Raw genomic sequence first — 60,948 nt, forward strand, 5'->3', positions numbered from 1 at the left:
TTCATGCACAACAATGAAACATTCAAGGATAAATACTGTCTAAATACTCAAACACCAAAAAAAATACAACCCTTCAAAATAACTACCAGCAAACTTTACGTAACATATAAGTAAAAGTACTGATGATGCAGTAAAATGATCCACTCAGTGTCAGTGAGTCAGGGTTTTACTATTATAGCTGATGCTGACTGCTGCATTAATGTGTATATAGCATTTTACTGTTGTAGATGTGCACGGTTGAGCTGATTTTACTGTTGACTAGTTTAGTCTACAGAAACATCATCATACGTTTGTAGAATCAGGTATCTCTAAAAAGTCAACTTTCATGAGCTCAGAGAAGTTCAGTTAACTGAGGGGATGCGCCTTTCTAGTGTTATTTTCAGTCGATGGAAATCTTTCCCTTCTGATTAAAAGAGAAACCTTTAACTACTTTTTACATTCTGTAAGATCATCAGATGTTTGTAGAATCGCTCTCCTGTTCGAAACACGTGTCTCTTAAATTTCATGAGCTAAGAAAAAAGTTCAGTAGTTGTAAACTTTGAAAGGATAAGACTCTCCAGTGTTTTGTTTTGTGATGCTAAACCAAATTCATGTATTCTAACTGTTGGATATCTATGGGTATAAAAGTTAGACAGAATATTCAGCATTAGAGAAGTTCATTTAGCTTCAGAAGGAACACAGAAAAGCCCAAAAAACTCCAAGTTTAGAGATATGTGGTTTTCAATTGACAGGACGGATATGAAAAACTGTTCTACAAATTGGAAATGAATTATAAGTACAAGTACATTGAATTTGTAGGTAAGTACTGTATTTGAATAAATGCACAAAGTTACATTCCACCACTGCAGACATATAGACTCATATTTTAAAAAGGCTGAGATATCTCCTGAATCAGCTGAGCACTGTCGTTTTAAGAAAATAACCCAAACAGGCGTACATTCTGATGAATTAACTGTGTAACGCTTTGGCAGTGGAGTCAGTACGTAGAATCAATGATCATGCTGGGTTTATGGTAGGACGTTTTATGGAGCTTGTCGGTAAGAGAAATATAAAATATTGCTTCTTGCTTTAGACATACACACATACGACTGCTGGAGAATAAGAGGACACATACAACAATTACCATAATCACTATGGTATGTAAAAACTAAATAGGGAGATGATAACATGCCTCATGTGGGACCTGAGTGAAGGATGTCCTATGTGTATGCTTTTGTATGCAGGCATGTATGTGTGCGTTGGGGGGAGCGAAGAAGAAAAAAACCCTCCCCCGACGACTTCCCCCGTTCCTCCCAAAGTTATGCATTACAGCACATCCCTGAATACAAAGGCCAAGACACAGCAGGATCATCATCTTCTTACAGGAGGGATGTATCTTAATCTGTAAATGTATCTTAAATGTTTGATTAGTACTTATGTGAGCCTGGCAGCACAAACAATATTACACAAAACAGAGAACGAAACAATTTTTTAGTTGCCTTATCTTTGAGAAGCATGGAAAGTTAAACTCAAATCAAATAAGGAGGGGTTTCTTTATCCAACATGAAGCGGTGGCTGCTCCAGAAGTGTGTCGCCTCAGGGAAGACAAAACTAATCCAAAGGGCGAAGCATACCTCAGACCAGCAGCTCCTGTCCCAACATGCCTCCTCACAGGAGCATCAGCAAAGTTCATTGAAACCAAATTCCAAAGAATTTATACACCTTTGTTTGAATCGCACAGTCTGCTTCACTTTATGGAAAATTAACAGACAACTTCAATGCCCCTTTTCCACCAGTGCATACACACCAAACACACAACATGGTTGTATCAACTATTTTATCAGCTATATGGACACACTGTTATCTCTATTGTGGCATTTTCAGGAGGCAGTGTGCAGCGACTCTGCAGCAGAGAGCTCCACCATCTGGTAATCCTTGAGTCTGCAGCTCAAACACAAGGCAGCGAGACATTATTTGGACTCTTAAAACAATAACATTCATGTTTATATTGAGCTTGTCTATCAAAAAATGAAAAAATACCATACAGAAAACGCAAATATAATACTTGAGACACTGAACAAGGAAACATAAAAAGACAAATGAGGTTTTTTTTGCACTTTTTTGTATTTTTTGTGTCCTATGTTGTTGCTGATCTTGTAAACCGCTAGATATAAAGTTATTAATAAATGCATACTGCAGTGATAAGATGTAACATGATACAACCTACATAAAAACTAGAAATGACGTATTCATCCTCCACATCTGTCTTTTACATTGGGCACTTCCTCAATTTTATTTATTTATTCACTTTTTGCCTCAATTACATAGGACACAACAGAGATACTGTAATAGGAAATACTGAAACAGAGACAAGAGAAGAGGGAAGACATGCAACAAAGTTCCCCATCTAGACCGAATGTGTAATTTAATTCACTTCAGTTCAATAACTGACTCATTAGGTGAAGATTTCTCTTGTTTGTTTCGTCTCTCTCTTCTTTATTTCATGCAATTCCTCTACCAGCTGTACAAAACCACAAAATTCCCCAAAATTTACTCTAACCTTTTCTTCAGCTATGACTTTTTCTGTCTTTTCTAAATGGATTTGAGTAGGATTGTAACATACACAGCCTACTGCTGACCCCAGCGACACTCTCATGTTCACTGTGTAACACATGGACGGAAGTTACAGCAAGTGTGAATGAATCATCACGACCTTTCTTCCACTCCACACAGACAGTGTTGCAGCAGGTCAACTTCCTGAATTGGGGAGAGAAATTTGAGAAGAGAAAGTGTGCTCGAAGTTCAGTTCCTGTAGTGATGGGAAGAAGTTTGTCTATTTTTTTTTTCTCCCCTTTTATTTCCAGGAACTAACCTGGACTCGTACGACTGTAAATTACACAGTTATGGATCTACTGATACAGGACTGAACTGAAAAGCATTGAAAGATGGGGGAAAGAAAGACTTGCCACAATGCAAAGATATGATTGAAAGAGCAAGTTATGCTCCTGCTGTAAAATGGGCCAAGTGAAGATGTTCCACAGCACCATGTGTGAGAAATGTGTGGCCACTAGAGGACAACAGAGGGCCAGGCTTCATCAGTTTCAATCCCTGAAACCCTGTAACTACAAATTAAAGCAGGGATATCAATTAAATATGTTTAAATTCATACTCTTTAACACTCACACTAAGATTTAAAATGATCAGACTATTATTTACACTATCAATCACAACTGTTAGACAAGAACTTAATGACAGAAGATGACATTGGCAGATGGATAAAGAGAGTATGAGGTCATGGAGTTAAGTGATGGTGAGAGCCTATGAGAAAATACATAAACACAACTCTTTTCCACCATTTACCTAAAATAAGTTGGTAAAATAGTTATTAATTATTAGTTGCTTACTATCAGTATGCAGTAATTCAGAGGCTATTGAGGGAAAACTATTATGAATATGAATATGAAGAATATGCTCATAAAGAATAGACATTATTAAGTGCTTTATTATAAGTAAAGAGCTAATATACTACTTATATGCATATAAACAACTAGTTAGTGCTCCATGTGTGTAGGTTAATATAAGGCATTACCCATGATTCATTTAGAAGAACAAGCGCATAGAGACTCAGATCATCTTTAATATTTGTGACTCTTTGAGTTGTGGGCTTAAAAACGTCGAAGCATACATAGAATAAACCCCAGTGACCTATAATACACACTCAGATTAGACCTCTGATCTTCTGCACACCTTATCCTCAGGCAGCTCTCAGAGCCTTCTTAAAGCAATCTAACCCAATTGCCAAAATCCTATTTAAAGTTACCATATGCACTGACTGCACAGAAGGCATGTCAAGCCTCAGCACCAATACTATTTTAAATATTACCTGCATTTCAGCAAATAACCCATAAAATATGAGGATATGCTGCAATAAAAGCCATTCAGAATGGCATTTTTTATGATCTTTATAAAACAACTGGGCGTTTAGACTGATGAAGTGCATCGACGGAGCAGCACTTAACTCGAGGGCTTCCCCCTTCTTCAGTCCAGTATTGGATCTGGAGCTGGACCAGACGCTAACTCAAACTGCTGCAATCAGCAGAGTGCCTCTGGCAGACATCACAGAAAAATCAATGAGCGGCTACAAAATCAAACGGAAAACTAAACTGTTGCTAAAATCACTTCTGTCCTCTGGAGTCGGTTGTGGCCTCTTGAATGTTACAAAACTGTCGATGAGTAGACTGAAACTTTAACGGAAGGAAATGTGACTAATACTAATAGTATGTCCATCCAAAGACTAAATCAGAAATAGATGCCAAAACTGAGAACACTGAGACGTACTGTACTTGTCTTAACATAGTGTGTCAGCTACAGTCAGTGCTGGCTACAGAGCAGCTTTATCTCACTCGGCACAAATACAGACTTGAGTTATCAGACATGTCCAGACCATTGCATTGAGAATGTCACCACCAGCATGTGTTAGAAGAGAGTGTAAATCAGTGAAGTGAAGTCTGATTAGTGTGTCCTCCTTGAAATTATACCAGTCTTAGAGAGGGATATAATGACTTCTTGAACATTTGGCAGCGTTAACTGGATTATTCAGACACGTTGTTGCTGGAGGAATTGTTCCTGAAACGTAATCCCTTCTGTCTAACTTTGAAACTCTCCCTTAATATTATAGATTATAAAATAGATAAATTGGAATTTCTTGTTTTTTGTTTTGTGCCATTATGACCCTCTAATATTGTATCTGTCTCATGAAATGTGTTTTGTCTGATATCTCTGCAGGTATTCCCTGCGAAGACAGTGACGCTATCTTAATATATACATGTTACATACATGTTGAAGAAACAATTATCATTTTTGGGTGAACTTGTCCTTTAATACTGTTAGAAATAATCTCAACAAGTACCTTTGATTGTGAACACGCTGTGAATGTATGGATTAGTTGAGGCTCGACAACACTGCAAATTCAGCTGCTTTCATCTTCTTTAAGTGACTTTTAATTTGGGGTGGAAGTAACTGAAACATTTACTCAAATTACTGAAGTGAAGTAACTTTCAGGTACTTGTACTTAAATGAGTACAATTTGAATGAATATCTAAACCTTTCATTCGCATTTTTGTAGCAAATTAGGTCATCTGATGAAGAACGAGCCGATGAAAACAAACTGTGCTGCAGGCGCAGGGTTGGAGAGGTGACTGACCGCTGAGCAGAACAGATCGGGAGTTTTCAGTAACTGACACTGAAGATCTGGAGACACAGAAACCTCTTTGATTGAACGCCTGCTGTCGATGATGCATTAAACATCAAGAGTTACAGAGTAACTAATACTCTGAGTAGTGTTTGAGAAGATTACTTTGTACTTTTACTTAAATATTATTATAATACCAGTAGTTTTATTTGTAACTGAGTAATATTTTAGTAATGTAACTGTACTCGCACTTGAGCAGAGATGTTCAGTTCCATTTCAACCACTGGCTGTAACTTATGAACCATCATTTAAATGTGTCTTGTTCTGTTATAAATATTCATAGTATATTATCAGTGGTGATAAATTCTTTATAGTACATTAACTGTAGCACTGTACTACTCTAAACATTACGTGAGATTACTTCCATTTTCTGTTACATTACTACAGTTACTTTGACAGCTTTGGTTACAAGTTAATTAGCAGGTTCAGATTTTACGCAGAAAACATATGATGCAGGTTTATAAATGTACGGCACATTTTTACAAATTAAAACACCCAGCAGTGTAAAATGCGGTTAATATTAGCTTCAGCAACAGTAACACAAGAAATACTTTTCTTTTGATATTTCCAGCATTTTGCTGATAATACCTCTGTACTTGTACTTACGCAAAAATGCATGACTTTTACTTGTAGTGGAGTACTTTTGTTCCCACTCTGAAGTAAAGGATCTGCACACGTCTTCCACCACTGCTTATTTGAGCAAAGGTCTCTCAGCAGCCTACCAGCAGAGGTGCCCTCTCACCTGATTTCAGACTCCCAGATTGTCATTATGACATCCTGAGCCTCAGTCTGTGCACTGATCCTCCCGTGGAAGCTGTACAGATCAAAATAACCTGATGTACAGATCCACTCAGGAGCTTAGACACACTTTAAAATAACCATCATTGATAAATCGTAAATGTATATTTAATTAAACTTCAGTTAACAGTTATTTCATTGTTAACAGACAGTGAAATGCTTTATACAGCATTTGTAAAGCAATTGTTAAGTCCATATACAATTTTGTGTACATTTGCTTTTTTTAAATATATATTATGAGGAAATGTCATGATATTGATTTGGTCCTTTGAGACCTGTCTCTGACATACATGTATTAAATATTGTAAAAGGACTGCCTCTCCTCCTCTAATGTGCTCCATGGGAGGTCCACCTCAGGGGTCCTGACACTGGATACAACAGACGGAAAGAAAAACAACCTGCCCGCTGACACACTTATTAGGATTATTGCTGCACTTTGGTGTATTTTCTGTTAGATATGAGTCCTCCGTGGGGGCTCATTGTGGAAGAGACTGACCTCCCGGTGAAGAAGTTTCCTGTGCATTTATTGTCCTCATCAGCCTTATGTGCTCAAAGTTGTTTTTTAAATTTGGTACTTCATCAGAATAAAAAGAGACAAATTGATTGAAAAGATGTGCATAAAGGCACACTCATAAAACACACACACACACACACACACACACACACACACACACACACACACACACACAGGGGCACACAGGGACATGGATATACAAACAGGGCCAGATAATCCTTGAAGCTTAACTAATTAGATCAGCTTGACTTCGAGATTTTTCATTCAGCTTGGCAGGAAGTCTAAATCGTTAATGTGTGTGTCTGCGGTTGCAACCATGATTGTGTGTCTGTGAGCTGATTAACCTGCATATGTGTATGTGTGTGTGTGTGTGTGTGTGTGTGTGTGTTTCCTATCGACTTAATCACCTCTCTTTGCATCTCATAGCAGTGCAGCCCACAGTTCATTATCACTCATTCAGACTCTGCTGACCTGCTCCAACACCTGGATCACTGTCTGTACAAAACAGATGAGTGTCTCCATGGGAACCGTGGTCTCCTCCTCCATATTTGTCAGGAGTAAACACGAGTAGTGCTTTAAACGTCTCCATCCACCACACCACATGGAGAACCGGAGGGAGAAGGATACATATTTACTTGATTAGATTATCATTTTTGTGTCAGAAACAGTCTGTGTAATGTTAAAAGTGCACTTTGTAGTTTTGGGAAGAATTTTCTAAAACCCCGCCACCTTTCTAGCGTCAAACAGTGTTCTGGGACCTTATTTTCCTCTGAGAACAACTTGTATATTCAGTTACAGAAAAAGAAATATTTCTGAGTTTGTATTATGACCTCATTAATATTGTAAATATCAAAATTCCTTCTCCAAAACTACGTAGTGCCCCTTTAAGCACAATAAAGTTTGCTGATACTACAGCTCAAAGCAAACATTTTGATAAAAGTCCAGTTAGGAATTTTAAACCTCAAAGGAGATACGTTGGACTAAATAGTTAACACGTACAATCTTAAAACTTTCAGTGACAAGAATCAACATGAATACAAAAAAAATGATACCATTCCTCTGCCATGAAGTTGTAAGGACGGAACACAACTTCCTTAAAATCATTAACAACAAACTCAAGGCCTTTTTCTAGTTCACATTCCACCACCAGAGTCCAACACACAAATCTCTCCCCTGCACAAAAAAAAAAACCCCAGCAAGCTTCCCTCTCCTTGTAATTTAGGAGTATTTCCAAATTCTCTCTTGCTCTGGCAGAAGCAGATTATGGATCCCTCGCAGGAGTTTCCAAAATATCCAGAACAGCACGGCCAAGATGTCGATGTAAGTGATTTAAGCACGGAGACTCTGGCAGGCCTTGGTGCAGTGGCTCCCTGCCTCCTCCCATCTGAAGGAGAGCGAATGAATTCAAAAACTTTCACCTCTGCTTTCCTGAGTGAAGCCACACCCTACCTCAAGAAACAAGTTCAAAGTAGGTCACTAAGTGTTTCTGGAATAATATGTTGAAAAAGAAAAATAGCCTCTGATGCACATTAATTTATCATTTTGTGGCTGCAACAGAAAAAGCATCACTATGATTTCCCTTCAAGGCCCCAAAAGTATCTGGACTGTATTTATTTCCCACTGCTTTGGTTTCAAAGCAAAATTCGAATCTTCTCATTTATAAACAACTGAAATTTTCTCAAAAACATGTAAAAGAAAATAATAGGAATAAAATGTGCCGATGTCTATGTGACTTTTTTTCTCCTTTTCTTGGTGTCAAACAACAATAAAAAATATGCTTAAAATGATAAAAGATTTTCATGATAGCTCGGTTAAATAACCAATCCGAGCAATTAACGGTATAATATGTAAGATTTTGCATTGAAATGTTATAAATGACTCAAACTTTGTTCTATCTTGTTGAGTTGTGTACCACCCAAATATTTCCAACAATGTTCAAAACCACAAGTTTTCTTAAGACGGGATATAGTCAGAGAGTTAGGAGGAAACCTGGTGAACGAGACTAAAAGTAACTCGAGTAAAACTAAAAGATTACCTTGTCTGAGTCATGTCGGATTTTCTTCTTTTTCTTATGTATTTTTTTTAGGCCTTATTGACAGGAGGTTGGATGAGAGAGAGGGGGGGTGATATGCAGCAAAGGGCCACAGGTCAGACTCGAACCCTGGGTGGCCTCAGTGAGGGGAGAGCCTGTTAATATGTCATACGCTCTAGCAACTGAGCTACTGAGGGCACCTGAGTTGTGTCAGATTTTCATCATGCGTTAACAACCAGTAAAGCAACTTTTTGCCTTGTTATACTCGCATTAGTTTGACCATCGTGAGTTCGACTGTCATGAGTCTGAGTTAGTGAGCACCAGTGGTGTGTTTGAATCCAGCTGAGCCTCTCACTGAACTCAGCACTCACCAGTGATTCTGGTTCTCTCTTTTTTTCTCCTCCCCTCTCTGTGACTTTACGTTCATGAAGTAAGTAAGTTTATGTTACATTTTCCCTCCAGCTCCAATCAGTGTTCAACATTACAAAACGCAAACACCCGACAATGGAGATTCCTTATGTTGACCTTATGTTCACCTCCGCAGATCGCTGCTGCAGTCGGGTTAATTAACAAGACCTAGATCCACTTTTAAAGGTGAAAAGGAATCTCTGAGCTCTCCTCCTGATCAGAGCAAAGCCCATGGCGCCTGAGGCTGTTTACTCCTCCAGAAGGTCTGGCTCTGCACTCGACTCTCTCTGCCAGAGCTGGCCGGCTCGGAGCAGCTGAGCATCGGCCCTCCCCACACGACTGTCAACAAATATCTTTTGATTTAGTTGAGAAACCCCTGCGGCAGAGTTTACATAATGTGCATTTAATGAATCAGAATGATTGTCTTGTCCTGTTTTCTATCAATATTCTGCTTTTCATTTTTGCTTCATATTTAATGCAAGCTGTGTAATAAATATAAACACTGACAGCATCATAGACACTGACATCTTTGCATCCATGTGTAGCATTATCATTACCGCTTTGACATGGAGTGTTGCTCAGTATGATGAATGCCTATAGCTGTTGAAACATTTAGTTTTTTTTTTACTCTTGCCGCCACAATAAACCCCTCATAATATTTCCCTTTTCATTTGTGCGCTGTCATTTTTGATCTATGATTGAGGGCAACCATTAATCTCTTTTCCTTACTCAGTATGAGTTGGACCTCATCTCAATCCTTGGCCTTTTGTCCTTGGAAAGGCATTCAAATGTTGCTACATGACCCTTGAAGAACCAGAGTGAACCTTCACGTGGCAAACACATGGTTCTGATCATGAGACATGGACCGCCAGAAATAATTCCAATGTTCCAAACAGACATCGACTTTACTGCTCTCACTGGTGAGCTGTCGGCTGTGGATTTAAAACAATATTTATTTTGTAGTAAGCTGAAATGCATAGTAACTAAGTTTTTTGTTAGTTTTTTTTTCATATTGCTGTTATGGGTGGTCTGCAGGAAAAACACAGCCGAGACACAATAAATGGAAATATTCACGTCTGGGAAGCCTTCGTGGGATTATGTTATTTTCTCGGCACTTTGCATGAGCTAAACCCACCTAAGGAGTATGAATGTGAAGCTCTGGGCAAAAAAATATCCCCAAACTCTGCGACTCCATGGAGCTTTTCAGTTGCTCTTAAGCTCTTTGTTTTTGGTTTCACAGCGCATTTACTTTACATTTTTCACACTGCTTTCAAAAAAGACATTTTTACGAGGAATAAGCAGCAGTTTTCAGCATATCTACGCCAGAGGGGGCTGGAAGACACAGAAGCCATTGAAAACACAAGGGACCAACTGATGACTAAATTGTGGAGGCTTTAAATGAGTCAAAAACTTTGAAGTTCTCAGAGAAAATGGCTTGAAGGAGAGTGGCTGCCTACATTCTCACCAGGCCAACAGACAGAGTTAGTAGTGACGTGGACGGTGGTACAGGGGGAATGCCCATAATTGCATCAAATTAAATAAATTAGATTTCTTTATTTTCGATGCAGTCGTCTATAATTAATTCATCCAATTCTTTTATGCTGGACATACCTGGCATCACTGGGGACGGAAATGAACTAAGTATGTCTCCTAATTACTGGCGGTCTACTCTTTAAATCAATTTAATATTTATTCCTCTCTGTTGAGGATACATGTTATTTTCCTTTTCAGAAACCACATATAACATTATTATTAATTAACTAAAATAGGCATGATTTTACACTTTTTTCTCATTGTCTCAGTGCAGTCATTCTTCCCTTTGAAACAAGTGCCAGTGGTCTCATTGCCTTTAGTGAGATTAGGTATTGGAATTATGATGATTACATGTTTTACGTGTATTTCATGTTACTTTATAAGCATTTAAGTGCCATTAATTTGTGCCAACATTTAAACATTGCAGCCCTCCATCTAATCATCTGGCTAAGAAACTGAAAAAACCCCCACAATTTTTATTTAGTAACTTTGGTTGTTCGTTTTTTATAAAGATGATAACAGCTGTGGTCGTTAGGTTAAACACTTGCTTTTGCATCCCACAAAAACCCTGGTTACTTCACAATGACATTTATGGTGTGTGTTCTGACTTGGCCTGACCCCTAGCCTTGCCTCCTGCTATCTGACAAGCATGTGACACAGCCGTCCCCTCGCTCCTCAATGGCACTCTGGGCAGTGCTGAGACTCCCTGAGGCGCTCACATTGAAAAGATGCTATATCAGTGTGTTATATAATAATACTAAAATGAAGGATTCCTTTGTTTCCAGAGTCTGAATCAAGTGAATTCAGTCAAGTCTGAGAGATGTATTTTAACCACTTGTTCAGATGTAACAGATATTTAAGTGTATAAAGTGGTTTTGCTAGCAAACCTCCATTGTCATTTAGTCTTGAAATACGAAGGAGAAAAAAGATGAGGGTTTACTTAAGTTTATCATCAGTGGTGCTATCACCTCACTGTACCTTGACCAGGTTCGCTCCATGTGATGAGATCTGCACCGTGTTGTGAAAGGACCCGTGAAAAAGACAATAAACATTCACTTTACCAACTGTTTTGCTGTTAGTGGTCAGCTATTTAAAAACCAGTGGTGGGAAGTATGTACATTTACTCAAGTACTGTATTGTACTGAGTACTGTATACTGATTTTATACTACCTGTAGTAGTAGACCTACTGTACGTCAAATGGACGTCTTCATGAGTGATTTGCTATTTTCTCATGTGAATGAAAATATCAACATAAGGAATGTACACATGTATATTAGAATTCCCACATGTCAAAAATACTTACTGAGGGAAACTCTACTCTATTATCTGTTAATAATCTGCAGTATATAAACAAGTTTCACCTCATGCTGCCACAACATCAAAGTGCTGCTTATATGTTAATGCAATACTTATAATTATTGAGTTAAAGGTCATATTGACTGAACATTTTCATGTAGACAAACCTTTTTATGTAAATTAAACATCTACAGAGCTTGTTGAAAGGTGCAGAATAAAAGTATCTCTTTTCCTTAAAAACATTATCATGATTGTGAATTAATCATTTAAAAATGGGAATGGCTGATTTCTACAGTATCCCAGATACTGCACTGCCCAAAGTTAGCTAGCTAGCGTTAGCGACATAAGAATTAGCGATCATTAGCAACATTAACATTAAGATTTTAAAACAAACCATTATAACGACATTTCTGAATTCCCGCTCACGGGACGAATGGTCACATTCAGAGAGAGGTCGCCTCAACACACAAATCATATTGTGCTGAAATCCTGCAGAAAATTGAGCAAATTACATAGTAAAGCTGATATACATCCATGATGTAGCATACATGTTTGAATCAATCCTTCCTGGAGAGTCAAGCAGTGGAAAGATTTGATGTCCGTCTGTGAACACACACACTCTAACAAGGCTGCTGCAAATGAAAAGAACACTGTAGACGATTACAATTAGTTCTGAAGTAGTCATGGGAAGCTCATAGCATCTAGACTCAAGCTTGGCACGGTGTGTACGCAGTGTTCCCTCTGATTCAATTTACAAGGAACATGTGAGTGTCACTCAGGGGACAACCACAAGAGTACAGGAAGATGACAACAGGAAGCTGTGAGCGCACAGCTGCTGTTATTTCAGTCTGCAATTGGCCAAAATGTCGTTTCTGTATCTTAAGCTTTGATTTGACCTCCACCACCCCCAATGTGCCTCGGGGACACATTAGTATATGTAGTATAGTATATACTGTATATGTGTCTTTGTGGGGAGACAACTTTTTTTTTAGAAACCATTAGAGAAAACATTTTGGGAGATGCACTTATTTGCTTTTTCTTTGCGGAGAGTTAAATGAGAAGATGGATACAACTTTTTTCATTCTATGAATTCGATCGCAACACTTTAGCTTCCATATACAGAATAAACCATTAACTCATTGCACAAATAAGTGCTCACACACAGTGAGAAAGAGGAAAAAACAGAACAACAAAGTGAGGAAATGAGTTTTGGGGGAATCCATGTTCAAGGTTTGGAGTTTGAATTAGGTGGAAAAGGCTTCCAGACGTTCTCGCTGGGAGAAAAAGGTGCACAGAGTATTGACTGCTCCATCTCAGCCCTAACTGGTCCAGTACCATGGTAAAAATTTGATACCCAATAAACAACTTTGCAAATGTTGGAAGACCAATGCTGGAAATTCACCGATGCCAATACACCGCCTGCATTTGGTTTCCTTGGTTATTGATTTCCCAAATGTTGGGATGGTTTTTATTCCAGATAAAAGATGAATTGCTTTAATCAGATTATTTACAATATACCCTTTTTTTTATAAAACAAATGTTTTTTGAAAAGGAAAAATCAAGACAAGATGTTCATCTTGACAGTTTATTCTACCAGCTAAAGAAACAGGGAGAGAGGACTGATGAGATTCATTGTTTATCTTTCTCCAATGCTGCTTTTAGGCTGTACTTAAAAAAGTCCTTAAAGGTCCTGTTTGTTAGAAAAGTAACATAAAAATGTTATCAGTATAACTAAATAAATGCATGTTGCATTTTCAGTTTTTCTTTAAGCTTATTGAACTAACAATCAGGTGTCAATAGCTTCATTATGAGAATACAGATGTGAGTGTAATGATGTTCTCGATCCTCTTATCTAACTCTCAGCAAAAAAGTGAACAAGTGTATTCTTCTCGCTCCTAAAAAGCCTAATTGCTCCTTTAATGTCTTTGGATGAGCTCATCTGACTCTTCCGATTTGTGTTGGTCAGTGGTTACTTTGACCCCGCTGTGATTTGGATAGGGCGACCAGGGGAGAGAGCTCAGGTAAACAGCAGGATGTTCAGCCCCCGGCATCGATTATGGACCCCAGAGAGCTTCGGTTGCTAGGACTAATCTTGGCCTTCAAGCCATGGGTCACTAAATGTTCATTCGAGGGTGATTCATCCTTCTGTGGAAAAATCAAAGCGGTTGCTGCTGTGCTGGCAGTCTCGCGTGCTGGCTCTGCAAAGCCAGTGGAGATATCGCATTAAGAGACCACACACACTCAGCATGACACATTGATGATGGGGATCGGACTTGTGCAAAGCAATACCCGCTTTGCAAACCACTTGGGGTTATATAGCAAACCGTTCACTTCGAGGGGTGATTAACTGGAAATGAGCAACTTTAAGAATGGCACTATACTGGGGGTTTAAGGCTGAATACTGACTGTTTTATAAGCAAACTTTATTTGTCTCTTTTTAAGTAAAAATGCTCTCTAATCTGGTGCTCAACGACTTCACACAGGAGGAACACAAGGTCTGGATGGCGCTGCGGCTTCAGGGTGTGTGCACAGATCAGCTCTGAGGCGACAAGATCAGCAACTTGTGGCTTTCTGATCCTACCAAGGTGGGGTTCAGGCAGAGAAGGGTACGTATCCAAAACCAGTATTTTTCAACTCAGTAAGTTGTCAGAAATACAGCACTTCAAGATTTGAATCCCATTTTTCTGATACACCTTCTTTGGTGACTGAAGTACATCTGTCCACTCCGGTGGACGCTTTCCACTAAAGGGCGTATCCTGCTTATTTAGATTCTGCCTTATTTTGTATGTTTGATCTAAAATTTGGATATAATTTACACTTGAATCTATAAACAGCAATATTAAAGGAGACCTTTTTCGTCTTCTACCTTTCCTTCATTGTGTTGTATAGGTTCTTGTGCATATAAAAGTCTTGAAAGTTAAAAAGCCCAAAGTGAACGCCAATAGAAGCTCCTCTCTCCCACAGAAAACCCTGCTCCTGAAGTGTCTCGTCAGTAGTCCCGCCTTTAGTTACGTGACATCACACTACGTCACCATGTCACACATTTGCATGATTGATGTCTATACTCACAGTAGAAGTGAAGATAACTGGAAGCTGGAAAAATGACAGAGTCGACCAGAAACAGGGAGCAGTGCTGGGTCAGGCATGTGTGAGGTGACCAATCAGAGCAGACAAGGTATTCAGGAGGGCGGGCCTTAAAGAGACCGGAGCTAAAACAGAGCGTTTCAGACAGAGGGGGAATACAGTGCTGCAGCAGCAGACCGTATGAGAAAGCTGATGTGTTTTTGAAGCATTAAAGTATGTAAAACTTTTGTAGTGGTAACCCAAAATAAAATTATGTACCTAAAAATGACAATATTATGTCTGCTTTAAATAGTACTCAGATTGTAGGCCCATTTTATGTAAATATAGGCTCGAATATAACCTTTGGTGCATAACGTCCACCAGAGAGACATTTATTTTCAGTCTCAGAAAAAAGGTATAAAAGAAAGACATCTTTCAATTCTGGATAAAAGTTTTTCTAACCCCTTAATTAGTTTTTTTTTTTTAGTTTTTTTTTTTTAGATAAAAAGGATTTTAACAGTTAAACAGAACATTTGTACCTAAATGACTCTTTAAACAGTTGATGCATAGTACCCACTGCAGTGGACATCTATGGTTATTCACTTCTTTGAGAGAAACATAAATAAATACCTTACATTGTGATTTAATAATTCATCCATGGAAGGGTGAGGAAAGGTGAACCATTTCAAGTTTACAACCTTGAAAAAGTGACTTAAATTATGAAGAAATAACAGGTTTGACATCATGTTAGGGAGCCACTCCCTGCCAGCATTCCCAGCCAGGTTCCCAAGCAGTTCCTTGGCCTGAGAACCTCCCCCTGCTAGTGGTCTGAAGCTCCTGTGCTAGCTGTGTGAACAACAACCTGACCACTGGTGGTCAGAGCTCCCAGTTTGGACTGCTAGCTGCCCCGCTAACAAAACTAACTAGCGAATGGCAGCTCAAGTTTGCGGCAGGTACTTGAGCTGCTTGAACAGGTTTGTTGGGAGTATGACTTTGACAGGGGGCCCATTCCTACATACTTCACCTTAGTAATGACCCTGTGAGTCAACAGCAGACCTATTTCTCTGGATCTGCTTGTTAAGTACATTTTGACTCCAGTCATACTAGTCATCTTGATAACGTTGATTCTTCCCAGAGTCTGACTCCCAAAACACCTCTCCCCTCTCTCCCTATCTCCACAAGTGGGGAGCAATACCGAAATAATTTCTTGCAGTAACATAGCCCTGAGATAGTTTTACATTACATATACAGCCAGCATAAATGCCAGTATAATTAAAGTGTGTTTTAAACCCCCCTGTCGAACAAAGCAGGGCTATATGTGACGGTCTCCATCCTCTCCTGTGTCCTGGCACAGGAATGTGATCTCTCAATCCACCCGGATCTCCTGTTTGCAGACTGTGAACTGTGTGTGAACCGCTTGACCTGGATGAGGATCACAGGTCTCCCAGGACTCAGGTCCACTTGATGAATGTATTCACCCCATCATTGTTCTTCAGAGTTGTTCTGATTCTGATACCAATATTGGAAATGCTGCCAATACTGCTGAAAATGCAGGTATTGGTATCGGCAAGTACCGGGAAACAAGACCCTGCTACTTCGACTGGCAACTACTGTTCTTAAAGTGGCGAAGAAGAAGTTGATTTCACGTGAGTCAGACGGAGCTAGCATCGAGTGTTGCCAATTTCAACACCAGCAACCTTATAAAGCATGTGAAGACGCATCACGCGAAAGAGCACGACGAAACTGCTCTCCCCAAACTTTATGAGAAGGAAAAAATGGTATTGGAACATCTCTAATTGCTCTGAGAATAAAATGCCTTTTAAATACATTTCTGCATACTTAAATACATACTTTTAATCAATTGGCAGGCAGGAAATAATGGATTAACACCAGAAAATATCAGCGTCTGTGATGCCTTCATTCATTTCGTAACCGAGCTGTGGATACAGAGGTGGACAGTGTGGATAACAGCCAGGGGGGCAGTGTCTCCAGCACAAGTGTGATGTTATTATGTTTCCTCTCTTGTCTCTTGTACGTGTTACTGCACCTCGCAGCAAACTGATCCAGCCAGCCGACAATGACTAGTCCTGGAAATCTGTCACCTGCAGGTGTCAAATGTGGGGCCGAGACAGCGGTCCCTCCTACGACGTGGCTGGTACCCAAATAACCCCGATGATTCGTCTCATGTACAGCCCTGCCCTCTTTCACACCTCCTTGTCGCTCCTGTGTGGAGCAGTTGTTTACCTCTAGCTCGAGTTACACTTGTGGTTGTGCCTTGGCGGGTCTTGTGAAACCGAAGAGATGACCTGAAATTCTATCCTTTGACCCCTGTGTGAGAGGCTTGTGACGAGGCTGCACTCACATGATTGGGTTCTTTCTTTCTTTCTTTCTTTCTTTCTTTCTTTCTTTCTTTCTTTAACACTTAAATAAAAATAATAATGATGAAATAAATAATAACATTTAACATAACAAGTGGTTGAAACTATTTACAGGCCAGAAAGATAGAAGACAGAAGTAGAATTAGCAATATTCAAGACCATAAGCAGCTATGTAATTAAGACAGAAATCCTCCATTCAACACTCCAGGACTAAACACAGCTGCACGTCGCACACAATATCACATTTCAGGTCAGAGTCCTCAAACTGGATTTACCATCTCAGTGTATAGACTGACCTTGAATGGTGGGAATGTGGACCATAGTTGACTCAAGGCAAACAAAGTGCGTATCGTTCAGAAACAGAGCAAAGGGTTGTAACTGTTGCATAAACAGCTTGTTACATAATGTGAATAGACAACAGAGCATCATTTGTGAATTCTAATGAGCACAACAGTAAAAGTGACAATAATAGCACCTCCCAGTTGCTTCACAGAGCAATCCAAATAGACTTTATTTGTGTCAGTGTGTTCAGGAGCCACTCTGCGTTACAGAGCGATCAGAACAACATGTTAAAGGACTCAAGGTCAAACTACCTCACTGCCAGACAGCACTGATGCAACAATAAATATTTGTTAATCTGATTTAAATTCGCTGTGTATCATTGATTTCCAATGCAACCTGTGGTAGACTTGACTTGAACTGAAATTCAATTTGATGTCACACGAAACAATAACTTAATGGGCCGTGTCTCCTCATCCACAGCATTGAACCCCGGCCTGCAGGCTGCGCAAGTTGAATTTTTTTGGTCAAGTTTGGCTCCATTGAGGTTTTCGGTCGCTGGGATCCAATTCCTCAAAGTGCTGTGTTGTTATCCATGGCTTCGCTCTTTTCACATTTCCATAGATCTTCTGGACCTCCCCTAGTTTTTCTTCACGCTGACATGATTGTTATTTTGGCTTTCAGAAACAGTGAACTCACCACATCAATGCAAAACAACTTCAAGCCTGGAACTCTGATGATAGTTTGCTGAAAAATTAATGTGTCGATTGTGGTGTTAAAATATAGAAATTGCTGAATGTTGGGTTTAAACGGGCCTCAAAATACATCATGTTTAAAGAAACAGCTCAACATTTCTTTCTGCCTTTTCGGGGAGAGTTTAGAAGAGGAGATTGATGCCTCTCTCATGTTGGTTAACTTGGCATAAAGACCTAGAAACAGCAAGTCTGCTTCTGTACTAAGGTAGCACAGTTTGCACAACACCATCTCTAATGCAATTAATACATTATATTGCTTTTGTTTAAAGGTGCAATACATAAGAATTAGCTAGTGTCGAATCTAAAACAAACAGGGGGCATCATATGAACACACCTACCACTAATTGCTGCTAACTATTAGCTAGTTAGCTCATTTAGTCATGCAGCTAGTGGTCTGGACTATGAGCTTGGAGCACCAAGGGTGCTTACACTGCTAGCTTTGGAGCTTTGGACTGGGACGGCCAGCTAAAAAAAACAGTAATGTTATCTAGAATGTGGTTGAATGCTGACGTTAGCTGTTGTTTGTCTATCGGTTATCGGACCTGTTTTTTACCTTGAAATATGGTCCGACGTTCCTCCGGATTAAACTATACATTATCTTTACAGCTGCTAATTACGGAAGCCCTAAAGGGCCATGCATTCATACATTTTATTTCCTCCGTTTTCCCGTGATAACGAGTTAATTTCATTTGTTTTCTCGAGATCTCGCGTTATTATCTCAAAATAACAAATGCAGTTTTACAGAGATAACGGGATAATTTTCTCGAGATCTCGAGATAACGAAACTTTGTTTTCCCGAGATAACGATTAATTAGAGATCTTGAGAAAACAAAACGATAGTGTAGTATATTAAATCATTGCAGGAAACATCATTCAGTGTAGCAATGTCAAAGGAGCAGGAGCATATCGATCACCGCGTCACATATCTTTTCAATCAAGGCCTGACACAGGCTGAAATAGCATTATGCCTTGCTATTACAGATAATATACACAACAATATATCTATATATATATATATATACACATATATATATTGTTGTATATATATATACAACAAATGAAATAAACTCGTTATCACGGGAAAACGGAGGAAATAAAATGTATGAATGCATGGCCCTTTAGGGCTTCCGTAGCTAATCAATCAGGAAGCAGTGAAATGATAACTATTTGTCAGATTGCCTATGTTTATATGACTTGCACCCCAGAACGCAGAAGTATCAGATTTGAGCTTCCCACCCTGAGTGTGATGTCAGAGAAAAATGGCCGCCATGTGAATATGGTCTGTTATGACAAATTAAATAAATGTTGAACAAATTGCAAGAAAGCAGTTTTATTTCAATATTTTAGATGAGATGGTACGTCAAGAAGTTTGTGCAAAAGACCAGAAAAAAATATGAACACATATGAAGCCAAACACCAGCGTGACCTTCCCATTACAACCACAGTAATCTGATATTTTATTGTTAAATTAAGTGTATTTTTATGCAGAGCAAACTGCACTCAGTTTCCTCTACAAGTTAAGTATATTAGAATTACAATAGCACATGCTGTGCAAGGAAGAATCCAAGTACTAAAACATCAAAAGCTTCAGTCCAATATGGATGATTAAAAGCACAACATCTGCTGCTGAGTGACACTCCCTCTTTTCCATGTTGCACCAGCATTCCTGAAACTAAAAGCACATATATTATGACTGTCAGGCAACAACACAAGCCACGTGAATCTCCCATACAAAACCCTGCAGAGAGAGGAGCAAACATCTGCTGCTAGGAGACATCATATTTTCTGAGCAGCAGTTTAAAATTTAAAAATACCCATCTGTGTGATGTTAACAGGTTACACATTAACCCGCTTTTCAAATACCTCCACTGCAGAAGCTGCGTCACACTCTGTTTGTTCCCTCACCTGTTTTTTTCGAGGGCAGATGTTTCCCTTTTAGAGAGCGCAATAAATCAGTAGTTGTTGGAGCGAGCAAAGGGGTTGAAGACCAAACAACACTCATATTGAAATCATGCTTTAGTGAGAGGATAGTGCACCGTCTCGTCGGTTCACTCCACAGCTTTTCTCTCAGGTGCTAACAGAGAGAGAAACAAGGGCTTTAGAAACGCTACAGCTACTGTGAGAGAAAATAAATTATGTTTTAGAAAATAGATTATTTCACCCCCATCACAGTAGAAATGTGAGTTTTAATGAGTTTTAATGAATTCGGATGTTGAAAAAACAGAAAGATGGGAAACATTTCATTTGACAGGTCTGCAGATGTGATGGCATGTCGGTGTCCAACATCTTTGATTGAAACATCATGCCTCGAGTTAAATTTTGAGACAGAAATAAATCAGCAAATAAATTAATAACAGCCGTTAGCCATAAACTAGTTGGAAGTTAAACTGCAGAAACTCACTTCTGTGGGGAAGTTGGACAGAAACTAGTAGGAAATGAAAATGTCAGCAGAAACCAGTTGAAAGTTTCCTAACAAAAATACCATTTATTTATGAACTGCTTATTGAAAAATATTAGAATGTTTTTATTAAATAACGATGATGTAATTTCTTATATTTTTGGGGGTAATTATTGTGATAACTTGAAGGTTATTTCAAAGAAATATGTCAAATGTTGCTTGGTAATCACAACATACGTATCATGACAGTATAACCCAAACATGTATTTCTTCTCCTTAACTAAATTTTCATGCAACTATTTTGCTGACTTGTTTTTGTTCTGTACCCAACACTCAGGTTACACAGTGATAGACATCAACAGGGATAACAGACCTAAGAGACAGACCTAATGATGCACCATTAGCATGCTGTTCAGCTGGTCTCCTGGAAAAATCCAATGACATTGTACATTACCAGCATTCAGTGATGTATGGCTCATGCGTCAGTGACCCCACGCTTCGGGTCGAGTGCAGATCTGTGGAAGAACATGCATGGAATGTTTTCCTCCTGGTTTACCAGCAGGCAGCTGAGCCTGACAGCGATTTCCACACACAAGCAGAACTGAGGAGATGGTTCAGCAAGACGACATTCAAAGTGGAAAATGTCAGACATCACACAGAGGAAGCACTGGGTGAAGGATTACTATGGTTACAATGTAATTAAATTTTTTTTCTCCTCTTCACAGCATTTCAAATGAAGCAGCACTTGATGATTATGGTTATTGTAATTTCCTTGTCATGGTCTGCAATCGCCAGGTTCCTACATTTATTATTTGTGCAACCCTTAAGTATATCTACCTCGTCTTATACATTCACTTTTTATAGAGCAGAGTGCAAGGTTTCTTTAACTTTAAGTTAGGGACAGGAAAGGGGGTGGGTTATGTATTTTTATTTTTTATTTTTGCTGCAGGGAGGTCGTCTATGCTTTTTTGAGGAGAGAGAAGGTTTGAATATCATACAGCAGCGCCCACCTTCAGTTAATTCTGCTTCTTAAGAGGAAGAACTAGGCAGAACTACTATGAAATATAAATATGTTATACGTACTACAATGAAAGTTTAAAGTTGGAATATGAAAGAATTGTCAATTAAAATGTTGAAACATTAAGTCAAATCAGAATCAAACAGAATGTAAATAAATAACATATCAAAGACATCTATGGTCCGTGCAGGCCTGAAAAGTTTTCCGCTCAGTGGTGCAAAGCGTCTGTGTTAGTGGTGTTAACAACACAAATACTCCCTCAGCGCTTCCAGCTGCCAGGCCGGGCAGAGTTTATACAGTATCAATGACATGACCACGAACTGCACGGCTAACTGATCTAACTAGCTAACAGCAGCTAAAGTCAGCAGTTCCTCTGGTAATATGCTAACCCCTATTTGTTTTCATTATAAATCTAATTAATGGAAAATTATTACATAATGCACTGACTAACACTGGTACCTTTATATGACCAATGTAAGCAAACGAGATCATCAGCGAGAAGATTGGTTGTTTCTGTACTGTACAGTTGTTATTGGTATTTTTAATGCTTGTCACCAGGACAGACTCCAACTTATCCTGGTTGGACAAGTCATAAAACTGAAACTTATTTTCATGGCTGAGTGCTGAGGATGAACTGAGGGGTCTCACAGCCTGAGGAAAGAAGCGGCTCTGCAGTCAGGTGGTACGACACTAAAACAAGTTTACTTTGTTTCGGCATCATCTGCAGGGTCCGCCAGAATCAACAGAGAGGACACTTCCTCGCAGCAGCTTTACAACAGGAGCTCTTGGTTCAGAATTACAGAATGGCTGGAAAATTCAATAAACATAATTTGCGATGTTTGCTCTAACTTTGGCTTTCGTAAATTCCATTTTTTTTTGTGTGGTCGACAACCATGTGGAAATGATTACACTATGAAAGTGCTCTATGTACCAATTTGTAGAAATGTACATGTATTAATCGGTTATTTATTGGCCACATGTGAGCGGATGCAACGTGACACGAGAAATGAGACCTTCCCTCTCTCTTCTCTCTCGGCTGCCTACACAAGCCTGTGGACAGGTTGTTTAATGCTGCTGGACTGTGGATTTCTTTGCAAAAAACTCATGTCAGTGTCAGTGTTTCTCTCACCTGTTTTTCAAGGGCAGATGTTTCGTGTCAGTAGTGAATATTAGTTTGAGTCCGCTAACTAGCGACCGGCTTTCACTGAGCCCCTTTAATTTAATATTGGGTTTTAAATTGGAGTCTTAAATGCTTTGCACAGTTTTGGGTTTAATGCAAAATAATTATACTATACCAGTATGATAGTGAAATATCTGTTGTATAAGATGAGTAAATCCAGCAACAACGTCTACCTCTCCTCTGAGCACCCTGTTCCCTCTTGACTCTCCTTTGGTATGCAGACATCTGGCTTCTTCAGTCGAATCCTCCTGCTGCCAGCCTCGTTTGGATTGTCGTCTGTGAGACAGTATTTTTTCACTTACTCACAGGCATGGGACGAGATGAACCACCAGCTCCTTTAGAGTTCACCGGGGTTATGTAATATACACATCATATCTGAATTAGCTGCTAATGAGCATGTTGGTCATATGACGATTCCCTAAGAGGCCGCAACTGGCAGCCAGACTACAACTAATAGCATTAGGTCCCTGCTCTCTATATGCCCAATCTCAAAGGTACAATCAGCAATTTACCTGACATTTGCAGGTTTGATCCTATTCGCTTAGAGTGGAGCCGTCTGAAGAAATCACAACTTATCCAAAAGCCAAGATATCATGTAAAAAGTATGACTTTGAATATGTATGTATGTATGTTTAAATGAAAGTAAAAGTAATTAACACATATATTTACATGTGTGTATATACTGTGCACCAATGATCAGATAATCCGATACATTTTCTGATTATCAGAATCAGTATATTTTAAGATCTCGTTGCAGATAAAATAAATCAATTTTAAAATGGCTCTGATGCAGCATGCAATCAGCAAAGTAACTAGTAACTTGAGTTGCCAAAAAAATGGTAAGGAGTAAAATTTACAATATTTATAAAGTAGCAGAAAATGAACATACTCAAGTCAAGTAGTTTCACATTTACGACAAGTTACATTCAATGACTGAAAATAAGTTTACTATTACCAGTGATGGAATGTAACTAAGTACATTTACTCAAGTACTGTGCTTAACTACAGTTTTCAGGTACTTGTACTGCCACTTAACAACATTTTTGAGCCAAATATTGTTCGTTTACTCCACTACATTTATGTGGACTAATTACTGTGGAGACTGCATGCTGCATCAGAAACAAAGTGGCATATTTTTAAATGTATTTATTTGATTGCCAATCAGATTTAAAACACAGACTCCGGTAATCTGAAAAAAGCTAAATATGGGATCTGCCAGGCCGATAATTGGTCAACCCACCGTATACATATAAACATACATGTAACTAAATGTATAATTTACTTTTACTTTTACTCTTGATACTTAATTATATTTAATATCAGATACTTTAAGACTTTTTCTCAGGCACCATTCCGGGTGACTTCTACTTTTACCAAAGTAATATTTTAACACATTATCTTTACTTTTACTCCAATATGAGTTTTGGTTACCTTTTACAACTGGACTAAATGTCAGATCTTTGGTTCTTTTATAGATTCAGGGGTTTTTGAGGTTTGGGTTGTCGCTTGCTCTGGTTCCTTTCATATCATTTAGAATAAAATGCATTAAAATACAATATGAAATCACAAACTATGGGCTCATGATCAGCAACATCGTCTGATATCATATTTCTCTGTGGTAAACACCATGTTCAGTGCCTTTGTCTAAATTCCATCATTAATATAATTAATATTCAGTCTCTCATTTATAAAATAGTGAGCAAGTATGCGCAACAACCAGCAGGCTGCCTTCCAACATCACTCTGAGCCACTGTTTATATTTCAGTGACATTCACAAAACTTCCCACTTCAGTTTGTGTTGTGTTTTATCTCTGGGAAGAAGAGGTCAAACCAAACAGGTTTCGGCCATGTCAATGAGCAAAACAGCAGATTGTTGAGGAAACAAAGAAACAGGAAAACGTGACTGCAATGAGACAAGACACAAATTAGAGATAGTGATCATAACGTCTGAAATTGTTGATTTCCTTCTCTCTACAGGAACATATCTTCTGAAATTGATCAAGATGCTGACCAATGAATGTGCACGTGATTGGCTGGTTGGCTGCTGACAATAATTGCAGATATCCACACACTGCTGGCACTACCAGCCAAGTCACCAGGACAAAATGTTAGCAGATAACGTTTTCACAATCCACAGATACCTTCACATTTGTTTGGGTCATAGGCTACGTGCAATACTGAACCGTCTACAAAGCGTGTCATATGAGGTTCACAGTACATGTTTACTACCTGACTTTCATGTCAGTGGGTGGAGAGGACGGTGGTTGAGTTAGAGGCAACAAACCACTGGATGTGTGTTTTTGGCAAAACCGGGTGTTTCACTAAGACCTCAAGACGTCTCCAGAATTGTTTGTGAAAATGAAACTGAGTTAATTTAGTCTTTTTTATTCTATCTGACTTGTTTGTGTCTGTGTAACTAACGTGTTGATCGTGCACTTAACGTGCTGACTTGTTCGTGTCTATGTACAACTACTCCACGTGCCTTTAATTGCCCCCCGGGGACAAATAAAGTTTTTTTAATTGCAATGAATTGAAGATCCCGGGACTTTTCCAGCCTTGTTTATTGCGTCAAAACTGGGTGTTTTTAATGAGACTTCAAGACATCCCCAGCTGTGTTTGTGGTGCCAAAACATGGTGTTTTAAACTAGACCTCGGGACATCTCCAGCTGTGTTCGCGGCAACGAAACCGGGTGTTTTTTACGAGACACTGGGACATTTCCAGCGTGTTTGTGGCAACCAAAACAGGTATTACAAACCAAAACATGATGTATTGCTAACCCTAACCAAGTGAATAAACCTAACCAGAGCATAAGCACAGTGTTGTGACAAGAGAGAACTTGAAAACTGAACCTAACGATATGTAAAGTTGCAACATAAAGAAACCTAAAGTTTTATCTGTGGTTTTACAGAAATGTTTTTTGGCAACATTCATTCTGGCAATTGGTTTGACTCTCCTTTAAAGAACTTAATTATTGAAGACTGCACCCCATTTCCACACACTTCCAGTTTGACCCCTGGGAGCTGCCCAGTGCAGCAACAGTCTTCTTCTGCTGCCTCGTCAGTGGCTGCGCTGCTTTCAGGACACTGACGGGAGTTGTTGAGGTGAAACACATCATCCTTCAGTCATTTTCCTCGTCCAAATTTTCCCAGCTGCTTTCGTGTGAAGGTAAATTTCCTAAGCTAACCCACTGGAGAGGCACCCAGGATCAGTTTAATAACTTCCCTCATTCTCTCACAGGCATACACACACAAACATACTCATACACACACACACACACCTCTTGTTTCTGTGCAGCCCTGCACCTCCCCCATCCTCCTCCCTGAGGCTTTGCCATAAAACAACAGGGGAATCCGCCATAGTGACACGACGTACCCTGGTACTTTTCCACAGATAACATGAAGTGGGAGTGTTGCAATATGTGATATATTGACTTATTCCTCACATTCGATATAGTAAAAGTAGACGCAGTTCCTCCTTCAGTGGAGCTGTTTTGTTCTTTGAGTATGAATTAGCTGCTGATGAACATCAGGAACTTTTCCACTCTTGTTGACATGATGATAATCTTTATACAGCACACAGAATCAAATAGTAAAAATGAAAGCAAATAAAATAAAGATCTAAAAGGAAAAAAATACCAAATGGCAAATGAATTTAAAGACCATAAAAGGTGACCCTTATAGTGATAAATGTTTCTCCATTAATATGTCTTCAATAGCTTCCTCCAGAGTGTGTTGTCCTCACAAGCCCCAGACAGTGACACGTCACTTTCCGTATGTCTGTATACACAGAGCGGCATGTAGAGTTCATTTTATCGCTGCATGTACAATCCACTTAGCCTCTCACAACTGAGGATGCATTCTTTGCTTTGGTGCAACAAAGCCACCATTCATGCATCCCCTCTAAGCATTTAATTCGAGGTTGGACCACGAGGACATGAGTCGTTGTCCCCTGATGAACTGCAGCCAGTGGAGATGAACTAATATTGTGATTTATACTTTGGTCGGTGTTGGAGAACATTACAAACTGGCCCGTTTTTTGCTTCAGCAGACCCTCTCAGGAAATCACTGCACAGTGGAAATGTTGAATCTAAATGAGTGTTCAATGACGTGTAACTGTCTTCTGAATTTGTCCGTAACATTTTTCACTAACTTTTGCTCCAGTTTATTAAAGGAGCACTGTGGAGTTTTGAGGAAGAAACTTTAACCAGAAGAGAAAGATCTTCATTGATTGATCTTTTATGCCTAAGACAAACTAAATAAACAAACTCTCTTTGTTTTCATGACTGAGTAAACTGATTAAACAAACTGACCTTAAAGGACAACACAGTTTCATACTGATCCTGCCACCTTTCTAGCTTCAAACAGTGTTCTGGGACCTTATTTTCCTCTGAGAACAGCTTGTTTATTCAGTTATGGAAAACAAAATCTCTATTTCTAAGTTTGTATTATTACTTCAATAATAATGTAAATATTACAATTATTTAATGTATTCTCCATATCTACATAGTGCCCCTTTAATTGCTGTTATGATTTTGTGCTCAATGTGAACCATGATGTGACTGCAGTGCTCTGAATTCCTTCCAATACTAAAATTCTCTGTGCACCTGCAGCAACAACAACAAAAAAACAAACAAACAAACTCCAAAACATACCGATACAAAATAGTAATACAAAACACAGGATTTTTCTAAGATTCATATCACAAGTGCTGACAGGAAACTCAACAGGTTAATATGAAACTTAGCAGAAGCACGTCCTCTTCTCTGGTACTGAGCCCGTCTGTGGAAACCACAGATATGAAAGTAATGAAGAGCAGGGTTCCTGTTTGATGTCAAAGGAGCAAACTTTACTTTTCTTTACTCTGATATGAAACTTCTCTAACCCTAAACGCCACATTAGAAGATATACAGATAAAAAAATATGCTCTGAAAATATTGACAGACACTTGACAAAAGTCCATCTTAAAACATGTTTGACTTAGTGTTGTAAGTTTAAGCCAGTTTTACAGTGTCTTATCTGTTAGATCTTAGTTAAAATGCTAGTTCCAGTTTCTTAAAGCCAATGTTTTCAATAGTCCAGTTTAAGATCTGAGAGCACAAACAATTTATAGTCAGACAACAACGCATACTTCAAGCTACTCTTGCTGACCCAGCCTTATCTGTGCGGCACAACACTTTATTGGCAGTTTGACACCACAGAGTATTCTCTGCATCAGGTCACCTTAAGTTCAACAATTATTACACAAAGACTGCATACCACCTGCAGTTTAAATATATACTGCTCTGTACGCTGCACACAGACTGCATGAAAGTAGTTCAAAGTTCACTATGTTTAGCTCATATGCACTTTCCATATTCAGTGTTTCACGTGTCGTGTGCAGTGTATACTTCATGAACAGCTGCTGAGAAATGACTCTGAACTTTGTGCTTAAAATAAAAGCTTTGGGTATTTCCATACATGTTGATTTTTCATTCGTTTTTATCATAAACAAGCTTTGTGTTATTTGTTGTGTTGCCTTTCTGTTTCAGTTTTATTGCATGTAAAACAACACTTTCAACATCTTGTACGATTTTTTTGCTGCTCCACAAATTCAAGTGCATATTTCTGGTTGAACCGACATGACTGATCCCCTCTCTCCCCCTAAGGCTACGTGTCGGTGAAGACTGAGCTAGTTTTGGACTCATGTTTTACTGATGTGACCTTTGATCCCTGTCAGGCAACCATGTGCCTGGGTCATGTTTTGGGACAGGCACATTGATATCCGTCTGCGTCTAGGTCCCCGGGTCAGCAGAGTTCACGAGAGGCTGGGGAGAGGGGGAGAGGAACAGCAAGAAATTTGTTCCAGCATTGGCTGGCAAAATCCCAGGCAGTGTTGTTTTTCATTCTTCACATGAGCCCTGATGAAAATCAACAAGGGGGACGGTTTGATGTATCGGAGTCAGGCACACATAATCAGAAACTAAAATGCTTGTTGTTTCTAAAACTCTTTTTAAAAAGGAAGTCCACCATTTCTGACTGATATCGATGTTTTCATAATGGTCAGTGCTACCAGTAAGTATCAATATCTTCTATGGTTTTCAGCTTTCTAAAGTTTTTGAAAATAATCCTCATTATGTCAGAGTGATGTCATCAGGGCTACTTTGGAGACTACATGAGTGGACTTTGAAAGGAGTGAGAATTTACCTGGCGTGTAGGACAGATGCTATCAAGTTGCATCATAGGAAATGTAGGATTCTGTATTTTCAGAATATGCTTGAGATTAAAAGTCTTGATATCGCTCTGCTTTGATTGTGACCACTCTTTTTAAAGCTGTCTCTTGAAAGCCCAGCGCCATTGTGGAAGTGCAAGAGACAGTTCACCTACAAATCAAAAATACATGTTTTACCTATTACCTGTAGCGCTGTTTATCCATTTAGATTACTTGGGTGTGACTTGTCAAATTTAGGAGATATTGACTGATGAGTTGTCTGCTTTCTTTTGAGTATGCTGGAGCTAGATGACACTTGGCTTGTGGTGCTCAAAGTGCCAAAATATACATTTGAAAAACTCAACAGCAGCATCTCTTTCCAGAAACCATAACCCAGTTACTCAACATAATCCACAGACCTTGTTGTGTTTCATGGTGGAACTATTTTCTTTGTACCAAACTACATCTGCCAACAACCGTGCAGACGGAAGCATGCATCTTCTCATGGACCGGAGGCACGCTAACTAAGCTAGCTAACATTACAGCTCAGCAGAGGAGGACGCCATTAATGTTTACATCCTGTGCTTTCACAAGCACAAGCCTGTTGTCCATGAGTAAATGCACGCTTCCTTCTTCTTGATGATACAGTTAGTGGTTGTAGTTAGGTCGACAGAATATACTGTAGGTCCATCTAGCTGCATTATATTCAAGAAAAGGCAGACCTTTCTATGGCCGATATCTCCAAAATGCTGCAACTCACACCACAAAAATCTAGATAGATAAAATAGCACTACAGGCAAGAAGAAAAATTTGTATTTTGATAATGGTTTGAACTGTATCTTTAATCCAGAGATATATTTTACTGCTTTAAGCAGAGTGAGGTGATGTCTTATTTTGTAGTGCAGCAAAATCAAGCCCCTGCATGGAAAACAAAGTAGACTGTCAGACAGTTAATCTGCAGAACCAACCAGAAGCACCATGTTTGTGTGATTAAGTTGATTAGACTCTTAAATGTGTGATATCGACCAAACGCAGCAGTTTGTGTGTTCCAGATCTGCTCTGGCTTATCTGTTATTGCACTGCAGCAAAACCCGTAATGTGACGTTAAAGATGCTGCACTGATATAAGCGAGGAAAAGGGCTGACTGATCAAATCTATGCCTGCAAATAAACAACTAAACCAGGAAATCAGATTTTTATTTTCTGCCAGGGCTGTCATACTGACTGAACAAGTTTTGTCTCTTCTCATTCAGACAAGAAAATATCGCTGCTTTCAAAAGGATGTGAACAACCCACAGGAACCTGGGCCACTAAAGATAACCGCAGGGGAAAAACATCTGAGTGAAAACATTAACTAGAAATAGACCTCTTTGTTGCCATAGCCACCTGAACAGCTGTAATTTAGACCTGTTGAACTGCTCTGCACATTTATTTCATGGAGAAAGATTCAGTCTGAGAGTTGATCTTTCCTGCAACACATAATAATGACAGGAAACTTTGTTGTTTCTCTCCTAAATGCTTTTTTTTGCACAGTTTTTATGCGTGGGTGGAAGGAAGGGTGTTATTGTCAGTCTATTCGATTACTTCTGCTAACAATTGAATATAATTTGTGTTTAATGGAAGCTAGTTTAAAATTGTTTAAAAATAAAGACACAGTACCAATACGAGCAGCTGAACATATGCATGCACAAGATCGCTGTTGATAATGGGCATAATGTAATATTGACTATATGTATACAAAATAAACACAGATCAAGTCCACCGTCTACAAGTCTTAATATTTTTATTAATGACAAACATGTTCAGTAAAGTCTCAATTAAAGGTGCAGTATGTAAGAATTCTTCTTCCTCCTGTCTCAACAAAATGGTGGCAGCATGTCAACAAAGTAACTGCTCACTGATGTAGCTACTGTTAGCTAGTCAGTCCAGTTAGCCGTGCAGCTGGGATCCTATTAGCTGAATCTGTCCGGACTGGGAGCTCAGAGCGCTGGGAAAGTGTTGGTGTTGTTTACACCACTAGAATAGTAGCTTTGGACCTCCAGGAGGAGGGTTTGACCACAAGTGCAATACAGAGGTGATTAACAGTGGTGCCAACTAGGCTTCTGACACCAGTGACGTGGCGGGTTCAGGTGGGGACGAATGAGGTGTAATGCAGGAGAGAGTCAGCATCAATCTCTAGAGGGCTGAACTATGCTATCAAACTATCCTCTACAAAGTGGTAGAACAGGCCTGGACTGGCTTGTTAGCATACTAGCTTCAGTAGATATCTCCACAACATGATACATAGATGCCTTTGACATATCGTCAACACTGTAATTTATTTATTCACACTGTTGATTATTTTGGTACATTTTTGAATGTTTCAAACTAAAATTCCTACATATTGCACCTTTAAAATCTCCAGATCTCAATCACTGTAGTTCTGTTTTTTTTTTTAATCTCCCACTGGTCTAACCTGCCTTGATGTTTGTTTAGTGAAGCCTTGCTGCAGCTCACTGGTGAGAGTGAAAGGTAATGCCAACAGATGGTAATCCTATATATTCATAAACAAGCTTAAAAAAACATAGAAAGCTCATGTTGCTTCTCAACATTAGATTCGTCTAAATCTTGAAGGGAAATAGGGGGAAATGATCATGATGTCTGTGCTCGTATAGTGTGCCAGAATTGAACACAAAGAAAATTTGTGATCACGAGCACAAAGTTAAAGAAAACGCCTGCCAAGATATAAATACGTTTTGGGGTAAGATAAGCAGGAACATGTTATTATTCACTGGTTCTTTAACATAGTAAACTAAAGCAGCCTGTTCTTAATTATATTATTATATAATATAATAACTTATATTTAAGTTATTATATATCATTATATAATATAATTGTATATAATTAACAACATGCAGCAGTTCTTGATTCAGGGTTGCTTGGGAATTTCTCAGTTTTTCATTTAAGAGCAGTTAGTTCCTGATTTGTTGACTCATTTATTGGTAAGTACTCAGGGTTTTGTGTCACTCAGATTAATATACAGCTGCAGAGGCACAGACAGGAAGTGGTGGGAACACAGATGAATGCAACTGAGCCTTTTGGAGAGTTGAGGACTTTACGCACACTTTCTGTAGTCTACTTGTGGCATTCAAAATAGGGGTTTGTTGCAGTTATGGCATTAAGAAAGGCCACACACCCTTTCTCTCATATGTGAGATCAATTTTGTCACAATATTCAGATATTCACAGTAAACGAAAGAAACTAAAATGAGCTTAAGGAAACCACAGAACTTCAGTATTCACATAAATACACTGACACAACTGTGTCAAAAGTGTCTTGAATTAATTTACGAAGATGAAGCACAAATGTCACAGTTTAATTAGCATTGCAGCTTTAATTTGCTGCTAAAATGCAGATTTGATGTGAAAACAAACATATGACTGACACATGTGGTGGGCAAATGTAAAATTAAACTTAAAGAGGGGGGTGTAATATTCAAGTGTGTATTAGGATAAAAAGTAAGTGACTCTTCTTCACTCCTCGGGGGCATCTCAGGCAGGTTTACAGCGACAACATGCTCTCATATTCCCCACGGTATTTATAACTCGGTCAGCTGACCTTGCACTTGGGCCGATCCACTACACGGGGAGAGCAACTCCGAACGAGACGAGCTAATTAACTGATAATTAACTGAATTAAAAACCTAGACATATCCCACAACAATCTCGCTGGCACGTGTAAGAACAGTTTTAATCGAGCTGGCGAATGTTTACCGTACGTACGTGGCTGAAATGACGCAGACGGCGCTGAGCAGCTCCCCCGCCCCGCAGATAATGGTACGGCCCTGTGTTGAAATTCCGAGAATTGAGCTGCTGTGTTTCTTAGAACTGGATTCTCAGAACTGGTGATGCACAGAGTTTCGAGGAAACTTTTACAAGGTGACTTTTTTTCCCTTCCTATTTTCTCAGCATTAGGTCAGATGTGTAGTGAAGTAGCAGATGCTCGTGTGGCTGCCTCGGCTTCTCCGGGGCTGGATTGTTTGAATGTTTTCATGCTTTTCTTTTAGCTAAAAGTGAACTAAGATATTTGTGAAGTATGAGGGTTGACTTTGACAGCTGCACGGTCTTTGACTGTGTTTTAAAACGGAAGTGTGACTTTTAAGGCTGTGCGTGGATGTCATGTCACCACTTGGTGGTTTAAGTAGGCTTTTATGGCTGCCGTTAGAGCTTTTTTTAACCTTTACCCGTGGCAGCAGGCATGTTTAGCTACAGACGTTTTGTTTCACTTCATGTTGTTGTTGTTGTTGATGATGAATTTGATAAACCACCTGCCTAGAAGTTAGAGGCTCGTGCAAAAGTGGCGCAACAGGATCGGTCACATCTTGTTTTCTTCTCTGCGCACATTTCTGCTGTCGACAAACAAAAATATTTTCACTCCGCTAAACGTCTCCAACGCAGCGCCGAAGCCTTCCCGCCATTAGTTGTTATAAGAGCGAGCACTTCGTAAACGTAAATAAGCCACAGGACGGTCCCCAGACATGACAAATTAACACTTTATCTAAACTTGAACGGACTTGTGCTGGCTTGCTCGGCGTGGCTCGCAGTCACTGCTAACCACTCCTTGAAATCGCATCCTTCGAAATCATGATATCTCACTTGGGTCTAATATTATTATTATTTTTTTTTTTACGGTCTGGAAATAAGTCGAGAGATTAGTTTAGCAGGAGGGGAGAACATGTTAATGGGCTAAATGAGATGAGTTCTACTTATGTCGGGGAACAGGAAACCTCTCTGTGTACTGGCAACCTAATCTGAGCAGCGAGGACGGAATGTGCTCAACGTCAAACACGTTTACAACCTGCAGGCTGCCAGCACTTCAGCCTGCTCGCTTCACACGCTGGGAACAAACTGCAAGAGACGAGGACACGAATCACACACATAATACTCTGATTTTAACTTCAGAGGGCGGCTACATGTCATCGTGTTTGCGTATACGTTTATTGTCTCGGCTTAGGATTTGTTCTCGCCCTCAAAATGATGACCAACTTTATTCTAAGTCATGTGGAGGTCGATCGGCTGTTAAGAAAATTCACTGTTTTCGATAATAATGCCAGAGTATCGATCATATCCTATGTTATAACACCGTGATTGCGGCCCAGTAAGAAGTGAGGCATGGATCGGGAAGATTTAGTGAGCCTACCTTTTACTTTTCTCTTTGCAATGACGCCGCCTCTCGATAAAACACAGTCAAGACACTTGTTGGCTGCAGAGCTTGTTTTGATTATAAACCCTGAAGGCAGGTGGCTTGTACTAGCTCATAGAAAGAGTGTGAGCCGGAGGGCATGTAATGTAATAAGACTGCTCATTACCTTGTATAATCAGTGTTGATTTATGTATCATTTACTAATTATGTTTTATTAGAGTTTAGGTATTTGTGGTCTGTAGTGTGATTTTACTTGACCTATCCCATCTATGCTTCAACATAACGTTTACCTGCATTGTTGTTGCATTAAACGTGTTATTATTTAGTAGTAAAGCAATGTAACTCAGGCTTAATTTATTTTTCTGAAAATATGGTTTATTTGAGCAGATACTGGTGCCAGTAATATCCCATAATGTTATTTTTTACCCAGCCTGCAGTATGTGTACCATGGCTGCGACTAGAGATTATTTTGTATTAATCTGTCGATTCTTTTTTTCAATTAATCGATTAGTTGATTGGTCTATAACATTATGAAAAATGACGATCAGTGTTTCCCAAAGCCCAAGATGACATCCTCAAATGTGTAGTTTGTCCGCAACAGTGGATCGATCAGACAATTTTGACTATTTTTCTTAAAAAATTACTGACAAAAAAATTACTGACAATTAATTTAAGAGTTGATAACTAATTGAGGCTAATTGATTGATCAATCTATGAATCAATCGTGGCAGCTCTAATGCATAACTCTTGTGTGCCTCTTTTTGAGTGACTAATAATGAACCAATTTTCTCAAATGTATTATTTCTGCCCTTGCTCAGATTTCGACAGCATGGCCACGACTGCCGATGGCTGCATTCAATTCACACGCCATGCAGGTGACGTCCTGCTCAACTTCAACCGCCTCCGCAGCAGGAACATCCTGACTGACGTCACCATACAGGTGGATGGACAGCAGTTTCACGCTCACAAGGCCATCCTGGTGGCCTGCAGGTACGCACCTTCATAATATCTGACACAGTACCTTTGGACTTTCTTATTTATTCACTGCACCTAATGAAGAGACGCTATTTCTGGGACCATATTTAATATTTTTTACATCAGTGAATTACTGCCCCTGACTCAGCCGCACCATCTAATTTTCATATCTCATCCCAAATAAATTAATTGTCAGCAGTTAATGACTCTCATCTGTTCTCTTCCAGTGGCTTCTTTTATTCTGTGTTCATGGACCCCGAGAACGCAAACCTTAGTGCCATCAGCTTGGACCCCAAAGTGGACCCCAAGGGTTTCTCCATCCTGCTGGACTTTATGTACACGTCCTGTCTGGACCTCAAGGACAGTCTGGTCCTGGTCACCATGAACACAGCCATCTACCTCCAGATGGAACATGTGGCCGACACCTGCCACAGGTTCATCAAGTCCAGGTAAGGTAACGGAGAAAATTTGACCACTGTCATGTCTTGGTTAAAATGGAGGCGATCTGAGGCAATAACTTGTTTATGATTATGTTCCTGCAGGCATCTGTCTGTGAATACTGAAGAGCTACAGATCAACTCACTACACCTGGCTAAGGAGATCCCCCCTTCAAGGCTTGGCAATGAGAAAGAGTCAGACTTTCAGAGCAACCACACAACAGCCTCATCCTCCCTCTACATGCCCAATGTTTTCAGGGGGATCAACACTTCTGGCTCCTATCATGTCTATGGGGACCACCACGTCCCTGCTGGGAAGCAGGAAGGCTCCCATAAGAAGCGATGCTCGCAGGAACCCAGCACCAACATGGCTCACAATGAGTCCACTACCATCATCTCCCACCCAGTGCCATGCAACCCCAGTTTCCCCACCACTACCACCCGACCAGCAGGAGCTCATGGGAGCCTTCAAAGGCCTGGCACTCCCATGGAGGAAGACAGTATTCAGCATCCACAGACCAGCTGCCTAAGATTATCTCCAGGTTTTATCAAAGGTGTGATTTGTAGCCCTCAAAGCCCCCTTAGATCTGACTGCCAGCCCAACTCGCCCACCGAGTCCAACAGCAGCAAGAACGCCACGCTGAGTCTCAAACAGCCCTCAGACTATTCCGCAGCACGCAACTGGAAGAAGTACAAGCTGATCGTTCTGAACCAAGCGACTCAGGGAGGCGGTGATGAAGGTCCGGCCATGTCCCCAACGACGAGCCCCTGCAGGGGTGGTGCAGCAGGTGGACACGGTGAGGTCCAGGCAGAAGAGGGAGCCAGTGACCACACAGATGAAATGCTTATGCCTCAGAGTGTGGACAGCTGCAGCAGCAGCACCTGTAGCAGCATCAGGTAAAAGTCCAGCTCACTGTGACGACAGCTTATATAAATCTCTTAAAGAGGAGAACTTAATTAACTCTGTGGTCGTCTTTCTATGTGCAGCCACAGCAGATGCTCCTCCTGTGGCTGCGACAGCCCTCAGTGCATGGAAATGGGTCACCTTTCTCCAGACTCATACAGCAGAGACGACACCACCAAACTACACTCAGAGTACTCCTCCTCCAGCTGTGGTAAGTGGACTCACTCAAGTCACAATGATTTGGCAGGATTATTTAAAACAAAACCTCTGAAGTGTAAAACTGATTTTATCGCTTCTTTCAACAGAAAACAACACCTACTTCTGCAACGGGTGTGACTCCAAGTTTATAGAGGAAGATTCCCTGAAAGACCACATGGTCCAGGTCCACAGTGACAAGCCATACAAGTGTGACTGCTGCCAGGCCGCCTTCCGCTACAAGGGCAACCTTGCCAGCCACAAGACCGTTCACACTGGTAAGAATCATTCCTATAAGTACCATCAACTTGACTAAATGGATGTGACTCTTTCCTTCATTGCACCACCTGCTGATCTTAACTTCCAGGTGCGAAGCCGTACCACTGCAACATCTGTGGCGCCCAGTTCAACCGACCAGCCAACCTCAAGACGCACACCCGCATCCACTCTGGAGAGAAGCCATACAAGTGTGAGACGTGTGGCTCCAGATTTGTCCAGGTGAGAAAAGAAAATTAGCCGCATCTTCGGGAAAGCTTTCGCAGGTGTCGAACAATTGCTCAGGTGTAAGTTTTTAATTCATGTTGTCGCTTGCCTCCAGGTGGCCCATCTTCGCGCCCACGTGTTAATTCACACAGGAGAGAAGCCGTACCCTTGTGAGATCTGTGGAACGCACTTCCGCCACCTTCAGACGCTCAAGAGCCACATGCGCATTCATACCGGAGAGAAGCCTTATCATGTAAGCTTCTCCCCCCACCCATCCTCCTTATCCACTGTGTGTGTTGGCTAAAAGGAGAGTAATCCTCTCTCCCCCGTGATCCATGTGCCTATCAATAGTTATAAATCCTGAGTGGTAATCCTTGAGAGCTATGAAGTATAGCTGTGGGGGTTGGGAGATTCTAACAGTCCGTTTGAAAAAGTGATTCTAAACGATGCTTTTCTTTTCCTCAGTGTGAAAAATGCGACCTCCACTTCAGACACAAGAGTCAGCTGCGGCTTCACCTGCGACAGAAGCACGGCGCCGTCACCAACACCAAGGCTCAGTATCGCAGGACTCCCAGCAACATCATCGCCGGCCTGGTCAGCTCCTGCTGAGGCCGCCGCCGTCCTGCCCCGCGTCATCTTTTGTGTTTTCATTTTGTATCGGCTGCCATGTTGTCAAAAGAGTTTTATTTTTCACAGACAGAAATATTACATATATGCCCTTTATGCATTTATATATGATGCACATTACCTTATGTAAGCTCTTTGGTATTGCAAAGATTGTAGAAGTTAATGCTTTTGTTGTGAATGTCTAACAACAGAATGTACATTTTGAATGTGAATTTGAGCTGGTATTTCTCTATTTAGCAAAAATACTGAACAGAATGTCAGCGTTGAAGGACAGTCCTCTTTCTCATTTGGATTGAGAATTGCTGTTACAGTTTTGCTTTAGATGCTGGTATGAATTTACCTGGTAGCGTGGTCACAGTTTATGCAGTTATTTTTGTTTAGATTGTGTTTGTAAATAAGATAATATATATTTTCAGATTGCCATCTGCTGGCAGAGTACGAATATATTTACGTTAAAGTTTTGTTTTTTATGTCCAGTGAGCGTCACTGACTGTCAATAACACAAGGGCTTGTTATTTTGCCATATCATAGCTTGAGGTACGTATTGTAATATGTACAGATTGACACTCTTAAAAAATTGCTGTGTTCTTATTTTCTTTTCTTTTCTAGCCTCTGTTGGTATTTTGCACATACTTACAATGCTGTAATTCATATATTTTCATATTTTTCATTCAAATATTTCTACTTAAAATGTTCTTAACATGTTGAAGTTGTTCGTTAGATCCCGTGCACCCCAGCACTTGCTATATTCTTATTTATGTTCTAACTGTTCTTTGCTGTATTGTATCACACTTTGGGTGCTGCAATGATCCATTTTCCCAAGCGGGATCATTAAAGTTTGATGGTATTTTATCTAACCATATGCATCATAGTGCACTCATATGAACCAGTACATTCATAGTGCCTTACATTCACACATTTCTATTGGCTACTTTCTCAGACTACTAACACGTCAGAAGTTTGACTATATGAAAGCCCCGGTAGTTAATAACTTCTTTTCTTTTTGATGCATTTCACATTTGGTACGTTGCCCTGTTGTCATGTGTATGCATGTCAGGTACTGGAAATTTTGGAAATAATCTGTTGTGTGTAGCTCTTAAAATGCAGATACACCAGGCCTCAAGCTAAAAAAAAAAATGCTCAGGAATATTAGTAAAATGTAAGCCAATGTCTTTGTAACTGCAGATATATATATGAAATATATATATGACATGAAAATAAAATGTACATTACGTAGCACGTGTTGCATCAGTCGTCTTCATTATTTTCAAATAAGCTGGTTTGAGCAAATACTTAATTGAAACTTAAGTATTTTACTGAATTTTGTTGTATTATTATACAAATCTCTGGTGTTCACACCTATGGGCCATCATTAATTCTCAGACACAGATTGAAACTGACTCAAGTGGAGCATTTGGAGAAGTGCACACTTTTAGATTTTAGTTATCCAATCAATTAACCTCGATATGTATGAAGTAGCTTGAAACGACACTATGTGACTTTTAATGTTATTCCAGAGAAAAATAGTCTAATAGTTGAATCTCATTCCCAGATCGTCAAACACCAACACTTTGGGTTAATGGTTGGGGTCAGATGCCAAAGACCTGATACGGTATTTGATTTTAATTGGTATTTGACAATCTGGTCCGGACAGTGGTGAGGTGGACAGTGGAGTGGTTGATGTTAGCTTGGCTCAGGTCTAGCCCCCTGCAATCCAGATGAAACATGGCGAGAGACTCAATAATCAACTATCTTTCTGGAAATAGTTGCAGTGTTGCTTTAAATGAATTGATTTTACAGAGGACAAGAAATGACCTGTTCATCAATAATACAAACAAAAATATGAAGCTTTACATATATAAATGAATGCTGAAATAAGCAGGAGGCTGTCTAAATAAGCTGACATGTAGAAATATAAGAAAAAAATACAAATGCATTATGTACGCAGTATGTATTTTAGCAAATATTTACTATAAAGTCAAAACATTGATTTTGGCACTCATTTAATGATGAATGATCGATTCAAGTTTGTCATATAATATCTTATTGAAAGTGAATGATAAAAATAAAAGACAATCAAATACTCAGGTACACCTGTTCAAATTACTGATGTCAGGCACCCCCTACTGGCTGATTCAGATGAAAGCTGGAAAAAGTGCATACGGTCTGTAAAAGCTAGTGTAGTAGTTAATAACTTAATAACTAATAACAAATTGATGGACCACAGCACTATACTGATAGTTAAATATGTACAAAAATAAAGGACAAAATGTACAAATAGGTACCCCCTCTTCATTAATTGAGAAAAACAAAGGGAAAACAAATTTTTACTTGTCAGTCTTGCCCCCCCCCTCCCTCCTTCAAGCAGATACAGTACAGATTTAAGAACATGTTCATTTTTTTCTTCAAGTTTTCTCATTGACTATGCCCAAATCTCATAGCTGTGATGAAGCACATTGAGGTTTTCCGGTACAGATTGAAGTATTTATCAAAGAATGGGCCGTCTATCACTGAATCATCTACCCTGTTACAGTACATGGCACAGATGCAACTAACCATGCCCTTGAAGTGCTGTGGATTAAGCACGAGACACATGTTTTATGCATTTTATTCAGAGGCTATTGGCCGTTTTGTCAAGTATGTCATCATCAGGTTCAACAACTATTTGGTCTGAAGCATTACGGCTGCTTCCAGTGACATGATATTCTGAAGACATTAGTGATATACAGTATACCATTTTTTGTGGCGATTTCCAGTACTAGAAGTGTCTATGATTGACAAGCGAGTGCCCCTCTAAGCTAATGATCTGTTTTGTTCCTATGCAAAGGCCTCAAACTATGATGAAAGTAGCTGCTAGGCACCTCTACTTCTCAGTTGTAACAATACATATTGTACACACACTCACAAACAAACAGTGCAGCATTTACAAAAAAGATGGAAAACAAAAAAAAGGAGTAAACAAAAGTAAAAAGTCATATGAATTGACATATAAACTTATAGTGTAATTGCAGTTGATAAAAAGAAAACTACTATAAAAGTAAGTGAATGTCGTTGGCAGTTGGGGAAGCTCAACCCTCTTTGTCTAGGATGGCCTTCACATCAGCAAACACCTGGAACAGAAATGTAGAATACAGGAAAGTTTACTCTGACTTGACATAAACAAAGAGTGTATGTCAAACTTGACAATTTGGGCACCATTCTCATCAGTTATGGGAACATTTTACTTATTAACTTCATTGCAGAGTTTTGGAGATGAAGAGACACTGTCACAAACACGTTTATAGTGGAGTCCAACAGGCCAAAAACACCAGTAAGGTTTTACATCAAATGAGGGATATTGTCTGAGGCAGGGCAACAAGTACGGATTATTTCTTTTAATTGAGTAATCGTTACGTTCATAAAATCTCAGAAAAAGTAAAAAAATGTAAAAATGTCTACCACAATTTCCTAAAGCTCAAGGTGACATCGACTGAATGATTCTTATGTTTGGCAAACAGTCAAAAAAACACAAATATACAGAGTTTTCCATGACACAAGACAGAACCAGTGATGGTCGGCATCTGTAACTATTTTCTGTTGATTTACTAAACACTTATTCTCTTCAGCTCTGATCTGAAGTACCGTGACCGACTAATTATGGAAGGTTAAAGCAACATTATGTAGAAATTGAAAGGAGCGAGGGCCAAAACCACAAAATAACACCTAACAACTTGTAGCAAACAACAGTTTGGACTGTCAGCCAGCTGTTGCCGGATCGAGTGGGTGCAACATCTTAGACTTCAAGTCTGTAACGTCACCATGTTTCTGAAGGAATGATTATGGAAATGATACTGCGTCCTTTCATATCGGTCACTTGGTGGACTTACAAAATCCAAAGACATGTTTTCCTGTTGTTTTTAAAGCACATCTAGTGGCCATCAGATGAACTTCATCTTAAGGCATTTCCCCTTTGGCTTCAACAGAACAACATCTGGAGAAGCTTTGCCTTCCCATGTTTTTTTGTTGTTTACTATGTTGTCTAAAAATCCCCCACACACCAGTGTTCAAGTCAATGTTGAAGTGCCTTAAGCTGCAGTTCATTCAATTCCCACACTTATCACTAGAACAGAACAAAAAAACAATTATTAGACTGTGGGCAGTGGTGGGAAAACCCTCACATGTCCCCTTAAGAGCACACGTGTTGGTGTAGCTGTCGTTAACTGATGACAGGCTTGTCCCGACAGCATGACATTTGAAAGCAGTGTTCTCATCAGTGCCAGTTACTATTGCACAAAAAAGGAGAGGGGGTGATGAAACTGATGTAGAAGTGTTGAAAGAGCCCATCTAAAGCCACCATAACTTGCTTTGTGGTGTCAGGCGCTATTTCATGAGACTCGATGGACGGTCCATCTCGGTGCGACTCGGTATAACTTGGCTTGCTCAAACTGGTAATGGAAGTGCAAACAACCACGGCATGGTTTGATTCAGTGCGGCCAACGGTGCAGATGGAAAGACCCTACGTGGGTGGTGCCAATAGATGTTACTCACCTCATCCACACAACGAGAGGCATCTACAGTGCGCACCTTGCCAAGTTTCGCGTACTGATCAACGATTGGTCGTGTAGACTGCAGGTAGGTTTGGATTCTGCATCAAAGGAAAACATGCCTGGTTATTGGGGTCAGATGACACAAGGGACTCAGAGGAGACACAAATTAGGTCAAAATCACACATGCAGGTATCCACCAGTCAGTTAAATGGGTCAGACAGATCTATACTGATCAGATGTGCTTGTTGTACTTTGTTACGAAAGGACAGAAATCAGTATCTGAAATCAATGAATGGTAAAAAAGCAACATGCAGAAACAACACTAATTACAGTACATTCTACAATCTTGGTTTCAACACTGTCAAAGTCCAAAGTTTTTTGTTTGTGCTGAAGGACTGAACCTTTTCTCCAAACTCTCTCTGTTGTCATCTGTGCGTCCACTGCTCTTTCCCCTTTCTAGACATCTTTGGATGCAAACCTGTGGACAAAAAAGACAAAGAACTCATGCTCAATGTAAAATGTCTCGCAGGATATCTGCTCAGTTCTCTGTGTATCATAAAACAGCACGCTTTGTGGTTTCCATGACGTACCTCATTGCTGCAGTCAAAGAAAAGCACAAATTTGACATCTGCTTGGCCCTCCATGACAGTGTTCCAGCCCTGAAGGTTGTCCTCATTGCGAGGGAAACCGTCTATGAGGAAGCGGAACTTCTTCTCGTCTTTCTGCATGGTGTCTTCCATGGCCTTTCAAAACAGAAACAACGGCAAATATTTTACTCGGAATGTGAATTCACTGAAATCACTGTTTATTCAAATGATGAATCAGAACCGGATTCCAAACTGAACTAGATAGTAACACATAGATTCTGCTCAGTTTGCTCTGTATAGGCACAATTTCTGGAAAATGTGTGACTTTAGAATCCTAGAGAAGTTTTATCTTGTAAAGGACTAGACCTGCTCCAATTGGAAAGTGTAATGAGGTTGTGAATTGGTACTATATTAATAAAACAGACTTGACTTGGAAATGAGTTTTTTTCTCAGAATATCAACTCCCTCCCCAGCTCTGTAATTTTCTTTTAAACCTTTAAAAGCCCTAATACACCGTAATAATAAAACATAATTTTGTCAAAAACAAAAATAAAGTTGCAACTGTTTTTTTTAAGGTGTTATTTCTAAAAATCTGTCCTGAATTTGAAGGTAGCACCCAAAAACATAGGTTCTATATTTCTGATTAATAAGGAAAATAGAAGTACAAGTATTTAATTTATTGACCTTTTTTTAATTTTATTTTGTTTAGTTACTACACTAACAGCTGGCATATATCTCCCAGCTGAAATACCGTTGGCTATCTGAGCTATTATGAGACAGGACGGGCCGGGGCTAGCTGGTTAGCATGCTAACTTTGGCAGACATCTCTGAAACACAGTACGTAGCCGTCTTTCACATTTCTTTAAACTCTGTTGATAATGTAAGTCCATTTTTGAATGTTTTAAACTAGAATTCTTGCCGTACCTTACACAATGCTCCTTTATTAATTTTTGATATATTTTTTTCATTGTATACACCCAAAAATAAGGATGAATGCCATTCACAAGTTACCAGAGCCTTAAGTGATGTCTTCACTCTATTTATCATGTCTGACCAACAGTCAAAAAACATATTAAAATCTAATGATATGAATTTGTGATCAGAGTTTAAGTTGAACCCTTTTCCTGTATACGTTAACAAAAGTCGAATTTGATGAATTGCAAACAGCTGATTGAAGCTGTTAACCCCTCACTAACTGATCTGGATTTTTTTCTTACTGGACAAACAACAAACTGATTTACAGCCTGTATATGGTGCATACCGTCCTGAGTAACTTGATGGTGATCTCCACAGGGACAATTTTTCCCTCCTTGATGTGGGTGTCAATGAGCTGTCCGACTTCTGATCCCTCTCTAGCGCGCTCTTCCCTCAGCAAGTCCCCTGCTGACAAATGAGTGTAGCTGAAGCCCTGAGAGACAAAAACAAACAGTTTTAGTGTTTACCTCATGTGATGGAAATTATGTAACAAAGAAAAGCACTTGAAGCGAAAGGGACAGTTGGTCTTGTTAAAAAAAAAAAGTTTATATCAACACTGAAGCTGCATTTGAGCAGACAGCCTCTAGAGACAGGCTGAGAGAGATTTTTCCTCACTCACAGGCCAGGGAGAGGTCTTTGCTTGTGTACTGAATGAAAGGAGCCTCTATGCACAGCTGCCATTCAGACCAAACGCGCCACACTTGAAGCGCAACAGCCAACACCCAGTAACATCCGTGAACAGAGGTAGTTATAAAGTCTCTCTTATAGAGGCTCCCTCTCAGTCTAACACACGCACACATCAAAGAATCCACACTGGCCCCCAGTAGAGCTGCAGCTCCATCAACTTTCATGAGTTTCACTTTCAGACATACATCAAAGCAGCATCCTTGGGAGAAGTTCTAGCTTTTCAAACTCTTTGGGTGGCCTGTTCAAAATAACTTTTCGTCAAACTCCTGCTGCTTCTTCGACTGGCGCATGCCTGACGAAGGGAAGAAGTGAATGCAGAATAAATCTTTATCATTGGATTGTTTCGCTCTGCTTGGCATCAACCATGCTCTATAGCCCTTCCTGGCTCACAGACTGGACTTGATTCATGTTCTATTATTAATAACAACACAGCAGATGAGCCTCTGCAGACAGTCGCAGACTACTTATCTGGAACTTTAAAATAGACTAGAGAAGATAGGTTTCCTTATTGTATTGTGTTGTGTTGTTAATGTTCCTCAGTCAATAAATGTCACGTCACCAGCTGTTTCTGTTTATTTAAAGATTATGGAGTGGCCAAGCGCACTCCAGACTTCCACTGGCCATTACATAACCTTAACTACATGCATAAGTCAAATGATAGGGTTGCATCACGTACCAAATGTCAATAGGCTGTCTCCTGCTGACTCTCTTCTCTGTGTGAAGCTACTAGCTAAAAGTTAGCATATTCTCACAGGCGTTTGACCACACATGTAACAGTGGGATACAATACATTGTTTTTAATGCTTTAACTCAGAGCTCTGAAGAAATAAAGATATTAAAATGGTACTTTAGCACAGGCTTCTTATAGCTCATAAACTATACACCCTGTGTGGCTAACTAGCTAGCAGGCTAACACAGGTTCATTTTAGAGGACAACCGGAAGTCGATGTAATTTAGACATTACTAGATAGAAAACCCCGCTATTAAAAAGGCACAGCCATCCAAAAATTAACTAAATACTATTCTCATCACGACATGCCTCATTCTAACCATCAATGTCAGAACTTTTCATTGTCTTTTCTCTCGCCATCTATCGTACCTCCACGATTTTGGAGCACTGGGTCCCTTTGCCGGCGCCAGGCCCGCCCAGCACGAACACAACCTGCGGCTTCATCATCAGCGACAAGCGGTGAAATAATCTCGGCACCCTCTGAGACGCGATACCAAACAAGCGGCCGATCATAAACCAGGACTGGCAGCTACACCCGGGATCCGGCGGGGTGGGGACAAAAAATAATAAGCCGAGCTAGCCGGTGAATGCGTGTCAGTATCGGCCGATGAGACAAACGACACCACTTCCGCTGTTGACTCCGCTGACCAATGGCGCTTCACGTCGGAGTGACGCAGCTTGAAGCCCCGCCCGCGTGCACTTGTTATTTTTTTTCAATGCAGAGGTCGGGTGACGCCCCTCCCCTGCCTCTCCAGCATCAGCACCTCCACACCGAACAAGGCGACTCGCGGCTGGGGAAAGGATGCTCTGCGGTCCGCGATGCTCACCGGCTCGAGGAGACGTAGCGACGGCACGGCCAACCGAGAGACGCTCGAGCCGCTTAGTGTAGTCACCGCTTTCTGCACGTTTATGCTGCCTCGCTGCCTCCATTCATGATGCACCATTCATGCATCCCCAAGAATGGAAGCACACTGCGAGGAAAACATGAAAATAGCCTGTCATAGCCGCGCTGTCTCGCCTTTATAAGACACGTTCTCGCTCGCTTGATGGAGCTTCTTTTCATGTAGGTCAAGGTGATGAAGAGCCCGATTTTAGTCTTTTGAGGGCGCCGCGCGAATGTAGGGCTAATACGGGAGAGCCAAGCAAACAAAAGGCATCCAGCCCCCCTCCTCTGACGCACCTGGCTGCCCTGTCGCCACTTGACATGACAGCGCAGAGCCGGGAGCAGAGCAGCAGGATCAAGGGGCACCGACGTGCGGCCGGACGTGTGGACTCGACAAGGATCAGGGGAGCCTCCGGACACACGGCGGAGAAGCAGCAGCAGCCCAGGGGAGGCCGGATTGCAGTTTCTGGGGACGAGCGCCAAGGGCAGTGCGGCAGTCAGCAGGCAGACCGGGGGGAGGAGGCTGCGGAGATCTGTGATACTTCCCCCCCAGGCCCCACTGCGCTCTCACCTCCACATCATATGATGCTGGATGCTTTTAGGTTTGATCAATGTTGACTGTGATCCTCCCCATTATTTCCTCTCCTTTCCCCCCCCTTCCCAAACAATCAGTGATGATTGGCAAGTAAGAGATTAGATCTGCTCTTCAGGAAAGGGTGGAACCCAGAGGGGACCGATGTGCATACTGGCCAGGTATCATTTGCTCCCTTCTTCTCTGGTTTTGCTCATTTTGCTTGTCGCCGCCTGCACTATGGGCTGTATTCAGAGCATCGCATGCAAGCCCCGCATCAGACGGGAGAACATTGTGGTGTATGAGGTGTCAGCCTCCATTGACCAGTGTCCCACCATCATTGAGGAGAACTCACCGATTGTGCTCCGTTACAAGACGCCTTACTTCAGGGCCTCGGCCGGGGTTGTGATGCCACCAGTGCCCCGGAATGAAACCTGGGTGGTGGGCTGGATCCAGGCTTGCACCCAGATGGAGTTCTACAACACCTATGGTGATATTGGCATGTAAGTGCACAGCAGACCCCATCAGATGTGAACTTTTTGCCACTGGATGAGCTCAGTGTGTGTGTGTTTAGGTTGTATATTGTGTTTGGATGTGTACACCTCTCTTCTCTCACACACACTCAGGACACCCTCACCTGCCAGTGCCCAAAAAAGTCTCTCACTCTCCTCCTCTGTCCACTACCGCAGGTCCAGCTGGGAGTTACCAGAGCTGCGAGAGGGTCGGGTCAAGGCCATCAGCGACTCAGATGGCGTCAGCTACCCCTGGTACGGCAACACCACCGAAACAGTCACCCTGACCGGACCCACGTCCAAACCGTCCCGTCTGACGGTCAGCATGAACGACAACTTCTACCCCAGCGTGACCTGGGCCGTGCCCATCAGCAACAGCAACACGCCCATGCTGACCCACATCACCAGGGACCAGAGCTTCATCACATGGCTGGTGGCCATGAACTCTGTCACTAAGGTAGGGCAGTAACAGAGAGAGAGGTCTGACAAGTTTGTTCCCACATGCATCAAACTCACCTCTTAATAAATCACATTATTATTTTTCTGGGAAATGTTTTGACCAGTTTAAATGAACAACGCCGACTGTGAATCTTTAGAAACTGCTCCTGCATTACACACACAGACTGACTGTGATGTAATCATCTCCCCCTGCACTTTTCCTTCCTGGTGTTAAGTTACAAAGTACCTCATCATCGCTTTCCCCCTGAATAAAGCCCCTGCATCACCCATCAGGAGTCAGCACAGCAGTCTTGTGTTTGTGGAAGAGTTTGATTCTTTTTTAGGCTCTTACAGCGAGAGGTGTCAGGCTGGTTTTCTTCATTGTTGGTAGAAGAACAGAAAACTGACATTAAATGTTGATGTGTTAGCCAAACCTTCTTGTACATTTGTTAAAGGTCCAGCGTGTGGCATTAAAATGTTTTTACTGTACCGCCATCGTAGCTCTCCTACACGCTTGGAAGAGCGTAGGGATGTTCAGTTGTTTGTAATCTGCAACCTCACAGCATAACGCCACTAAATCGTACACACGGCACCTTTAAGATAAAACTATATTTAACTAGAATGACTGGTCAAACAGTCCCCTTTAAAGGTGCAATATGTAAGAATTGGCCACCCGTCAAACTCATCCTCAGAAAAAATAGTGAGCAGCATCTCACCAGAGTGACTGCAAACTGCTGCTAACTGTAGCTGCCGTTAGCTTTTCAGCTAGCAGTCCCGACTGGTAGCTCAGAGCACTGGGGAAGTGTTGGTGTTTACACCACTAGCACAGGAGCTTTGGACCAGGATGAGCTGAGGCTTGCTGGTTAGCATGCCAACTTAAGTAGATATCTCTGCAAGGCAATATATAGACGTCATCATGACAAAACTATTATTTCTTACATACTGCACCTTTAATTCAATCAAGCCTAATCTAATAAAAATCTCCATAGCTTTGTATCACTCAAAATGTTAAACCACCATAATTTAAGCTCACCAGATCTAGGATCCACATCAAATTGTTTATCCAGATCTGAACCAAAAGTTAACAGGGTCTATTCTGGGCCGAGACCCATCCTCCATCCAAGTTTCGTGGAAATCCGTTCAGTAGTTTTTGTGTAATCCTGCTCATAAACCAACCAATCAACTAATGGACATGGGTCAAAAAGTGATACACTGTTTATTAGGCTGCACATTAACTACACATCTATCAGCAGTGGAGGTCATAATGCAAAATCAACTCAACAAAACACTTGAATGAACTTGAAATAGACTGAACCAGACACACACATATAGACAGTATCAACCATTCTAACATGATGCTGCCCTCCTCCTTCCAGGAGCGTATCGTGCTGCAGACGGTGCGGTGGCGGATGCGGGTGGACATTGCCGTGGACCCAGACATGCCGCTGGGCTCTCGGGCCTCGTTGGTGGGTCGTCCCTACCAGGAGCAACCGCACATCCTCAACTACCAAGAGCCCATTCCTCCCAACGCGCTGGGGAGGCCGAATGCCAACGACGCCCAAGTGCTAATGTGGAGGCCGCGGAGAGGGGCGCCACTAGTGGTCATACCGCCAAAATAAGAGCGTCAAACTGTCGCACAGACTAAAATGTAATTGTTCCCTATTGCAGAAAAGGAGGGATGAAGGTGATGAAGTCGTGAAGCCAGTCAGAGAAGAGAAAACTGAAGGTTTCGCTGGGCTCAAGATGCCAGTGGCTCATTATCCCTGAAAGATTTAAGTGGACTCTTCGAACAAGCCAGAGTGGATGTTACATCTTGGATCCGACACAGTACGGTGTCAGAATAGAAGTCTACATCGAACTAGAGCAAAAGGCCCGGCTTGCATCAAGGCTCGTTTGGCCCCCTGACAAGTTTTGGACCGCATTTAAGAGTTCTGCCTGCTTTTAAGCGAAGAAGGAACGCTGTTTTTTTTTTTTTTTAGATGTACCACAGAGGTGATAGACCACAACGAGACCTGCATCCTGCATCCTTATGTAGATCTTATTGCATGAGAGAGTGAGAGAGACACAAAAAAACTGTCCCGGAGAAGTTTAAGAATAGCATTTGTTTTGTATAACTTGATACCTGAAGACATTTTGATTGAAAAGTCAGCCAAAAAACCCCTGCGGGCTGCTTAAACCTCGTCAGTGCCAACAAAGGCCTTTTTCAGCACACTCAGTACCAGAGTTAAAGGATGTATTCAGAAGATTTAAAAGAGACAAAGTATTATATGGATCTTTTTAGTTTAAGATTAACTCATGCATCGATCAGATTGTATTAAGAGCACCCACCTTGCATAAAAGTCTGGAAGAAAAACAAACCTGCTGTAGTTTTCTCTTGACTTTTGCTAATACACCAACATATTTTCAACTCGTAGTGCAGCTGATATTGTATCCAGACGGGTGATGAACTATCAGAGAGATGAGCTGGACCTGTTACCGCATTAAATAAATAACATCAGCTATGCTTTTAATAAGTGCGGTCTAAATGACTTGGGACAGTGCCATACAACTAATTTAAAACAAAAGGGTGATAGCAGTCGAGGCCATGTATATTGCAGTTGGAACGGGGCCCAATTGTACTCAGACCTAATGTAGATTTGATGTGGCACTAATCAGGCCGTGTCGCATCACCAAGTTTCATCAATCTAACTGCAATCAGGGAATTCAAATGTACTCTTAATAGCTTCCTCGGTGTGGAATTAAACCAGACTGCATTTTGAAAAGGATTTATTTGATTCAGTGCCATTTTTGTACAAGGTCGTATCACAGTTTCTCTTCATATCATTAAAGGTGCAGTATGTAGTTCTGGGGAAGACATTTTAATCAGAAGAGAAAGATCTTCATCGACAGATTTTTATGCCTAAAGGGACTAAATAAACAAACTCTCTGTTTTCATGACTGAATAAACTGCTTAAACAAACTGACCTTAAAGGACAACCCAATTTCATACTGTTTTACTTCGTTTATATGTGGCGGACCCTGCCACCTTTCTAGCTTCAAACAGTGTTCTGGGGACCTTAATTTCCTCTGAGAACAGCTTGTTTATTCAGTAATGGAGAAAAAAAAAATGTTTCATTCAGTTTACTTTGTGTTATTACCTCATTAATATTATAAATATAAAGATTCTTGTTCTCCAAAATTACATAGTGCCCCTTTAACGTATATTATTCAGCAGTAGGTTTGTGCAGATAACCACAGATAAACCTTCCTATGTCATGGCTCTGGTCTGTCCAGTGGATCATACTGGGCTCCGTCCAAGTCCCTGCCTGCCACTCCACGCACAAGTCACATGACTCATCCTCCATCTGTGCTTCTCTCCAGGTTCACGCCTCACCTTCCCATCTGCCCGCCTGTTTTCTCCCCTTTCTGTCCACCTCACGACACACACACACACACACACACACACACACACACGCACACACACACACACACACACACACACACACACACACACACACACACACACGCACACGCACACCATCTCCACCCAAATATACTCATTTGCTCCACAACTATGCAAAGATTTTCTGTCTGAAAAAAACTGCCAAAATAGGAACAATGGGTTGTTTTTATTCATCTGCCTCAATGCTGTTTTTATTTGTCAGGGACATTGTTGAATAAAAATGGCTGTCACTACCATGTGAAATACTCAAAGAGGTTTAAATAGGTTATATTAATTCAGTGTGTCTACACATGTCACGGCACAGCAGCTCATTCAGCCATCTGTTGCTATAGAGACTGGTTTGGTGTTTCTGGGTGCACTGCAACTGGAACGGGAAAAAAAGAAAACAGTTCAAAGTATTCATGGGTGTGCCTAGCTCTGTGTGTATGCAAGTGTGTGAGAGTGTGTACACAAACACACACACACACACACACACTTATCCATTCATTTCACTTTGAAGTAAGAAAAAAAGATCAAGGCAGAGCTGGTTGTTTCAGCATGAAAGATCTTTAATTTATTCATTTGTTCTTCCGTAAAGACCTTCGTTTTGCATTTAAATAACAGTTGAACAAGTGCTTTTGATATAAATACTCAGGCTGTGAGCAGCAAGGTCAGAGCAGTCATATCCCATCTCATCTCATCTCGTAGAAAAAAAGGACATTCAGCATCTTTGAACAGAGGTAACCCCTCCTCTTTGCAGCAAGTTAGCTCCTCTTTCCACCACTAGATGGAGGCTCTGTCGAGGATTTTCCGACCCTCTCTTCACCATTGATGCCCTTTTTGTTTTAGAAATACACCCATTTTCCTCACATCCCGTAGCATATAAATACACATTTAAAACACTGAACTATAAAAATACCAACTCCCAAATATCCTTGAGGCCATGCTTTCATCATGATCCCAACCAGATCCCTTTAAATTACACACGGTACGTTTCCATGAGATAATTTAGTCATACAGTATGTTAGATTCACTGCAACATTGTTTGTTGATATGCTAAGTTAGATCAACGGTACTCCTGTTAGTATTTTATAAGAAAACCTTAAAAAATACACTGATATATTCACATCATCAACCACCATATTTTGTGCAAAATAGCATTTTTCCAGAAGATTGATTGGGCATGTCCCGTCTCGGCAGTCTCCAGCTGCAGCTGTTTGGCAGCAACAGCTCTTATCATTGTGTTATCAGCTCTTCCATGTAATTCCTGCCAAACTCACTGTCACAGTTCATAGAGCCCTGTTCAAGTCTGTGTCGGGTGCCGGTTGTCACTTCTGTCAGGTAGCACGGTTACTAGAGGCACGTAGTTATACTTTGATGGCGCTAACGCTGACAGGTTTGCGCTTGTAGCTGTAAAGAAACGTGGCAGCGATAACCAGCAGTGACCCTAGGAAAAATAGACTGAGAGAAAGGAGGGGAAAGAGAGAAGAGCATTAGAAAGTAGAAATGTTTTGTGGACTATGAAACTTCACCTGACTTTCCATCTGCTTGAGGGTGAGAAGATAATGACAGAATTTGAATGTTTGGGTGAACTTATCAGCTTGTTGGTATGCTAATGTTTGCAAGTTAGCATTAATGGTACAGTGTGTAGGATTTAGTTGCAGTTTGGAGGTTGTAGATTGCAAAAAATGAAGTACCCTTCACCTCATGTTTCCCTATGGTGGGCCCTAAAAATGTGAACAATTTGAAAGGCCCTCTCTAGAGCCAGTGTTTGTTTCATCTGTTCTGGGCTACTGTAGAAACATGGTGGCACAACACATGGAGGAGGACACACTCCCTTTGTAAATATAAAAGGCTCATTCTATGGTGACGTAAACGCATACAGAGTATGTAGTAGGTTGATATTAGAGTCACTGGTTTGACGATGTTGCTAGATGCTGAGTCAAAGGATCACCAAAGTTTTAGCAATAGAGATATTTCATTTAAAACCACAAATATCAACCTCATGGTATGCTAGAGGAAAATTTTGGGAATCAGAGCGAGTCAGTAGGATACATCACCTGGAAACCATGAATGTCTGCATTCATTTTCAGAAACTGAGATGAGTGAGCATGCTGAGTGTGCATGAGCGTGTATGTGTTTACCTAGTGGGGTTAAAGTCCTCCAACAGGAAATATGAAATGACTGCAGACGTGATGATGGACACAGAGGTGGCGAATCCTTTGAGGATGTTGTCTGCATATTTAATAACCACTGCAACGACCAACCCGCCCAGAGCCTGCGGGTACAGAATACTATTGGAGAAGCACTTTACACACAACATGAAGACATGACACACAGATGCACTCAATAACACTTGACAAATGCAAGTGATTACGTGAGAATATAGAGAAACATAAAATGTCCAACCTGTAAAACAACAACTGTGTAGGTGATAGCGTTGTAGCCCTGAAACATTCCAGACTGTCTCACCCTCTGGCCGTCATACACTATCATCCCTGCCAAGCCAAACATAAAGCCAAAAACACCTACGAGAGACAAGGACAGACAAAAGATTTTGTTGGTACACGCACACACACATGAGAGACTATTAATTTCGTCAAGTTTGACAGGTTCCTCTACCCATTCCTATAAACCCGCCTTTAACTCCTCCTCTCTCCCTCAGCGACATACCCAGAAATCCACATTAATTCCACATCAGCTGATTGCTTTGTTTGTTCATTATCATGGATATGATGCTCATTGAATTTAAAAGTTTCAACATATGGAGTCAAAGAGAGTCTGTTAACCTCTGGCCCTCTGCATTTAGACAAACTGTTCACCGAGAAACCTAGATTGATGTCTCTTGATGTCCTGTCCCTTCATTTTATGAACACGGCTCTCTTTAAACATATGTTTGTAATATATATGTTACAGGATGTTGCAAACCATTTAATTTCCATGAGGTTCAAATAACCGGTCATATTAAGAGGTGTGGAGCCTTTGGTGAGAGGAAATTAAGGGAAAACCTGCTCTCAGTAGTGAGCAATTTAATATTAACCACATGAAAGTTGCAAGTCTCATCTCATCCCTGCTTTTATATCCTCGGCCTTGAAGCTTCTCTTGTCTCCAAGTCTGTATCGGGTTCACCAATCAGAACATCACGAGCCGCATTCATATCTTTATTGCGTCTCACATCACAATTCGTAGAATTTAGGTACGACCCATAAAAAGAGTTTCCATGTCTCAATCGGAGAGTTTCAGTTTAGTCTATGATTCCACTGAAACCGACGGCAGAGTTCAGTCAGACACAGATAACCATGGTTTCTTGTGGTTTTGTCTCTAGGAGCCTTTAACAGTGGCCGAAAAGCTGCAAATGTAGTTCTTGGCCTGTATCTCGTACGATTCCACTGAAAAGTTTCCAGTGTTCTCACATAACAACACGTTTCTACGTGTTGTTTTCACTCAGACTATTTCTACACAGGAGTACAGAGGGCTGATGGAGAACTTCATCATTTTAACCTGTTAGAGATTTGGGTGAATTTCTGTCATAATAAGCGTATTAATTTTTGGGTTATAGCTAAGAACGTATACCGGGACCTTGACCTTCGACCTTTGAACACCATAATTATGTTGTTCCAGGACTATCATTGCAACTGACCAATCATGCTGATGTGATGTCAAGGCTTTGCGACTCGAGTTGGGGTTGATCATGATTAATGTTTCCCAGGATCATCATTTCTATTTACAAGAAAGCGACAAAGGCCATTTATCCAGCAACTCGATTGAGCATTTTGAACTGCAGGGATCTGAAGGAGCGCATCCACCTCTTCTGTTGCAGCGATGCGCAGCTGTGCCGCATGACTCACAATGGCAGAAATGGCGCGGGTTGACGCTGCAGTCAAGTGGCATGACAAAAGAGGAACAAACAACTGAGGCTTGCGCCTAGAGATAAGAAGAGACATGTTGCAAAAGTGACACAATTATGTTTTTTAAAGGGGAACTACCGTTTTTTACAACCTGGGCCTTATTTCTAGCATAAAATATGATCATTTACTCACCCAGATAACTTTGGTGTCATTTGGAGTCGTTCGGACGAAATTAGATCCGGTGTAGCGCCGATATATCCATATAATGCGAGTGATCCGGGCACGGAAGCGCAGCCTCTATAACGCATTATCTGCCACGAAACTAGTTCATTTCACCAATATTTTGTCATGATACGCTAGTGCTATTCCCCTCTGAGTCCGGGCTCGTCTGTTATCAACATCCGGGGTCAAACTAGCAGTAGCAGCTACAGGTAAACAAGCCGGCTGTCGCGGGTGCGCGCGCAGCTCAGAGACGACATCTTCCAGGTCAGAGGTAGTAGGGCAACCAACAGACCCCGGATGTTGACAGCAGACGAGCCCGGACTCAGAGGGGAATAGCACTAGCGTATCGTAACAAAATATTGGTGAAATGAACTAGTTTCATGGCAGATAATGCTCATAGAGGCTGCGCTTCGGTGCCCGGATCACTCGCATTATATGGATATACAGTACGCGGCGCTCGACTGGATCTAATTTCGTCCGAACGACGCCAAATGACACCAAAGTTATCTGGGTGAGTAAATGATCGTATTTTATGCTAGAAATAAGGTCCAGGTTGTAAAAAACGGTAGTTCCCCTTTAAGGCTGTTTGACATCATCAGGGTCATTTCATTTTATTTCATTTCATCCAGCAAGCACACAGAGGCTGTAGTTACTCACCCAGCTGTATGTTACGGAGCCATATGCTCTGTTTAGTCTCCTTGAGGATTTTCTCAAAGTAAACTCCTGCGAAGCCGCTGGACACACAGGCCATCAGCACAGCCATCAGTCCCACAAACTGGGAGCCTGCAGACAGGACCTTCTGCTCAGAGACTTCTCCAGACTCTGTGGGCCACTGTGGAGGTCAGAGTAAATGCAAATGGACAAGCAGAGGACTTAAAATCTGTCAGATGTTATGTAACTGAAACATCTGATGAGTGAATTAAGCCATATTTATCTCACAGCAACAAACCACGTTCAGAAATCAGCTAAACCTGTGTATTTGTAAATCGCTCGGGGACTTTGCAGTGTGGTACCTGTACTAGAGTGACTCCAGCCATGAGGAGGAGCAGCGAGAGCCACTGGTAGGAGCCCAACCTCTTCCCCAGCATGGAGACGGTAAACAGGGCTGTGGTGAGAATCTTCAGCTGGTACGTGACCTGTGACAGAAAGGAAGGCAGTTAGGTATACAAATATGACAGAAGAACATGAGGTACATTAAACATGTGGCAATGTCAGCTCGGGCCTCTGGCCTTGTTGATCAGGTCACTAGATAAAGAAAATATTGTTTTGGTCTTGATGGACCGCAGCCTCCAACCACAGGGGAGTTTTGCATAAAGGTTTTGTGTCCAGGTTGAGAGGGATCAGTTGTAATCCTTCCAGGTCCAAGTCCAGGTCCTTGAAAGATGGCAGATTGCAGCCAATCACCATCTTTTTTGGCCTTTTCATGTCTTTATTGGACAGGATAGCTTTACATTGACAGGATGAGAGGGGGAATGAGATGTAACAAACGGCCACAGATCAGATGCGAACACTGGGCCGCTGCGGCGAGCACACAGTTTCTGTACATGGGGTGCACGCTCCACCAATCGAGCTGCTGGGGGGCCCCAATCTCCTTTGTGGAGCAAATGATACGTTGTTGTTAGTCCTTGTCCTTGGCAGTGGCAGCATTACCACAAGGTGATGAAAAAGGTGAGGATGGATTCAGTAATGATGGTGTAGAAGTGCACCATCACTGTCTTTAGCAGGTTGAACTTCTTCAGCTGCGGAAGATGAGGAAAAGTCTGTTTTTCCTGATGAGAAGCTGACGATCATCAAGTTTGCTGTACAATCAGCTCGTGTTGGACAGAAATATTCTCGGTAGTCCACACCAGCAAAGATGTACAAGCACACCGGCATGTTTCCCTGTCTTCTGGCATTTCATTTCCATCTGCTGGAGTTATTCTCTTGATGTTCATGAGCTCTTCTTCTGGTGCAAGAGCTCCAGGTACCACAGCAGAAAACTGAATTTACACCAACACACTGCTACTGTCATTACGGTCTATTGAGAAAATTTTTTCTAATGTCAGCGCAATTACTGGTTTGGAAAAAAAATTAAAAATTCCCCCCTGATACTTACTGAGCTCTGTTTATTCATGGCTACACAGTACAGGAATCTGTTTAATTATAGAAATACACACACACAAACAGTGAACTTGAAGCAGCACATTCATGTGTCACCTGATAGGTGGCTGCATCCAGGTTGGACAAGGCAACATAGAGCAGATTGTTCTGCAGCGTGTAGATCCCTGCAGGAATGGCCAACTTCATGGTCTCTGCGGGCTTGTTCACAATCTCCTCCTTCAGCAGCTGGTTCATGGTCGGCACACTGAAATCTGGCGGTGACAGAGAGTGTGTTGTCAGTAATTTGACCAAGGGACCACCCATGGAGAGGAGACACAGAGACGTCCTCGTGTTAAAAACACTGGGGGGCATTTATATGATATCTTGTACACACTACAGTAGTGCCAGGTCGATAACTTCCCCTCCCCCGGCCCTTGCCACTTACTGCTTTCCCTGAAGACGAGGACGATGCAGGCCAGGATCTTGAGCACCTCCGCTGACACCACGGCGGAGGAGGCCAGGTAACGGGGACCGTCTTCCCGCAGTGTGCGGGAGTAGCGCATGGTGAGCACCAGCGAGGTGGTCTGCAACACCAGCACCCCCAGAGACATATACTTCACCCTCAAGGAGTGTGATGAGGAAAAGACCATTGTGGAGGGCTCCCTGTCTGTGCCTGAAGGAGCCTTTGGGATGGACAGGAAGAAAATGAGACAGAATCAGTGAGAAAGTTCAACCATGGCTCTGTCAGAGAAAGGAGACACACCCCCATTCGCTGGCCCCTACCAACCTCAGGAGCAGATTCAAGTGCCCTCGAGCAAGAAAACAACTAATGCTTAAGTAAAACAGTTTGATGTCACAAAATTAAGAAAACAGCTATGAAGGGATTTTAAAAGTCAGAGTCCTTGTGGGATAGAGAGCGAGAGTAAACTTCTCATACATTAGAGAGCATAAAGAGATGAGAGGGGAGAGAGTGAGTGCAGAACGATCAGGAATGCTGGTTAGCAGTTAAAGGGTAGTTAAACAGAAAGTCAAGCCTGAGGCAGTGCGGGGCATTCCTGTGACCTGCCTGCAGTCCTGGAGCACATAAAACAGAGATCAGAACAGCAGTGAGAATGATGGGGACAGAGGGTGAACCCAGTTCAAAACTGTCACCTTGTCTGTACTTAGTGTGGAAGTCAGTCCTCTACCCAGAGAAACAAAGTACTGATTCAGGAAGAAGAGATTGGCTAATCATTGGTGAAGATGAAACTGCATGTGACCAGCAGTTTGTCAGCAAAACCACAACCTTCAGTTTCCTTTTATATGAAAACGTGCTTTACTATTACTTGATTATAACTGTTAAATGACACTTTTTTTCTCTGGTGAATGATTTATTTGTAGTTAGTTAGTTCCACACATTTTAATGTTGTGTGTCCATCTAAGAAGGTGGCTTTGTCCTCCGAGGCACTGAAGCTGAACTACATCACTACTGCCAGCACACATCTCACACACCACCTCCCAGAACTCTCCTGTTTTCTTATTTCTCTAGGGAACCTCCAGTAACTTGCTTTTACGATGTCACCCGAGTTGCCAGAGTTTCTGGAAAACAACAATCAACCCGTCTGTCACCGCAACCCGTCATGCTTAACAATTCAAGGGGTGTGTGAGTAGCTGTTCTCTGCGCAGGTAGACGGCCAACTTGACAACAGGTGTGTGGGCGTATCTCTCACAGTTTGAATCCTAATTTTTGGCAGGCATGCTTAAGGTATCTCATAACTAGTATGTAAACAAAGCTATAGTCAAACACTGCCTGCAGTAGAAGCAGTCCCTGCATATTCATGGCTTCTATTTAACATGGGTGTTTGCTTTTTAATGATATTTGATTAGGACTCTGTGGAAGTCAAATCCTTTACTTAAGTTAAGGAACCAATACTGAAATGTGAAAATAGTCAATGACATGTAAAGCTCCTGCATTTAACATCTTACCCATAACAATGCATAGACTGATAGTATTTTCTCTTCTGAAATTCAGTGGAGAAGAAGTATAAAGTAACAGAAAATGGAAACACTCCAGTAAAGTACAAGTACTTTACACCACTGGTAACAATGAACTTACACTGGTAGAAAGCACATTAACTAAAATACTGTATTCAATACAATTTTTAGACACTTCGATTGATGTTTTCCAATGTATGCTCCTTTAAACTTTTACTTCACTACATTTACTTGACAGCTTTACTTGTAGATACTTTTAAAATGAAGATTTAACATTAAAAAAGACACACACACATAAGCTCATTAAGTACAATGATTCGTCAAGTTTAAACCGATGGGTCTCAGCCTTTATTGGTTTGTAACCTCTTATAAAAATGGCTGGAATTCATGGTCATGTTTCAGATGTCGACCAACCAACCAACCCACCAACCAACACATCAACCCACCAACCCACCAACCATCACACCAAACAAACAAACAACTCTCCAAACTTCTCTAAACGGTTTCATTTGAATAACTGTTTGATGCCCAAAAAGTATACTAAGTAACTATTCTAATATTTTACAAAAAAAGGTCAATTTTTTTTTAAATAAAAAACATTGTTGTACTTTTACTTAAGTAAAGAATCTGAATACTTCTTCCATCAATGGCACACAAAAACATGCTGGGTCACAATATGTCAAGGTTTGATTACATCAGTTGCCAATAAGTTTGATGTCATTAATACTGAAACAGTTTGTGTCTCATCTTTTAGCCCTCGACAACCAAGAGCAAAAGAGCACACTGTCTTGGTTTAGTGTTACTTACAACCTATCACACATGGATGCTCAGGTTGTGAGATGTGCGAGATAATTATTACCATTCTTGCAACTCCGGTGTCCTGAGGGCTTCCTGACGGACAGTCTTCACTCATTTCTTTTCCGTTTCCTGAGTGAAGCATCTTATCTCTGAACAGTCAGTGCCGCCACTTCCACTTTACTTCGTCACTTAATCCAAATGCATCGAAATTGCAAAAATCCACGTGAGCAGAAAGCAGAATATTCAAAAGAGCAAAGCATACTAAACTTCCGTCCTTCTGTCACTACAGAGTCTGCTACAGCTCCTTACCGACGGAGGGAGGAACTGGATTGTTTGTCTTGTATGGTTATTAACCAGCTCCTCCAAACACTAGCCTCCAGTATGTCACTACCACCTTATCGCATACTAAGATCTTCCAGTTTGCATTGCATTACTACATTACTGTTTAATTTCAAGCACACTGGGGGAAAAAGACGTAGAAGGGAAAAGGTTTATCCATCTTCACTTTTACTGCCAAGTTAAGGAACAAAGTCCACAGAGCTATGACATAAAACGGTCATATAATTTCTACTGTGGAGAGTATCCAGCTCTACTGGAAAGAGGATGTACAACAAGCCACGGAGGCCAAAGAGGTGTAAACAGAACAAGAGGTGTGGTGTGTTCAACACACTGACCTCCTTATGTGGCAGCTCTGCTTAGCAGAGGGGCATGGCTGCACAATCGCTCTCTGTTTGTGTGTGTGTGTCCTTGTGCACACCCCACAAACTCACCTCCCCTCTCTTTAGGCACATTCGAAGAACACTATGGACTTTCATTTTCAGCTGCC

General features: G+C 41.0%; 4 protein-coding genes across 4 annotated transcripts; 2 read left to right on the forward strand and 2 right to left on the reverse strand.

Annotated features, from left to right (window-relative positions):
- Positions 1-32,918: 32,918 nt before the first annotated feature.
- On the forward strand, positions 32,919-39,110 carry bcl6ab (BCL6A transcription repressor b). Its single transcript, XM_084369195.1, has 9 exons — positions 32,919-32,986; positions 35,069-35,240; positions 35,453-35,674; positions 35,768-36,559; positions 36,650-36,777; positions 36,872-37,039; positions 37,129-37,259; positions 37,360-37,497; positions 37,710-39,110. The coding sequence occupies exons 1-9, from the start codon at positions 32,956-32,958 to the stop codon at positions 37,851-37,853; spliced, it is 1,926 nt and encodes a 641-aa protein (XP_084225321.1). The 5' UTR covers positions 32,919-32,955; the 3' UTR covers positions 37,854-39,110.
- Positions 39,111-40,463: 1,353 nt separating this feature from the next.
- cmpk (cytidylate kinase) lies at positions 40,464-45,979 on the reverse strand. Its single transcript, XM_084369223.1, has 6 exons — positions 45,746-45,979; positions 44,246-44,392; positions 42,988-43,140; positions 42,799-42,875; positions 42,399-42,495; positions 40,464-40,981 (listed from the first exon to the last, which is right to left on the reverse strand). Exons 1-6 carry the CDS (start codon positions 45,887-45,889, stop codon positions 40,940-40,942), a joined length of 660 nt encoding a protein of 219 aa, XP_084225349.1. The 5' UTR covers positions 45,890-45,979; the 3' UTR covers positions 40,464-40,939.
- A 132-nt stretch (positions 45,980-46,111) lies between these two features.
- Positions 46,112-51,455, forward strand: fam78ba (family with sequence similarity 78 member Ba). The gene is made up of 3 exons (XM_084369217.1): positions 46,112-47,333; positions 47,520-47,799; positions 49,157-51,455. The coding sequence occupies exons 1-3, from the start codon at positions 46,996-46,998 to the stop codon at positions 49,397-49,399; spliced, it is 861 nt and encodes a 286-aa protein (XP_084225343.1). The 5' UTR covers positions 46,112-46,995; the 3' UTR covers positions 49,400-51,455.
- A 341-nt stretch (positions 51,456-51,796) lies between these two features.
- On the reverse strand, positions 51,797-60,304 carry slc35a3b (solute carrier family 35 member A3b). The gene is made up of 8 exons (XM_084369215.1): positions 60,184-60,304; positions 57,796-58,033; positions 57,468-57,622; positions 56,285-56,407; positions 55,929-56,103; positions 53,611-53,729; positions 53,346-53,479; positions 51,797-52,662 (listed from the first exon to the last, which is right to left on the reverse strand). Exons 1-8 carry the CDS (start codon positions 60,262-60,264, stop codon positions 52,569-52,571), a joined length of 1,119 nt encoding a protein of 372 aa, XP_084225341.1. The 5' UTR covers positions 60,265-60,304; the 3' UTR covers positions 51,797-52,568.
- Positions 60,305-60,948: the final 644 nt, after the last annotated feature.

The sequence above is a fragment of the Pagrus pagrus genome, assembly GCF_965226575.1.
Source record: "Pagrus pagrus genome assembly, chromosome: 12".
Lineage (NCBI taxonomy): Eukaryota > Metazoa > Chordata > Actinopteri > Spariformes > Sparidae > Pagrus > Pagrus pagrus.

Bases quoted from the DNA above. Each gene is read 5' to 3' on its own strand.
- cmpk (XM_084369223.1), bottom strand. From the start codon at position 45,889: ATGATCGGCCGCTTGTTTGGTATCGCGTCTCAGAGGGTGCCGAGATTA. The intron at 44,393-45,745 runs GTACGATAGATG...TTTGTCTCTCAG, and splicing joins AGTGCTCCAAAATCGTGGAG to GGCTTCAGCTACACTCATTT. The intron at 42,876-42,987 runs GTACGTCATGGA...TTTTGTCCACAG, and splicing joins TCTTTGACTGCAGCAATGAG to GTTTGCATCCAAAGATGTCT.
- bcl6ab (XM_084369195.1), top strand. From the start codon at position 32,956: ATGCACAGAGTTTCGAGGAAACTTTTACAAG. The intron at 37,040-37,128 runs GTAAGAATCATT...CTTAACTTCCAG, and splicing joins CCACAAGACCGTTCACACTG to GTGCGAAGCCGTACCACTGC. The intron at 37,498-37,709 runs GTAAGCTTCTCC...TCTTTTCCTCAG, and splicing joins CCGGAGAGAAGCCTTATCAT to TGTGAAAAATGCGACCTCCA.
- slc35a3b (XM_084369215.1), bottom strand. From the start codon at position 60,264: ATGCTTCACTCAGGAAACGGAAAAGAAATGAGTGAAGACTGTCCGTCA. The intron at 56,104-56,284 runs GTACCACACTGC...TGACCTCCACAG, and splicing joins CTGGAGTCACTCTAGTACAG to TGGCCCACAGAGTCTGGAGA. The intron at 53,730-55,928 runs GTGAGTAACTAC...TGTCTCTCGTAG, and splicing joins GCTCCGTAACATACAGCTGG to GTGTTTTTGGCTTTATGTTT.
- fam78ba (XM_084369217.1), top strand. From the start codon at position 46,996: ATGTGCATACTGGCCAGGTATCATTTGCTCCCTTCTTCTCTGGTTTTG. The intron at 47,334-47,519 runs GTAAGTGCACAG...CCACTACCGCAG, and splicing joins ACCTATGGTGATATTGGCAT to GTCCAGCTGGGAGTTACCAG. The intron at 47,800-49,156 runs GTAGGGCAGTAA...TCCTCCTTCCAG, and splicing joins CCATGAACTCTGTCACTAAG to GAGCGTATCGTGCTGCAGAC.